We start from the raw sequence: 65,916 nt of genomic DNA on the forward strand, positions 1-65,916 counted from the left end.
GCAGCTCTGGAGTACAATACTGTGTATAGAAATGGACAAACCTTTTAAGATGCTAGAGACCAGGGGCTCTTAGAGTGGCTAAGCCCATGGGTGCAGACCCGGCCTTGTCAGTTATACAGTGGTAAGTACCAGCCCTCCACCCCTACCAGGCAGTAGTACAGTAATACATCAGGACTATCTGCACTTTACTACAGGGATATCCGAGAGTCCGGAAATCACAAACCTTCCCATCTTCCAGCCGGTTCCCATCCGGTCAGAGATACGAGCACGTACTCCTTGGCCGCAGAGATGCTGCTCTGTCTTGCACTACTCACCAAGACCAGGTTTATTGAAGACAGAGGCATCCTTTAAGATGTGCCTCATACCTCAGTGAGGTCCATTTCTGGTCCCCTTATTTCATAATCCTGTACATGGCAGTGGTGGAAATAGGCCATCAAGGACACCCGAGCCCAGCTTACGAGGCTGGATGTTCAGATGTACTACCCCTTTAGGTGGGCTTCTCGTAGCTGATGGGGAGCTCGCTGGCGTCTCCCACCCTCCACCCGTTACCTTTATAGCCCCTCATCTACTACAAACCACAGGATCAGATTGTGCAAACCAGGTGACAGGTTTATTAAAAGTGGCAGATTGGTCCCAGCCGGTCCCACAGATGTGGACTGGAGGTTGTAATACTTTTAGTGCAGACAAGTAACGGAACACAATGTGGCAGCGAGCGGGGGAGGGGGCGCTCAGTTCTCGTACACCCACGAGTAGGCACAGCTCTGGTAGTCGGTCAGCTCCTCCGGCTTGAACCACAAGGCAATCTCCTTCTTGGCACTCTCCACAGAGTCGCTGCCGTGGATGATATTCCTGCGGGGAGGAGAGAAGGGTCAGTAATGGAGCCCTGGGGGGGGGTAGCACCTAGTCAGCCACACCATGACGGAGCACCGACCGCAGCCTTCACATCACAGGGTGAGCAGAGTCCAGGACAACGTGTAACCCCCGCAGGATGAACGCCGGAGGCGCGCCAGGAATCTGCATTATGTAATCTTTAATCGAGGATCTGCTCAGCAGGATTGACATATGACAGAAGGTTAATCCACGCTGCGGTCCTGCAGATTACCAGGCTCTGCTGCCGCTACGCGACCTCTGACCTGGAGGATTATTCTGACCCCAGGAAAGCACTTACTGCAACATCAGGCGACCCCGAGCCAGGCTTAAAGGAAACTTCTCTATGGAACCGCACGGCAAGAGACCACAGCCCGAGGCGTCGGCAGAATACAGTCTGCTACCGCGGTGTGTTTAAAGGGGTGCTCTGCAGTTCGGGCTAAGTCCCAGAAGCACCTGGATCAGGTACACCAATCTTAATATGGAGAAATCCAGCGCCAATAAAAACCTATTTGTGCAAAAAGAAAATGCTATACACAGACGTCTACACGTTTCAGGTCAATGCATGACCCAAAACGCGTAGATGCCGTCTGTGCATAGCTTTATCTTTCTGCATAGACGGATTACTACGATAGCAGGATTCATCCATATTTGTGTCCTTCATAGGTGGTGAGGGCACCCAACACCCACCTCCTAGTGATAAGATTGCGGTCTATCACCACAATCATCCCTACCTGCACCCCCCATATTATCTGGTTCCAAGGTGGAACTAGCTCTAACCCCCCCCCCCCCCCAGAGCACGACCAACCCAGGGCTACTAAAAAAACAGTCCTGTACATGGTCCATCACTAGGAAAAAAAAATGGCTAAATAAGGCTCAATGGCCAATTCCAGAGGGCAACTGACCCCAACATCCCCTCTGACAGATCAAACCAGAACATATGACGAAGTACATCAACTGTGGAGGAGTGCGACAACCAGTACAGGGGTCACCCAATTTCTATGACTCCACCTATGCCCCATCACTGAAACTAAGGGTCCAGTCACACGTCCGTAGTGCATTGCGGATCCGCAATACACCCGGCCGGCACCCCCCATAGAACTCCCTATTCCTGTCAGCAATTGCAGACAATAGGACATGTTCCATTTTTTCCTGGAGCCACAGACCAGAAGATCAGCGGCACGCTCCGGAAATGCGGATAGCACACTGTGCTGTCTGCATCCCGACCCCATAGAGAATGAATGGGTCCGCACAATTGCAGAACGGATGCGGACATGTGAATGGAGCCCAATTCTGCTCAGTGCCGTTCATAGTCCCATTCAGTATAGGGAGAGGCTTCTGCATTATACAAGTTCAGAAGCTTCCTAATCTGTGGTTTAAAAGGCACTTTAAGGACTCTGCTAGCTGTCAGTGAACAGCAGCACTCAGCCGATTGGAGTTAAATGAAACAGTCTAGACAATCCTTAAACAGAAGACAAAAGATCAAGTCATTGACAAAGTAACAAAGTTTGAGACCACCTCATGACGATGGAGCAGAATTCACACGAGACCCTTAGAACGAGCAAAGAGTCACACTGGCTTCTCACCTGCCAACCTGGATACAGAAGTCCCCACGAATGGTGCCAGGTTTGGAGTCAGCAGGGTTGGTCTCGCCAAGCATCACACGGCCGGTCTTCACCACATTTAACCCTTCCCAGACCTGCAGGATGCAAACCAGGATTAAGATGTAGGTCCCATAGAGTTAGTTACGTTCTCTCTCAACGTGCCAATGTCAGGGAGAAGGGTGACCCCCCCTCCCCCCTAAATCACACTGCAATATGCAAGTAAGGCTAGTGTCACATTTCTGGCCCGGAATCAGCCGACAAAACCCCAGCGTGCAGTGCTTTCCGTCTGACCGATTCTCAGCATTTCTGCCAGAGGCAGATCACATCGTTAAATGGGACTGGCAGGCATTTCGGTTGCACCCGGCAGTGCCGGATGCGGGGAACTCTGGCAGGCCGTTCTGTCAAATATGCGGGAAATGTGAAACTAGCCTAAGGACAGTGACCACCCGCAGCCCCCGAGAACAGACCCGACACTGAGCACAGCTACAATACCCCCCCCCCCCCCCCCAATAGAACACGATGAGTGCGGAGCTCCAGGCAGAACGGAGGAGCTGCAGAGAAACAGGCGGTAATAGAAGCCTTTCCCACCCCTTCCCCATGAAGCCACCAGTAAAGGTCACTTAAGAGTCCTCAGCACTTAAATACCCCCCCACCCCAGTCCCAGGTACTGACCATGGCAACCACAGGCCCCGAGTTCATGTAGTCCACCAGTCCACTGTAGAAGGGACGATCTTTAAGGTCAATGTAATGCTGCTGCAGAAGCTCTTTGCAAGCCTGAATATAAGAAAAAGATTCAGATCAATCTTTATTATTCTGCCACAGAAGACAAGTCCACAGGACGGAAGGAGAGAAGGCGACAGAAGAACAGTGGAGGGCGGAGCACTGAGCCCCACAAGGGGTTAATGTAACTTAAGCACAGAAGTTCCTTCTGCAAACCAGGAAGCTGCCTGCACCCACCAAGGTCAGAGGGACCAGATTAGGACTGTCAGACACCAAGGAGGAAGGGTTACAGCCAAGATCAAGGGCCAAAGGGGCCACAACACAGGTGACAAGGCAGCCGCCACCACCCAACAGTTAAAGGGGAAACCTATGCAGACTGGTAGTCACCTGCTGCATCTTCAGGCCAACCAGACGGAATCCTTTCTGCTCAAAGCGCTTGATGATGTCCCCGACGAGTCCTCGCTGCACGCCGTCCGGCTTCACGGCAATGAAGGTCTGTTCCTTGTTGGCAGCCATCCTTAAAGACATAGGAAAGAGCAGGTGAGCAGGAGGACGACACCTCAGGAAGAGCACAAGCAACAAAAGCAGAGAGCAAAATGCAACAAAAGGGAACCGCCCTGGAGGAGATGTAGAACTACAAGTCCCAGCATGGAGACACCAGCCCCTCTAGTTCCACCATCCAGGTCTTTATAGCACAAAAGCAATAAAGGTCCCCCACACCCGGCACAGCCCCCACTCCCGGCACAGCCCCCACTCCGCCTCCCGCCCAGTTCCCAGCGCTCACGTACGTATTACTTTCACCAGAGGAGATTGAAGACCAAAGAAGAAAGAGAAGCCGGTCCGCTCGATTTTTATACTCCCCATGACGTCACACGCTGCCCGGCTTCTCATTGGACTACAAGTGGGCACTGTATGCGCTAGAGCCGGCCGGATGTTACAAGGAATCTGATTGGTCCGCTAGAAAGTGAAACTTTATTGGCTGCAATATTGAATCAGACGCAGCTGGCTGTGACGCGGTGCATTCTGGGTCCCCAGCCAGATACTATATAATGTGTGGTTGCAGCTGATTGGAACTCAGTGCTGCTGACCTGCGGGTGTCCGGCTGCGCTCTGCTGTGTGGGTGGGGAATAGAATATCATATACATGGCAAAGTCTGGGGTTTTTCTAGAGCTTTTCACTAACTGTATGGCCAAGGTCTTGTCTGTCGCTGTGGTGATATTCAGGTTCTGTAATGGCTAACCTCCAGCTGTGGTAAAAGTACGACTCCCAAAATGTACGTTTCAACTCCATACGAATGAATGGAAGATGCTGGGAGTGGTGGTTTCACCGCAGGTTAGCCATCACTGCCCCAAGGCCTCGTTCACACAGCCGTCGTGGAGACCTCCATAGTTTATAGCGGTATTCCCACCTATGTCTGAAGGAGCGCCCCCTGCTGCCCACTGCATTCACTTCTGTGGGGGTCACCCTTCTGCACCTGCTTCAGTAGATTCTAGATGCAGCCGCCCCTCCGTTTCTTCTCCACCTGGCCGTGAGGCGGGTCATGTCCTTGGGGGTCCCCCATTCTGCGAATAGGCGCATTATTATTAAATGCTATTATTTTAAACCCTCCTATAGCGCTGACGTATCCTGCCGCGTTGTACAGACATTCTCATCACTGTCCCCGATGGAACAGTCTAAAGTCTCCATCAGCGTGTCTCTTGGAGTAGGGGAGCATTTCCTGTGGAGTACCCCTTTATGCTGCCTTCACATCACCGCTACTATTTCTGTTATCAGAGCAGCGGAACGAAAATAACTGAAGTGGCGGGTTCAGCAAATAACGCAGCTATTTTTGACCAACTCAGTCATGGAAGCCTGTGGAATGCAAAAAGGGAGACGGTCGTGTGCATGAGGTAAAGGTTTAAAAGTAATATCAGGAAGTATTACTTTACTGAGAGAGTAGTGGATGCATGGAATAGCCTTCCTGCAGAAGTGGTAGCTGCAAATACAGTGAAGGAGTTTAAGCATGCATGGGATAGGCATAAGGCTATCCTTCATATAAGATAGGGCCAGGGGCTATCCATAGTATTCAGTATATGGGGCAGACTAGATGGGCCAAATGGTTCTGATCTGCCGACACATTCTAGGTTTCTATGTTTCTTCAGGACATAGGGCGTACAGGTACGCCCTGATGTCCCGGTACTTAAGGACACAGGGTGTACCTGTACGTCCTATGTATTTCCGATCACTGCTGCACAGCGGGCGGTGATCGGAACTGGGTGCCTTCTCAAATCATTGAGCAGGCACCCGGGGTCAATGCGCGTGGGGGTCCCCTAACCCCCCTGTGTCAGCGATCGCCGCAAACCGCAGGTCAATTCAGACTTACGAGCCTGTGAGATCCAGCCCCCTGGATCTCACAGGCCGGAAGCTGTATGAGTAATACACACAGTATTAATCATACAGCCAATGCATTCAAATACAGAAGTATTGGAATGCAATGTAAAGGATTAGACCCCCAAAAGTTGAAGTCCCAAAGTGGGACAAAAAATAAAGTTTTCCCCCCAAAAAATTTAAAGTTTCAAGTAAAAATAAACAAAAACGTCATTTTTCCCAAATAAAGTAAGTAGACATATTAGGTATCGCCGCGTCCGTATCGACCGGCTATATAAACATATCACATGACCTAACCCCTCAGATGAACACCGTAAAAAATAAAAACTGTGCTAAATAAATCATTTTTTTGTCACCTTACATCACAAAAAGTACAACAGCAAGCGATCAAAAAGGCGTATGCCCACCAAAATAGTACCTATCTAACCGTCACCTCATCCCGAAAAAAATGAGCCCCTACCTCAGACAATCGCCCAAAAAATAAAAAAACTATGGCTCAGAATATGGAGACACTAAAACATTATTTTTTTTTGTTTTAAAAAAGCTGTTATTGTGTAAAACTTACATAAATAAAAAAAAGTATACATATTAGGTATCCCCGCGTCCGTATCGACCGGCTCTATAAAAATATCCCATGACCTAACCCCTCAGGTGAATACCGTAAAAATATAAAAATAAAAACGTTGTAAAAAAATAAATTTTTTGTCACCTTACATCACAAAAAGTGTAATAGCAAGCAATCAAAAAGTCATACGCACCCCAAAATAGTGCCAATCAAACCGTCATCTCATCCCGAAAAAATCATACCCTACCCAAGATAATCGCCCCAAAAGTGAAAAAACTATGGCTCTCAGACTATGTAAACACTAAAACAGGATTTTTTTGGTTTAAAAATGAAATCATTGTGTAAAACTTACATAAATAAAAAAAGTATACATATTAGGTATCGCCACGTCCGTGACAACCTGCTCTATAAAAATACCACATGATCTAACCTGTCAGATGAATGTTGTAAATGCCAAAAAATAAAAACGGTGCCAAAACAGCTATTTCTTGTTACCTTGCCTCACAAAAAGTGTAATATAGAGCAACCAAAAATCATATGTACCCTAAACTAGTACCAACAAAACTGCCACCCTATCCCGAAGTTTCTAAAATGGGGTCACTTTTTTGGAGTTTCTACTCTAGGGGTGCATCAGGGGGGCTTCAAATGGGACATGGTGTCAAAAAACCAGTCCAGCAAAATCTGCCTTCCAAAAACCGTATGGCATTCCTTTCCTTCTGCGCCCTGCCGTGTGCCCGTACAGCGGTTTACGACCACATTTGGGGTGTTTCTGTAAACTACAGAATCGGGGCCATAAATATAGTGTTTTGTTTGGCTGTTAACCCTTGCTTTGTAACTGGAAAAAAATTATTAAAATGGAAAAGTGAAATTTTGAACTTGTATCTCTATTTTCAATTAATTCTTGTGGAACACCTAAAGGGTTAACAAAGTTTGTAAAATCAGTTTTGAATACCTTGAGGGGTGTAGTTTCTAGAATGGGGTCATTTTTATGGTAGTTTCTATTATGTAAGCCTCGCAAAGTGACTTCAGACCTAAACTGGTCCTTGAAAAGTGGGTTTTTAAAAAATTTCTGAAAAATGTCAAGATTTGCTTCTAAACTTCTAAGTCTTGTAACCAGTGATGGCCAGTTTGCATTGTTCGCCAGCGAACACATGCGTGCTGCCATCTTTTCTCACAAGTCCGGCGATGCACAGGTGAGTCCTTACCTGTGCCTGTGCGCGAGCCGGTCTGAAATCAAATGCGGTCAACGGGAGCAGGCAGTTCCGAGAACAGCCGCCGGGGGCCTTCAACGGGCTGTCCTCGGAACTGCCTTCTCCCGGTGACCGCATTTGATTTCAGACCGGCTCCCGGCACAGGTAAGGGTTTACCTGTGCATCGCCCGACGGGTGAGTCTACCTTACTAAAGATGGCAGCCCGCATGTGTTCGCTGGCGAACAATGCAAACTGGCCATCACTGCTTGTAAAATCCCCAAAAAATAAAATATAATTCCCAAAATGATCCAAACATGAAGTAGACATATGGGGAATGTAAAGTAATAACTATTTTTGTAGGTATTACTATGTATTATAGAAGTAGAGAAATTGAAACTTGGAAATTTGCTAATTTTTCCAAATGTTTGGCAAATTTGGTATTTTTTTATAAATAAAAATGAATTTTTTTGACTCCATTTTACCAGTGTCATGAAGTACAATATGTGACAAAAAAACAATCTCAGAACGGCCTGGATAAGTCAAAGCGTTTTAAAGGTATCACCACATAAAGTGACACCGGTCAGATTTGCAAAAAATGGCCTGGTCCTTAAGGTGAAATAGGGCTGAGTCCTTAAGGAGTTAACCCCTTCACGCATCATGACGTAATTGTACGGCATAATATGTGAAGGGTTGTATGGAGCGGGATGGCTCCATACATGGCGGGTGCCGGGTATATCGCGCCTCTCCCATCATTTAACTCCTAAGGTGCCGCTCCCTCTGCCTTCCAATCGGAGCCCCCGCAGTGAAATCACGGGGCTTTGATTGGTTGTCATGGCAGCCTGGACCGACAGGGCAATCTCCATACTGAGCTGTGCAGGAGGCAGAGCTCATAATGGAGAGAGTAACAATCCTATTCACCCTAATAGAGATTTACTAGGGTGAATAGGAAAGGAGATCAAAAGATCCCATGTACTAGCACCCTATGGGGGCTAATAGTTATAAAAAAATATATTAAAAGTTTAAATCACCCCCTTTCCCAATTTTACATATAAAAATATATATAAAATAAACATATTAGGTATCGCCATGTCTGAACACTTATGAAAAAAATTCTTGGGCGGCTTTTATTTTTAAAAAAGTAGTAAAAAGAAAAACCTATACAAGTTTCGTATCACTGCTTTCGTATTGAGTTGCAGAATAAGGGTGTCAGGTCATTTTTAGCGCATAGTCAACGCTGTGATGTCAAAACCCCCAAATCCTTGGCAGAATTCTGTTTCCTTTTTTTCAATTTTTGCCACACAAAGATTTCCTTTCCCGTTTTCCAATACAAGACATGGTAAATTAAATGGCATTCAAATAATGCATCGTGTCCCGCAAAAATAAGCCTTCATACAGCTATGTGAACGGAAAACTAAAAAAGTTATGGTTCTTGGAGCGTGGGGAGGAAAAAATCCAAAATGCAAAAATTGGCCTTGACCCCAAAAGGTTAAAGGGGTTTTCTGAGACTCTTAGGGCTCATGCACACAAACGTATTTTCTTTCGATTCCGTCCCGTTTTTTTTGCGGAGCCATTTATTTCAATGGGTCCGCAAAAAAACGAAGTTACTCCATGTGCAGTCTGTTCCGCAAAAGAATAGAACATGTCCATGTCCACATATTGTCCACGTTACGGACAAGGATAGGACTGTACTATTAGGGGCCGGCTATTCCGTTCCGCAAACTACGGAATGCACGCGGACGTCATCCGTATTTTTTGCTGATCCGTGTTTTACGGACTGCAAAATACATACGTTTGTGTGCATGAGCCCTGTGGGGATTGGCTCTGGTAGACAGGACAAGCGGGTGCAGTATAGAGGCAAAGACACGTTTGTAACACTACTCACACTAGTTGCAGGTTCACAGTATGACCGTCCATTTTCAGTATTGGTGTTAGTTCACACCCAAATCAGTTCATACAGAAAAAACATTCACCTTTTGATCCTGGGTGTTTAATCCACACCCGGCTGAATGCTCAGCCTCAGGCTTTAGGCGGCCTGCTCGCCCGACACACTGTCTTCAGCTTTCTGCCCACACACAGGCCTCAGATCTCAGCAGAGTTTCACACAGCTCCAGTGTCAGAGAGGAGTAATCCACCCGCCTGACACTGCTGGCTGGTTTTTATACGGCTGTCATAATCTGGCCTGGACCGTAGGAAGTAGTCACCCACCCAGCACTTTGACTACTCCCAGTAAGAGCCGTCCCGGATCAGCTATTTACAGCCATACTAGATAGCAAGGTGTCACACAGCAACTGCTGCTGACACATGAAAACTGCCTCTTACTCCACCTCGGTGACACGTACCTATCATCCACGATGATTCCAGGTACCTTCTTACATACCTCCCCCTTTGTTTAACCCTGAGGGGGTGAACACACGCCAGACAGTGCACTCGGGACAGGGCATCTTCGTTACCCTGCAAGCGGCCTGCCCTGTGTTCTACGGAGAACTTAAAGTTCTGTAAGGACAAGAACCACCTGGTGACCTGAGCATTCCTCTCCTTGGCCTGGCTCATCCACTTGAGAGGGGAGTGGTCGGTCACCAGACGGAACTTTCTCCCCAACAAATAGTAGCGCAGAGACTGTGCGCGGTCAGGACTTCACAGCGGGACCCGGAAGAACCCTGGTGAAGTGAGTAGAGCCATCACAGCGCTGCCCTCACCTCCAGTGTTCCCTCTAAGCTGCGCGGGTGGGCGGCTGCGCAGCAATTATTGTGGCCCCGCTCACAATTTTATAATGCCCGCTCACTCAGCCTAAGTTCGCTAACGCTGCTGGCAAAATACTAGGACTTGTCGTCAGACTCATCTGCGTGACGGCGCCGACGTCCTCCTCGTAGTCTTGTGCGGCTCAGCACAGCGGGGCGCCGCCTACCAGCTACCACGTATTGCCGCGCTACTTCTGCCTCCTCCTTCTATTTGCAGGAAGAGGAGGACTGAGCAGCAGCAGGCAGTAAGGTGCGGTAGTGGCGGCGGCGCCATCTTAGAGCCAGGCCTGAGGCCCACGCTAGAGTGAGACTGAGTTTCTCTTATGGGCTACCTACAATAAGTAAAATCCTAGAAACCGTCATTGATTGCTGAACTGGTCTCTCCTGGTATTTCTAGAGTGTTAACTGGTGACAAGAAGTGGAGGACAGCGGGGGACAATAGTGGCACTAGAAGTACCAGGAGAGACCAGTACAGCGATCAATGACGTAGTAGGGAGAACACTAAACAATAGCCTATAGGCTAGAGCGAGTGAAGTGAATGAGTCTCTCTGGCCGAGCCTGACAGTGATCGTCCTTCATGTGGCAGCAGGACTGTACGGGAGGTTTTATCACAGCAGACTCGCCAATGCAAAACAAGGGAATGCTGGTTGGCGCCGCCATCTTAGAGAGGCTAAAGTGAGTCTCTCTGGAACAGCATTGCATTCCCTTCAGGTTTTGCATTAGCAACGTAGCTTGTCTCAGCCAAGGAAAATGGGGGAAAAAGTAACATATATAACTATATACAACAGGAGATGCCCGGGTTATACCAGCATGTTCCATATCACTATATACAAGAAGATGTATAACTTATAACAGCTGTACATACATAATTATATACAGGAGATGCCCAGGTTATACCAGCTGTACATATATAATTATATACAGGAGATGCCCAGGTTATACCAGCTGTACATATATAATTATATACAGGAGATACCCAGGTTATACCAGCATGCTCCCTATCACTATAACTTATACCAGCTGTACATATATAATTATATACAGGAGATGCCCAGGTTATACCAGCATGCTCCATATCACTATATTCAAGAAGATGTATAACTTATACCAGCTGTACATATATAATTATATACAGGAGATGCCCAGGTTATACCAGCATGCTCCATATCACTATATACAAGAAGATGTATAACTTATACCAGCTGTACATATATAATTATATACAGGAGATACCCAGGTTATACCAGCATGGTCCATATCACTATATACAAGGAGATGTATAACTTATACCAGCTGTACATATATAATTATATACAGGCGATGCCCAGGTTATACCAGCATGGTCCATATCACTGTATACAAGAAGATGTATAACTTATACCAGCTGTACATATATAATTATATACAGGAGATTCCCAGGTTATAGCAGCATGGTCCATATCACTGTATACAAGAAGATGTATAACTTATACCAGCTGTACATATATAATTATATACAGGAGATACCCAGGTTATACCAGCATGGTCCATATCACTGTATACAAGAAGATGTATAACTTATACCAGCTGTACATATATAATTATATACAGGAGATTCCCAGGTTATAGCAGCATGGTCCATATCACTGTATACAAGAAGATGTATAACTTATACCAGCTGTACATATATAATTATATACAGGAGATACCCAGGTTATACCAGCATGGTCCATATCACTGTATACAAGAAGATGTATAACTTATACCAGCTGTACATATATAATTATATACAGGAGATGCCCAGGTTATACCAGCTGTAGATATATAATTATATACAGGAGATGCCCAGGTTATACCAGCTGTACATATATAATTATATACAGAAGATACCCAGGTTATACCAGCATGGTCCATATCACTATATACAAGAAGATGTATAACTTATACCAGCTGTACATGTATAATTATATACAGGAGATACCCAGGTTATACCAGCATGGTCCATATCACTATATACAAGAAGATGTATAACTTATACCAGCTGTACATATATAATTATATACAGGAGATGCCCAGGTTATACCAGCTGTACATATATAATTATATACAGGAGATACCCAGGTTATACCAGCATGGTCCATATCACTATATACAAGAAGATGTATAACTTATACCAGCTGTACATATATAATTATATACAGGAGATACCCAGGTTATACCAGCATGCTCCATATCACTATATACAAGAAGATGTATAACTTATACCAGCTGTACATATATAATTATATGCGTTAATTTCTTAACGTTAATTTGTTTTCCCTTAGTCCTAACAGCAGCACATGGGGGGTTTATCCGCCCCAGTGAAACTGGTAGGACAGACGGAATATTTAATGAAGTAAAGTAATCAAATAAATCCCCATTACCTCACTATAAGAGGCCAAACCCCCCATACATCAGTGTGTCATAACAAGAAACTCTCAAGAAACAAAAACAAAGGGAGGGATATTTGTGTGCTGCTGTTAGGACTAAGGGAAAACAAATTAACGTTAAGAAATTAACGCTTCCCTTACGTCCTAACCAGCAGCACATGTGGGGACTTAGCAAGAAGTTAGCCTAAAGGGTAGGGACTTCAATGCTGAATGGAACTCAAAACAGACCGCCCAAAGGCAGTGTCTTCTGAACCCCTGAGGTTGAGTCTATAATGGCTCACAAAAGGTAGAATGTGAGCTCCAGGAGGCCGCGGAACAAATCTGTTCCAGTGGAATAAGAGACCTTTCGGCCCAACTAGTAGAGACTGCTCGGGTGGAGTGAGCAGTGACAAAGGCAGGAGGAGGTCTATTCTGGGAAGCGAAAGATTCTCTGATGGCCTCTCTGATCCATCTACTTAGAGTAGGCTTAGAGGCCTTCTTCCCTTTATTCCTGCCAAAGAACAGGATAAGAAGATTCTCTGATCTTCTGAACTCCTGGGATCTCTCAATGTAGATTCTTAAACATCTGGCCACATCCAGAGTATAGAGGGAACTTTCTTCTGCAGAGGAAGAAGAGGAACATAACACAGGCAAAGACACAACTTGATTAATGTTGTGCACAGAGGGCACCTTAGGCAAAAAGGTGGGTAAAAAACGTAAGAGGACTTTGTCCGGTAAAAATAAAGTGTATGGCTCATACACCGAAAAAGCCTGAAGCTCTGAAATGCGTTTGGCTGAAGTTACGGCCAACAAAAAGGTTACCTTCCAGGATAAAAACTTAAAGTCCACTTCCTCCAAGGGTTCAAAGGGGGGACCACTCAACCCTTTAAGCACCACTGAGAGATCCCACTGCGGTATAGGTCTTGAAATGCTAGGCTTAAGACGTACGGCTCCTTTAAGGAACCTTTTAATCAGAGGGTCTTGATGTAAAGATCTGCCAAAGGCGGCTGACAGAGCAGAGATCTGTACCTTAAGTGTAGAAGGGCTGAGGCCCTTATCTAGTCCATCCTGCATGAACTGGAGAATAGCAGATACTGGAGGATCCTGAGATGGTACTTGATGAGATGCACACCATAGAAGAAAAATGCGCTTTACCCTGGCGTAGGCCTTGACAGTCGCAGGAGCTCTGGAATGAGACATCGTTCTTAAGACCGCTGCTGATAGCCCTTCAGGCTCTAGAAGGGACTCATCAATCTCCAGGCTGTCAGATTGAGTCTGGATGGATCCAGGCAGAGCTGAGTGCCCCGGGACACCAGGTTCTGCATTGGGGGAAGCTTCCAATATTGCCCTCGGCTCATCTGCATGAGCAGGGTAAACCAAGACCTCCTGGGCCAGAATGGAATCACGGCTATTACTGAGGCTTGGTCCTGCCGAATCTTCATCAATACCCTGGGTATCATGGCGATGGGAGGAAAGATGTAGGCCAGCCTGAACTCCCATGGAATTGACAGAGCATCTACTGCCAAGGGATTGTCCTCCCGATACAGGGAACAGAACGTTTCCACTTTGGCATTGAATCTTGTCGCCATGAGATCTATGTCTGGGCGACCCCACCGGAGAGTGATCTGATGAAAGATCTCCTGGTTCAGAGACATTTCTCCCAGAGCTGGGACTTCTCTGCTGAGCTGGTCCGCAACCACATTCAGGGACCCCCGAATGTGGACTGCTGAGAGGTGGGAAAGATTCTGCTCTGCCCAAGACAGAATTAGACCTACTTCTGAGAGTAGACTCTGAGACCTGGTGCCTCCCTGTTTGTTGATGTAGGATACCGCAGTAGAATTGTCCGAGCGAACCCTTACAGCCTTGTTTCTGATAAGGGGGAAAAAATGAAAGAGAGCCATCCGGATTGCTCTGAGTTCTCTCAGATTGGATGACATCAAACGCTCTTGAGGGCTCCAGGATCCTTGAACTTGAAGTTCCTCTAGATGGGCACCCCAGCCTAGAAGGGATGCATCTGTCGTCAACAGGATCCAACAAGGTTGGATCAAGGACCTCCCATCTTTGACCTGTTTCCACCACTTCAGTGAGCGGCGAGCTTGAGATGACAGGGAGCACTTTGTCTCTAGCCCTCTGGGAGTTCGATCCCATAGACTCAGAACTTCCGCTTGAAGAGGGCGAATATGCCACAAGGCCCAAGGAACCGCATCCACGGCTGCTGACATTAGGCCTAACATCCTCATCAATACTCTGATAGTTACCCGGCGGGGAACCATGAGTTGATCTGCAGTCTTGGAAATGCGTAACTTCCTTTCCGGAGAAAGGTAGAGCGTCATGTTGGCAGAATCTATTATGAACCCTAGAAACCTCCTGGTAGTGGAGGGAGAAATCTCTGACTTCTGCCAATTGATAATCCAGTCCAAGTGCTGGAGGAAGGACTGAGCCTGCAGCAGATGAAGATGAAGCGTCTCTACCGAGTGGGCTTTTAGAAGCCAATCGTCCAGATATGGAATGATCTCCAGGCCTCTCAATCTGAGGGGAGCTACTACAGCTATTACCACTTTGGTGAAGATGTAGGGCGCGGTTGTGATGCCGAAGGGCAGCGCGGCAAACTGAAAATGTTTCACCGTCCCCCTGAGACTCACTGCCACTCGTAGATACTTCCTGTGGGCCTGGCACACAGGGATGTGGAGATAGACATCCCTTAGATCCAGTGTAACCATCAGGTCCCCTGGGTTCAGGATGCTGATTACCGATTTGATGGTTTCCATCCGGAACCGCCTTTTCTTTATGAATCGGTTGAGGTAGCGGAGATCTATGATCATGCGCCAACCTCCTGTGGCTTTGGGAACAAGGAAAACTGGCGAATAAACGCCGGATCCAATCTCTTCTGGAGGAACCTCCTCCAAGGCCCCTTTCCGCCTGTATTCCAGTATAAACTCCTCCAACACCGCTTGCTTCTCGCGCGGAAGTAATCTTGTCAAAACAAATTTTTCTGGGGGAACAGATAAAAATTCTATCCTGTACCCTGTCCTTATTATATTCAGGACCCAGGGATCTGGAACAAACTCTGTCCAGGTATTTAGAAAAAAAGTTAGACGGCCTCCGACTGGGAGGTCTGAAAGAATAGAAGTCAAATTTATTACTGGATCTGACGGAAGGGGAGGGCCGTCACTGGTTGGCTTTATTGTTTTTGTTCCCACCGGAACGATATGATCCTCCCCTCCTGGACCCACGGCCTCGCTGAGGCCTGGATTGGCCCTGAAAGGGTCTGGACCCTCTACCCTGCCTACCCCTACCCCTAGGGGTTTGAGGGAGGCATTTACCTTTTTTATCTGCAAGACCCTCCATAATGCGGTCCAGTTCAGCCCCAAAAAGCCTTCCTGGCTCGTAAAGGAGGCTGCATAAATTATACTTGGAGGCATTATCTGCCACCCAAGGTTTTAGCCATAGTGGCCTCCTACCCGCTGAAGAGAGGGCCATAGCCTTAGAGGCTAATTTTAACTGCTGTGGGCCGGAGTCACACAGAAATTCCACGGCCAGTAGAATGGACTTAAACTGCGCCAGGATGTCATCACGGGATATGCCAGAGTCGATATCCGACTGCACCTGTCTGAGGCGTCTTTGGAGGAAGACGGCTACCTCCGTAGAGGATATAGCCACAGATGCAGCAGCAGCAGCGGTGGAGTAAGACCTTCTCAAGGGGCATTCTACCCGCCTGTCCATCGGGTCCTGTAAGTTGGAGCCGTCATCAGCCGGGACCAGAGTCCTCTTAGACAATTTTGCAATTGCCAAATCAACTTTGGGCACAGTGCCCCACTGGTCTAATTGGGATGTCACAATCGGGTACATGGATTTGAAGCGCTTTGAGATGACCGGCGCTTTCTCAGGATGCTTCCATTCTAGCTTCATTAACCGAGACAGAGTCTCGTCCACTTTGAAGGCCCTTGGCCCCCTAGAGGTGGACTCTGAAGCTTCCCCGGGATCAACATCCTGGTCCCCCGACCGGATGGATCTAAGTAACCTCTGGGTCTTCTCTACAGGAAAGAAGTACCTTACAGCCTCTTCTTCCTCCCCGCTAGACTCAGAGGAATGGACTTCGTCCACGGTATGGTAGGCTTCCTCCTGCATAGGAGTGGGTCTCAGAGGAGATCGGACACTGGGTCTTCTGGATGACACGGAATCCCTTAGGGTGTTCATTGAGGACTCCACAAAGTCCTTTACCCAGACTACTACGTCCCGTATGGTAGGCTCCGTATCAGGAGGCAGAGGAGGAGGACGGCAAGAGGGACACCTATTAAACTCATAGGAGTCTGCTAGAGGGGTGTCACAATCCCTACACGCCAAATGCTTGCGCTTGGATGACGTCTTGCGCCCAGACCGATCCCCATCACCGGCAGAGGACATTATCTGCAGAGAGAAAGTTATAATGAATGAACAAGGTCTATTCATTAGATAAACAAAGAAGCAGCAAACCTACCAGGAACAGGAAAGCTGGTAACTAAAGTAGTTTGCCTCAGTAACCAACCCAAGGCTGCAAACAGCACAGCCTGGAAGGACTGGAGGCTTTATATATTCAAATTTGGCGCCCAAAGTGACATCAGACGCCAGGTTTGAACAAACTTTAATCATTGCTGTTCACCGACAGACCACCAGAGGGCGCTGGCACACAAGCTACCGCAGGTGAGGAGAGGAAGCCAAACAGGAAGCTGAATACAGGAGCTCCGTGCCTAGGACAGGAGCTTGCCTGCCTCCACCACGCCGCACGGCAGAACCAGCTATCATCAGATAAGCTGCAACCCTGAAAGAGAAACACAAGGTTAGCATGTAATCTAAGAGTACGGCAGCCAAATGGCTGCCCCACGTCTGTCCTGCAGTCCCAAGGACAGAAAAAAACACACTGATGTATGGGGGGTTTGGCCTCTTATAGTGAGGTAATGGGGGCGTGGATTTATTTGATTACTTTACTTCATTAAATATTCCGTCTGTCCTACCAGTTTCACTGGGGCGGATAAACCCCACATGTGCTGCTGGTTAGGACGTAAGGGAAACAGGAGATGCCCAGGTTATACCAGCTGTACATATATAATTATATACAGGAGATACCCAGGTTATACCAGCTGTACATATATAATTATATACAGGAGATGCCCAGGTTATACCAGCATGGTCCATATCACTATATACAAGAAGATGTATAACTTATACCAGCTGTACATGTATAATTATATACAGGAGATGCCCAGGTTATACCAGCTGTACATATATAATCATATACAGGAGATGCCCAGGTTATACCAGCATGGTCCATATCACTATATACAAGAACATGTATAACTGATACCAGCTGTACATGTATAATTATATACAGGAGATACCCAGGTTATACCAGCATGGTCCATATCACTGTATACAAGAAGATGTATAACTTATACCGGCTGTACATATATAATTATATACAGGAGATTCCCAGGTTATACCAGCATGGTCCATATCACTATATACAAGAAGATGTATAACTTATACCAGCTGTACATATATAATTATATACAGGAGATGCCCGGGTTATACCAGCATGCTCCATATCACTATATACAAGAAGATGTATAAGTTATACCAGCTGTACATATATAATTATATACAGGAGATACCCAGGTTATAGCAGCATGGTCCGTATCACTATATACAGAAGATGTATAACTTATACCAGCTGTACATGTATAATTATATACAGGAGATGCCCAGGTTATACCAGCATGGTCCATATCACTGTATACAAGAAGATGTATAACTTATACCAGCTGTACATATATAATTATATACAGGAGATACCCAGGTTATAGCGGCATGGTCCATATCACTATATACAAGAAGATGTATAACTTATACCAGCTGTACATATATAATTATATACAGGAGATGCCCAGGTTATACCAGCATGGTCCATATCACTATATGCAAGAAGATGTATAACTTATACCAGCTGTACATGTATAATTATATACAGGAGATGCCCAGGTTATACCAGCATGGTCCATATCGCTATATACAAGAAGATGTATAACTTATACCATCTGTACATGTATAATTATATACAGGAGATGCCCAGGTTATACCAGCATGGTCCATATCGCTATATACAAGAAGATGTATAACTTATACCAGCTGTACATGTATAATTATATACAGGAGATGCCCAGGTTATACCAGCATGGTCCATATCACTATATACAAGAAGATGTATAACTTATACCAGCTGTACATATATAATTATATACAGGAGATGCCCAGGTTATACCAGCATGGTCCATATCACTATATACAAGAAGATGTATAACTTATACCAGCTGTACATGTATAATTATATACAGGAGATGCCCAGGTTATACCAGCTGTAGATATATAATTATATACAGGAGATGCCCAGGTTATACCAGCTGTACATATATAATTATATACAGGAGATACCCAGGTTATACCAGCATGGTCCATATCACTATATACAAGAAGATGTATAACTTATACCAGCTGTACATATATAATTATATACAGGAGATGCCCAGGTTATACCAGCTGTACATATATAATTATATACAGGAGATACCCAGGTTATACCAGCATGGTCCATACCACTATATACAAGAAGATGTATAACTTATACCAGCTGTACATATATAATTATATACAGGAGATACCCAGGTTATACCAGCATGGTCCATATCACTATATACAAGAAGATGTATAACTTATACCAGCTGTACATATATAATTATATACGGGAGATACCCAGGTTATACCAGCATGGTCCATATCACTATATACAAGAAGATGTATAACTTATACCAGCTGTACATATATAATTATATACAGGAGATGCCCAGGTTATACCAGCATGGTCCATATCACTATATACAAGAACATGTATAACTTATACCAGCTGTACATGTATAATTATATACAGGAGATGCCCAGGTTATACCAGCATGGTCCATATCACTATATACAAGAAGACGTATAACTTATACCAGCTGTACATGTATAATTATATACAGGAGATGCCCAGGTTATACCAGCATGGACCATATCACTGTAGAAACATAGAAACATAGAAACATATATGTATATGTATACAAGAAGATGTATAACTTATACCAGCTGTACATATATAATTATATACAGGAGATACCCAGGTTATACCAGCATGCTCCCTATCACTATAACTTATACCAGCTGTACATATATAATTATATACAGGCGATGCCCAGGTTATACCAGCATGGTCCATATCACTATATACAAGAAGATGTATAACTTATACCAGCTGTACATATATAATTATATACAGGAGATACCCAGGTTATACCAGCATGGTCCATATCACTGTATACAAGAAGATGTATAACTTATACCAGCTGTACATATATAATTATATACAGGAGATGCCCAGGTTATACCAGCATGCTCCATATCCCTATCACTATAACTTATACCAGCTGTACATATATAATTATATACAGGCGATGCCCAGGTTATACCAGCATGGTCCATATCACTGTATACAAGAAGATGTATAACTTATACCAGCTGTACATATATAATTATATACAGGAGATACCCAGGTTATACCAGCATGGTCCATATCACTGTATACAAGAAGATGTATAACTTATACCAGCTGTACATATATAATTATATACAGGCGATGCCCAGGTTATACCAGCATGGTCCATACCACTATATACAAGAAGATGTATAACTTATACCAGCTGTACATATATAATTATATACAGGAGATACCCAGGTTATACCAGCATGCTCCCTATCACTATAACTTATACCAGCTGTACATATATAATTATATACAGGCGATGCCCAGGTTATACCAGCATGGTCCATATCACTATATACAAGAAGATGTATAACTTATACCAGCTGTACATATATAATTATATACAGGAGATACCCAGGTTATACCAGCATGGTCCATATCACTGTATACAAGAAGATGTATAACTTATACCAGCTGTACATATATAATTATATACAGGCGATACCCAGGTTATACCAGCATGGTCTATATCACTGTATACAAGAAGATGTATAACTTATACCAGCTGTACATATATAATTATATACAGGAGATGCCCAGGTTATACCAGCATGGTCCATATCACTATATACAAGAAGATGTATAACTTATACCAGCTGTACATATATAATTATATACAGGCGATACCCAGGTTATACCAGCATGGTCTATATCACTGTATACAAGAAGATGTATAACTTATACCAGCTGTACATATATAATTATATACAGGAGATGCCCAGGTTATACCAGCATGGTCCATATCACTATATACAAGAAGATGTATAACTTATACCAGCTGTACATGTATAATTATATACAGGAGATACCCAGGTTATACCAGCATGGTCCATATCACTATATACAAGAAGATGTATAACTTATACCAGCTGTACATATATAATTATATACAGGAGATACCCAGGTTATACCAGCATGGTCCATATCACTGTATACAAGAAGATGTATAACTTATACCAGCTGTACATATATAATTATATACAGGCGATACCCAGGTTATACCAGCATGGTCTATATCACTGTATACAAGAAGATGTATAACTTATACCAGCTGTACATATATAATTATATACAGGAGATGCCCAGGTTATACCAGCATGGTCCATATCACTATATACAAGAAGATGTATAACTTATACCAGCTGTACATGTATAATTATATACAGGAGATGCCCAGGTTATACCAGCTGTACATATATAATTATATACAGGAGATGCCCAGGTTATACCAGCACGGTCCATATCACTATATACAAGAAGATATATAGGTTAGACATCCTAGCCAGTGTCAGGTTAGCACTTAGCAAGGTCTTTCTTCCCTCCGCAGGAGACGTTTGTCCGTCCACTCCAGTAACTGTTTTATCTTGTCTTACTTAGTAGGCTCGATTTATTGTTTTGCCAATATGTCGGCGATGATCTCTTGTTTGATTGTCCTGTCGCCCACCTTTGACTAAGCATTGCCCACCTCTAAGTCGACCCGGCTCAGCAACTGCCAAAGCTTAGAGGGAACACTGCTCACCTGCCCTGCTTCCTGCATGCTGATGACAGCTCCCATAATGGAAGCGATCATTAGCATTTGGACGATAAGACGCACTGCCATTTTTTCCCTCCATTTTTGGAAAAAGTCCGAAAAATACGGTACATCATATACCTTTCTAACAAGTCAGAGAATAAACATTTTTGTGGGAGTTCTTCTTTAATGAGAAGTCCGGCTATAGGGATTCCTGGAATATTGAAGGTGCATACTGCAGGAGGGGACGGCCGCTGGGTGCTGTTTGTGCAGTGCCCCACTCATGTGCTATATGTGGGCACTTTAAATTGCTGCTAAATGTCATATTTTTTTTATTTTTTTTAAGATATTTTTTTATTATTATAATACAAAATTTATATCCATATTACATATAAAGTCCATAAGTCTGTCAATTCTAATCTATGAACATAATTAACAATAATTGCATACAAGTGTCCGTAATTATGTGAACATTTAAAAATCAGGTGGAGGTCTACTACTGAGGAGGATGGCAGGGTTCACCCGACATCCAAAACTTAGTAAAACAGATGTACAAAGCATCTCATTTAGCCCACGTTCTCTATAAGCGGCAGGAATAGGAGGCCTGAAGTCCAGACAGCCGCCAAGCAGCGAGCGCGCCTCACGCACACCCCCCCCCCCCAGACACGGGCAAGCACTATCGGCAGGGTTGACACTCATGTGGCCAATCGCTTGATACTCACATGCTGTGAGAAAGGCGAGCTTACAGCGATCTTTAATCGCAAGCATTTCATAAAATGGAAAACGGAAAGGGGGGGTCCAGCAGTCTTTTATCACAGTGGTAGAAAACCCACTCACTTATTTTACTGCCTCATCCCCATGCGGTTAAATTGGATATCAGTGCCGTGATTCGCCGTACCTCGCTTATATTCGCATTAATATCTCATATGGCAGGAACTCGAGTCGAGTATCACTCGGCAGTCACCGGCAGTTGAAAAAGATATAGATAAGAAGCAGAGCCAAAGACCCGCTCTGACCCATTGAAAGAGCACGTAGTAGCGCGCCCACCACGTGTGTCATATCACCGCCTGCCCGATACCCGGACGCCCCCAGGTCCCAAGCCCCGATCCCCCGCCCATATACCGCTCGATATTATGAGTAAGTAAGAGTTCCGTCCATTATTTAATGCCGGAAGGTCCCCCCATCCTCCTACAGTCCTGGAGACCCTCCTGTGCTCAAGTATACCTTCACATTCTTCGCCGATACATATAGAAGAGACCGGACAAATAGAATTTTCCCCAGCTCACCCCCCCCCCCCCCACCTTGCAGGAAAAAAATAAAAATAAAAAATTAATAAATAAATAAATAACAAAGAAAAGAAGGGTCCTAATTAATTAACCGTTTCCCAATCTTTCCATAGATTGTTCCACTTTAAGTCGGATCCCCCTTTGTTTGTACAGGATCTTCTCATAACCTTTCATTTTCTCAACCAAGCCCAGCCAGTTATTACAGTCTGGGGCGGAAGAACAAAACCAAGATCTAGAAATAAGAAGCCTGGCTAAGAACATCACCTTAATCAACAGATGGCATTTTATAGGCTGATAATTAACCTCAGATAAATCTGCAGCTGCCTCGAAGACGCAGGCTGGTGTGTGTACGCGGGCGCGATCTAACGGCACGGCGGGGCGCAGGCGCAGAAGATTGGGCATGAACGGAGGATTGAATTGCGCAGGCGCAGGATCGGGACTGGGGAGAGTTCTAGCCGCCGCCCAGCGAAGTGAATATTGATGAGCTGGGCGGGGCTTCAAACGGCAGTTGGGAAGGCTGGCTGGGCGCATTTTCACATGAAATGCCGCCCCTTGGGCAGATTGGTGACCGAAGAAGCAGGTTATAAAACTTTATATTTCGCTCTTTATAAGGTGGACAGGGGGGATACTTATATGCTTTTAAAAGACTGTATAAGACCTGTAATGTGATATATCTAACTATATATGCTGTTTTGGCCTGTCAGTGTCCCTTTAATGTATTTAATGTATAGTATTTTCCTAATATCAGGCTGGCATTGTCAGTATATTATATATATATATATTATATTCAGGACCTGAGTGCTAGAAAGTGGACTTAGTGCAAAACTACTTAAAGGGAACCTGTCACCTCAAAAACGCATATAAAACGGCCAGCATTACCTCATAGTAGCCCCCAGTCTGTTAATAATTATATGTTTGATCCTTTAGTCTGATGCTCAATAGGTTCAACAAACAATGTTTTAAGCGCCATCAGCGCTATCTTGCCGTTCAGCTTGAAGTCAAGGTAAGCACGCTCCCTAACCGTCCCCTCTCTTGTTAGATTGACAGCCTGCAGTGCGGCCGGGATCGCATAAGTCTCGCGCATGCGCAGTGCGCTCCTTGGTAAGGTGCTTTCCTGTCGTCACGAACATAGGGGTCCAGCCACCAAAGCACCTTAAACACCTATACCATGAAGGGCACCTTAACTTCCATCTGGCTGGTGTTCCCTGCAATAGAGAGTGCCCGGAGGATTTAGTGCTGTCCTTCCCTCCACTGCACGCCGGCCCAGGGAGGCTCTGCTAACCGTGAGTAAATAAACTACTACCCCCATCGGCCCACCATAACTCATGTGTTGCCCTTGCTTATCCGGTCCGCTGCATTTAATTTTGGCGTCACGAACAGGATAAACTCCTCTGCGCCTTATGAGAATAAGCCCCACTTGTTTACTTGAGAGACTTTATATGTGCTGTGGAAACTGTAAACATCTTTATTGAGCTGAAGAAGTGTTTTTGTGGATTACAAACTGCATGGTAATAACATACAAGATCCCCTCTGCAGAATCCCATTGTTAAAAGTGGAAAAATCGGGTATTTTTGTGTCACTAAGACTGTTTGCTGTCAGTGAATGGATTCTCATTTTGTACTTAAAATGGCCGCTGGAGAGCTTCTTGGAATTTTTGCTGCGCCATCAATTGTAGAGATACGCCCTATAGCGCGGGAACATTGTGTTATACCGCCTTAAATGCGGGAAAAGTTAAGCCAAGCCTATTATGCAAAAGACCTAATCTACATTGCTTTGCTAATGCTGTTACTGGTATTGAGAGGCCGACGCCGCCCCCCTCCTGTATGCAAACTGATCTAGGGGATGGGACAGTGAGGTCAGAAATGACGTGTGTGCGCACGCTGAGTACACAGAAGAGAATGACGAAGAGAATTCAAACATGGCGCACCCTGAGCGGTCCCAATGGAGAATAGGATTGCCGGAGCCACCGCCAGCCTCCAAAAGAGAGTCACCAGTAAGTCCCACACTGGATGGTGCGGTGGAAGCGGCCAGAACCGATACTTTGCCGCCCAGGAGGAGGAACGGGATCGTCTTCCAATCAGTGGGCCCACAGCCGACGATATGCCCGCACCTGATAAGAGAAGTGCGGCCCATCCGGATCAGCGCAACCGCGCAGCTTGTCCCGTGGGGTTCAACTACCCGATTGACTCAGTTGAAAGCCCCGGTACCTGAAGCCGTGGCTGAAGAGCCAACGGTGCACCAGAGCGAGGGGGAGGGCCCGGTTCGCAGCGCCCAAGTGCGACCGGGAAGTTTGGCCCTGGCTCCTCGGATGTACGGGGAGGATGATAGACACATTTTGGAGGCCCACCAGGAGTACGTGGCGTGCCATGATTCTTATTGGCCCCAGACTTCACCCCCGATCCCGGAGGAGATTCTTGCCGACGGGATCGCGTCGAGGAAGATCAAGTGGTGCCCAACCCAGCAGGAGCATCTGGAGAAGGGTCAATGGATCGGGACCCATCTCTGCAGCAAACTGGTCGCGGTCAAGCCCCGAATCACTTATGAGGGAGAGAAAGATTCCGGACCATCAGGAGGAAGAAGCCCCACCAGAAATTAGACCCTTACACCTAAATAGGCCGGTTGGCCAAATTCTTTATATGGAGCAGGAGCCACAGTTTAGAGAGGACTTCTCTTATTGTTTTTGTTTTAATACCCTCTCTTTGTTAAAAACAGGACTCCACCATGGACTCCAGGGAATACAATTCAGAAAAATTCCCAGTTGCGCCCTTGTTTTTGCTCCATTTTAATCCCTTTTTACCCCCTTCTCAGGTTTTCTGGGACTTTAAATCAAAAGTTTATTCAATATTCAAAAAATGTACCCGGAAAGACTTTTCTGTGCCTTAAAAACTTTTGCACCTTAACCTATTGGATTACAAATTATTTATACCCCAAATCAGGGGTGGACTTTGTCTCAGGACTATGCCATGGACTGTATTGCCCCTATGTGAGATCACCGCCCATTTTTGTCACCGTCACGCACCGAAGATTACAACGCCCAATTACACTTTTTCGCCATGAGAGCAGAATCCAAGAAAAATGTATATGTGATGATGCCTAAGGTGTATTGTTATGCATAACCCTTTATTCACAGGAGGTTACCGAAGTGTCATAATAGTACTCTGCATAAAAAATATGCATATTAGTGTTTGTGGCGAATGTTTTATATATTTCAGGTGACGGCGTAGAGATCCACAGCGTCCCGCAAGTCAAACGTTGAGGACGACTAATCTTTAAGCAGTGGGTATGCAGTGTCCCACTCATGTGCTATATGTGGGCACATTAAATTGCTGCTAAATGTCATAGTTAATGTATTTAATATATTGTATTTTACTAATATCAGGCTGGCATTGTCATTACATCTATTTGCTCCTAGGTGGTGCTGGCGCCACATAATATATATAGTTTGGGGTGTGCTAGAACAGGAAGTGACGTAGTTAGTTGGAGAGAGAGGAGATGGAAGTTGATGGAGGAGGAGAACAGGCACGTTCCACAATGTAGTGAAGATTAGAGCTAAGTCTAGCCAAGGGACTTCACAAGCACAAGTGACCAGGAGGAACTTAAAGGTACCCGGACACAACTGGATAATTAGTGCACAGAATTGTCCTATTTCCCTAAATGCCTTCTGGGAAGATAGTGAACCTGAATATTTCAGGAGAGCATCCTGCATCAAATAATGTAACAGAGAGTTTGCCTGTCACAAGAGAGAACGCCCTTATTGGATTGCTCAAAATAAATAGGAAAACATTATATTCAGTACCTGAGTGCTAGAGATTGGACTTAGTGCAAAACTATTTAAGCAAGAATTCTGTCATTCTGCCTGTGAAAGCCAAAGTATTAAGAGAACTCCTCAACTAACAATTGCCAGACCTGTATTAAGGAATTTAACCACCTCAGCTCCACTAGCTTAAACCCCCTTAATGACCAGACCACTTTTTACACTTCTGACCTACACTACTTTCACGGTTTATTGCTCGGTCATACAACTCAAACCCAAATTAATTTTACCTCCTTTTCTTCTCACTAATAGAGCTTTCATTTGGTGATATTTCTTTGCTGCTGACATTTTTACTTTTTTTGATATTAATCAAAATTGACCAAAATTTTTGCAAAAAAATGAAAATTTTCACTTTCTGTTGTAAAATTTTTCAAATAAAACTACATTTCTATATAAATTTTTCTCTAAATTTATTGTTCTACATGTCTTTGATAAAAAAAATGCAATAAGTGTATATTTATTGGTTTGGGTAAAAGTTATAGCGTTTACAAACTATGGTGCAAAAAATGTGAATTTACGCACTTTGACTTTCTGAGCACCTGTCATGTTTCCTGAGGTTCTACAATGCCCAGACAGTAGAAACACCCCACAAATGACCCCATTTCGGAAAGTAGACACCCTAAGGTATTCGCTGATGGGCATAGTGAGTTCATGGAAGTTTTTATTTTTTGTCACAAGTTAGCGGAAAATGATTATTATTATTTTTTTTTTCTTACAAAGTCTCATATTCCACTAACTTGTGACAAAAAATAAAATTTTACATGAACTCACCATACCCCTCACGGAATACCTTGGGGTGTCTTCTTTCTAAAATGGGGTCACTTGTGGGTTAGTTATACTGCCCTGGCATTCTAGGGGCCCTAAAGTGTGAGAAGTAGTTTGGAATCCAAATGCGTAAAAAATGCCCTGTGAAATCCTAAAAGTACTCATTGGAATTTGGGCCCCTTTGCGCACCTAGGCTGCAAAAAAGTGTCACACATGTGGTATCGCCGTACTCAGAAGAAGTAGGGCAATGTGTTTTGGGGTGTATTTTTACATATACCCATGCTGGGTGAGAGAAATATCTCTGTAAAAGACAACTTTTCCCATTTTCTTATACAAAGTTGTCATTTTACAGAGATATTTCTCTCACCCAGCATGGGTATATGTAAAAATACACCCCAAAACACATTGCCCTACTTCTCCTGAGTACAGCGATACCACATGTGTGACACTTTTTTGCAGCCTAGGAGCACAAAGGGGCCCAAATTCCAATGAGTATCTTTAGAATTTCACAGGGCATTTTTTACACATTTGGATTCCAAACTACTTCTCACGCTTTAGGTCCCCTAAAATGCCAGGGCAGTATAAATACCCCACAAGTGACCCCATTTTGGAAAGAAGACACCCCAAGGTATTTCATGAGGGGCATGGCGAGTTCATAGATTATTTTTTTTTGGCACAAGTTAGCGGAAAATGATAATTTTCTTTTTTTCTTTTTTTCTTACAAAGTCTCATATTCCACTAACTTGTGACAAAAAATAAAATTTTACATGAACTCGCCATACCCCTCACGAAATACCTCGGGGTGTCTTCTTTCCAAAGTGTGGTCACTTGTGGGGTATTTATACTGCCCTGGCATTTTAGGGGACCTAAAGCGTGAGAAGTTGTTTGGAATCCAAATGCGTAAAAAATGCCCTGTGAAATCGTAAAGATTCTCATTGGAATTTGAGCCCCTTTGCACACCTAGGCTGCAAAAAAGTGTCACACATGTGGTATCGCCGTACTCAGGTGAAGTAGGGCAATGTGTTTTGGGGTGTATTTTTACATATACCCATACTGTGTGAGATAAATATCTCTGTAACAGACAACTTTTCCCATTTTTTTATACAAAGTTGTCATTTTACAGAGATATTTCTCTCACCCAGCATGGGTATATGTAAAAATAGACCCCAAAACACATTGCCCTACTTCTCCCGAGTACGGCGATACCACATGTGTGACACTTTTTTGCAGCCTAGGTGCGCAAAGGGGCCCAAATTCCAATGAGTACCTTTTAGGAGGGCATTTTTAGGCATTTGGATTCCAGACTTCTTCTCGCGCTTTAGGGCCCCTAAAATGCCAGGGCAGTATAAATACCCCACATGTGACCCCATTTTGGAAAGAAGACACCCCAAGGTATTCCGTGAGGGGGATGGCGAGTTCATAGAAGTTTTTTTTTCTGGTACAAGTTAGCGGAAATTGATTTTTTTTTTGTTTTTTCTCACAAAGTCTCCCTTTCCGCTAACTTGTGACAAAAAGTTCAATCTTTCATGGACTCAATATGCCCCTCAGCGAATACCTTGGGGTGTCTACTTTCCGAAATGGGGTCATTTGTGGGGTGTGTTTACTGTTCTGGCATTTTGGGCGGGGCTAAATTGTGAGCAACCCTGTAAAGCCTAAAGGTACTCGTTGGACTTTCGGCCCCTTTACGCACCTAGGCTGCAAAAAAGTGTCACACATGTGGTATCGCCGTACTCAGGAGAAGTAGGGCAATGTGTTTTGGGGTGTATTTTTACATTTACCCATGCTGGGTGAGAGAAATATCTCTGTAAATTGACAACTTTGTATAAAAAATTTTAAAAAGTTGTCATTTACAGAGATATTTCTCACACACAGTATGGGTATTTGCAAAAAGACACACCAAAACACATTGCCCTACTTCTCCTGAGTACGGCGATACCACATGTGTGACATTTTTTTGCAGCCTAGGTGCACAAAGGGGCCCAAATTCCATTGAGTACTTTTAGGATTTCACAGGGCATTTTTACGCATTTGGATTCCAAACTACTTCTCACGCTTTAGGGCCCCTAAAATACCAGGGCAGTATAAATGCCCCACAAGTGACCCCATTTTGGAAAGAAGACACCCCAAGGTATTCCGTGAGGGGTATGGCGAGTTCCTAGAATATTTTTTTTTTGGCACAAGTTAGCGGAAAAAAGTTTTTTTTTTTTTTTTCTCTTACAAAGTCACATATTCCACTAACTTGTGACAAAAAATAAAATTTGACATGAACTCACCATGCCCCTCACGAAATACCTCGGGGTGTCTTCTTTCCAAAGTGGGGTCACTTGTGGGGTATTTATAGTGCCCTGGCATTTTAGGGGCCCTAAAGCATGAGAAGAAGTCTGGAATATAAATGTCTAAAAAATTTTACGCATTTGGATTCCGTGAGGGGTATGGTGAGTTCATGTGAGATTTTATTTTTTGTCACAAGTTAGTGGAATATGAGACTTTGTAAGAAAAAAAAATAATAATAAAATAAATCAATTTCCGCTAACTTGTGCCAAAAAAAAAAAATCTTCTATGAACTCGCCATGCCCCTCAAAAGTGATCTTTATAGCGCCGCAGCAATTTTACGGTGTTTTTGCAGTGATCAGAAAAATATATATTTCTGTCACTGCGGTCGGGCGGACTGAACGCAAGTGTGCGCACAAGATCGGGCGAACACTGCGTTTTTTGTAGAGCCTATAGAACATGTCCTATTCTTGTCCGCAATTGCGGACAAGAGAAGGCATTTTCTATATAGTTCTGGCAATGTGTGGATCCGCAAAATGCGGAAAGCACATTGCCGGTGTCCGTGTTTTGCGGATCCGCGGTGTCCGTGGATCCGCAAAACACAAACGGACGTCTGAATGGAGCCTTACAGGGGGGTGATCAATGACGGGGGGTGATCAGAGAGTCTATATGGGGTGATCAGGGGTTAATAAGGGGTTAATAAGTGACGGGGGGGTGTAGTGTAGTGGTGATTGGTGCTACTCACAGAGCTGCCTGTGTCCTCTGGTTGTCAATCCAAGCAAAAAGGACCACCAGAGGAGCAGGTATATCAGACGCTGTTAACAAAACAGCATCTAATATACCTTTTTGGGGTTAAAAAAAATCGCATCTACAGCCTGCCAGCGAATGATCGCTGCTGGCAGGCTGCAGATCATCTTCTTAGCTGCGCGTCGCTGTGAACGCGCGCGCATGCGTTCACGCGAAATATCGCCTCTCGCGAGATGACGCGTAGATGCTTCAACGAGGAATAACCCGGCCGCCCGCAGGACGCATCCCTGCGTTAGGCGGTCGGGAGCTGGTTAAGCTAAAGTAACATCTGGATTATAACCTTTGCTATATTGATGAGCGGTAACAACTGTCCTGAGACCATTGATTTTACAACAACTGACTCCTCATCCTTTCTACTACTACTCTCAACATTTGCACCTTACGGTGCTGGCGTCACGAACACAGGGGCCCAGCCGCCAAAGCACCTTAAACACCTATACCATCAAGGGCACCTCAACTTCCATCTGGCTGGTGTTCCCTGCAATAGAGAGTGCCCGGGGGATTTAGTGCTGTCTTCCCAATCACTGCACGCCGGCCCAGGGAGGCTCTGCTAACCGTGAGTAAAGGAAATACTTTCCCCATCGGCCCACCGTAGCCTCATGTGTTGCCCCTGCGGTCCGGTCCGCTGCATTTGTATGGATGAAAACCAGCTCCGTTCATGTAAATGAGGTTGTTCTGACGGAAAGCACATGGTTGTCTAATGCCCTATCCACAGGATAGAACTATTAGATTGGTGGGGGTCCTACCGCTGGGACCCCCATTGATCACGAGAACAGCGACTCCATACCCCCCAAAGTGAGCAGACATTCCGGGCCTGCGCACATGTCCTCGGCTATCTCCGGAACTCACATATAAACCAATATAACGGCTGCGCACATAGCCGACCCGCCAATCGGCTCATTTCAGGGGGCTCCCGGGGGGGTATGGAGTCCCAGTAGTAAGACCTCCACCAATCTAATAGTATCCTATGGATAGGGCATTATTTCACACAACCTGAATGTCGTGCTGCCAGCAAAGGTTGATTTTCAAAGCCATAGAAAGGATGTGATCGCCCAATAAATGAGTGATTCACGGCCATCTGCCATCATGGACATCACGGCACCCGCGAGCGACTCTGCGCCGTCACCCTGCGCATGAGGGGACTGCGCCCCCGAGCTGAAGGAGGTTTCTTATTTATCTCCAGTAATAAATCAGCAGCAGTGAGCGTCTTGAGGAAGGTGGCAAGAAAACAAAACCGACCGGCACCAAATGGGCCATCAACGCGAGCGCCAACCAGCGGGATTTAAAGGGTTAAATGAATGTGGGCCACTCTATGCCAGCATAGAGAGGGTCCCGCATCAGATGCCTCGAGTTCAGCCTGGACCAAACAGGTTCTGGGCGTCCAAGTGAAAACAGTCGCTGCACGTAAAGCGCAGCATTCACACTGCGCCCTCAGTGGAAGAGAAAAACGTAAAGTACAAATGTCAGCCTGACCGACGCCATTCAGGTGCGCGGTGCTGGGGCTAGGACCTGTTCGGGCTGATCTCGATGGGTATGAGGCGGGGCGCCACCCTCTGTCAGCTGGCAGCGCGGGGTCAGTACCCCAGATTTATTTAACCCTTTACATCCCACTCTGATTTCCCCTCAGGACGCTCACTGCTGCCGATTTTATTACAAATTCATTACAAAAAAAAACACGAAAAATACAAATAATGTGGATAAGAAATGGAAGAATAAGAAGCTGCCTTCAGCCTCGTCATTTTTATGTAATTCGCACCCTGCGGCTTCAATAGACACCCAGTCTGCTGCTCATGCGCCCAGGGTGTGTGTAATGCGCCCCCTTTTAGACAGAGGGCAGTACTGAGGCATTTATCGGACACGTGTCCTTCTTCCGCCACGTTTTTTTATATATTACGTCAGACGTTTTTCCACCAACAAGATGGCGGAAACTCCTGGCGGCGACGCACGTAGGGCACGTAACACGTCCTAAGCCTCCCACACGACGTAACCCCGCCCCGGCAAGCTCCTCCCCCCGGGCCGGAGCGGGCGACCTCTGTCTCTTCCTGCTGCCGCCTGTGTGGGTGAGGTTGTCCGCGTCCGGGGCTGCGCTCTTCCGTCTCCTCCTCATCCGTTATCGCCGCTTCCTCCAAACACCGGAGTCCGAATCCTCCGCCGCCCGAGCCCCGCACCGTGATTATTATGCACAAGGAGCACCTGGCCCAGGATGAGAACAGCAACCCGCGGGAGGGCCCAGTGAGCCGGAGGAAGGAGAGGCTGAGCCCCAGCGAGCACGACATGAACCAGCTGAACCGCAGCCGCCCCAAGACAGGTGAGGAGGGGGACGAGGACTAATGCACCCGCCGGAGGGGGAGGGGGGTGAATATATATATACACTGCCGTATACAGAGGGGGGGGGGTGAATATATATACACTGCCGTATACAGAGGGGGGGGGGGGGGGTGAATATATATACACTGCCGTATACAGAGGGGGGGGGGGGTGAATATATATACACTGCCGTATACAGAGGGGGGGGGGGGGTGAATATATATACACTGCCGTATACAGGGGGGGGGGTGAATATATATACACTGCCGTATACAGAGGGGGGGGGGGGGTGAATATATATACACTGCCGTATACAGAGGGGGGGGGGGGTGAATATATATACACTGCCGTATACAGAGGGGGGGGGGGTGAATATATATACACTGCCGTATACAGAGGGGGGGGGGGTGAATATATATACACTGCCGTATACAGAGGGGGGGGGTGAATATATATACACTGCCGTATACAGAGGGGGGGGGGTGAATATATATACACTGCCGTATACAGAGGGGGGGGGGTGAATATATATACACTGCCGTATACAGAGGGGGGGGGGGTGAATATATATACACTGCCGTATACAGAGGGGGGGGGGTGAATATATATATACACTGCCGTATACAGAGGGGGGGGGTGAATATATATATACACTGCCGTATACAGAGGGGGGGGGGGGTGAATATATATACACTGCCGTATACAGAGGGGGGGGGGGGTGAATATATATACACTGCCGTATACAGAGGGGGGGGGTGAATATATATACACTGCCGTATACAGAGGGGGGGGTGAATATATATACACTGCCGTATACAGAGGGGGGGGGTGAATATATATACACTGCCGTATACAGGGGGTGGTGAATATATGTACACTGCCGTATACAGGGGGTGGTGAATATATGTACACTGCCGTATACAGGGGGGGGTGAATATATGTACACTGCCGTATACAGGGGGGGGTGAATATATGTACACTGCCGTATACAGGGGGGGGTGAATATATGTACACTGCCGTATACAGGGGGGGGTGAATATATGTACACTGCCGTATACAGGGGGGGGTGAATATATGTACACTGCCGTATACAGGGGGGGGTGAATATATGTACACTGCCGTATACAGGGGGGGGGTGAATATATGTACACTGCCGTATACAGGGGGGGGGTGAATATATGTACACTGCCGTATACAGGGGGGGGTGAATATATGTACACTGCCGTATACAGGGGGGGGTGAATATATGTACACTGCCGTATACAGGGGGGGGGGGGGTGAATGGATATAGTCTCCTGTACGCGGCAGTGTATACCGTATATATATTCACCCCCTCCTCGGTCCCCTGTACGCGGCAGTGTATGAAGAGGGTCACCATGTACAGGGGGGTGAATACTTTAGTATTGAGGGGTCCTCTGCTTCCTCCGGTGTTGTCCGGTCTGTTACTTGGCTCCGCCCGGCGGCCTCACCGTGTGGCGGCACAGCGCCCGCTGCGGGTATCGGGGGTGTAAGCTTTATGGCCGCGTACATTTAGGAGTTACCTCTGTGTCCTGCTGATGAAATATTTTGGGGATAAACACCGGGACAATCACTCCCATCAGTGCTGTCGCCCAAGTATGAAACCTGTTGATAGACTTTATGTTCACGACCTCTGCTTGCTGTCAGTTAACCCTAGTAAAAACCCGCACAGCCGATGATTTTATCCCTGTATCCAGCCAGGGGTTAACCCCGCAGCAGCTGCACACATCAGTCTGTTACAATGTATCAGTAGAGACTTGTCTAGCCTGGATACATTGTAACAGGAAGTGTTACCTGTAGGCGGGGTTTCAGCATGCAGAATTGATCCATTCACTGACAGCAAGGAAAGGTACTGCAAATGGTGAGGAACTGAAATACTAAAGGTGTCGGTACAGAGAGTTGTCAGGATACCGGATTTTTTATTTGATTTTTGGCACCACGAAAAAGGATTGTGATACTCGATACCACGCAAAACATACACAAAAAATACCCCCACGAGGATGAGGTCCTGGATGGGGGTCACCTACTAATAACGCGAGGCACATGGAGGTCTAAACTGCTGAAACTACGCGCCTCACATTAATAGTCACTCCATCATGTGCCTCCTCACATAATGGACAACTTGGGGGATGATGAGAGGTAGATGATGGGAGTACTTACTGTTGGGGCTCATTCACACATCCGTCCCGCAGTTTTGTGTAACTGGTGCGGACACGTTCATTTTAATGGGGCCACAAAAGGTACAGACAGCGCACCGTGTCCTGTCCGTGGTTCTGTTCTGCGGCCCCGCAAAAAATATAGAGCGTGTCCTGCGGACAAGAGGAGCTTCTGTCTTGGGTCTGAATGCACACGACCGACACCAGTGTTTTGCAGACCCGCAAGTGAATGTAGCCTTACTGTGAGGCACCTGGTTTTAGGAATTTGGACCTCTGTGCCTCACATTAATAACAAGTAACCCCATCAAGTGCCTCACATTAACCCCATGTTGTCCACTATGTTGGGATTACCATAATTTTTGCCCAATAAGTTTTTGAAGGAGGAAAATAAGAAATTGTTTTTTCATTAGACCTCAAATCGGAGCCCCAGTGTGAATGACCCCCAATCGGAGCCCCAGTGTGAATGACCCCCGATCGGAGCTCAAATCGGAGCCCCAGTGTGAATGACCCCCGATCGGAGCTCAAATCGGAGCCCCAGTGTGAATGACCCCCAATCGGAGCTCAAATCGGAGCCCCAGTGTGAATGACCCCCAATCGGAGCTCAAATCGGAGCCCCAGTGTGAATGACCCCCGATCGGAGCTCAAATCGGAGCCCTAGTGTGAATGACCCCCGATCGGAGCCCCAGTGTGAATGACCCCCGATCGGAGCTCAAATCGGAGCCCCAGTGTGAATGACCCCCGATCGGAGCTCAAATCGGAGCCCCAGTGTGAATGACCCCCGATCGGAGCTCAAATCGGAGCCCCAGTGTGAATGACCCCCGATCGGAGCTCAAATCGGAGCCCCAGTGTGAATGACCCCCGATCGGAGCTCAAATCGGAGCCCCAGTGTGAATGACCCCCGATCGGAGCTCAAATCGGAGCCCCAGTGTGAATGACCCCCGATCGGAGCTCAAATCGGAGCCCCAGTGTGAATGACCCCCGATCGCAGCCCAAATCGGAGCCCCAGTGTGAATGACCCCCATTCAGAGCAGACAAAAAATAAATCGCCTCCCCTGTCCTGCTCCGTTCGCCGCTCCTGAGATCCAGCACTATTCCTAGTTTTCGTGCCGCGCTGTGCTGTGACCCGACCTCGCAGAGCGCTGATGTCCTCGCACTGTGCGCAGGTCACAGCGAGCGGAGCCCTTCTGGAGAAGACCGGGAAACGGCGAGTACAGAGTCTGCACAGCAAGCGCTGCATTCACCGCTCCCCGGTCCTCCTATACTAGTGAGCGCTTCCGTATTGGAAACACTCATTAGTATCGCCCCATAAGACGCGTTGACAAAGTGCGTCTTATAGGTTGGAAAATACAGTGTTAGGCTACGGCTACAGTCGCTTGTGTCGCTGAAAAGTTGCACAACATTTCTTGCTGCAAAAACTTCATCCAAGTCAGATTTTTTTATTTATTTTTTGGCTTTGTTTGGACCTCTGTGCCTCACATTGAGGGTCCATTCACACATCCGTAAGTGTTTTGCGGATCCGCAAAACACGGACACCTGCAATGTGCGATCCGCAATTTGCGGACTGCACATCACAGACACTATAATAGAAAATGCCTTTTCTGGTCCGCAATTGCAGACAAGAATAGGACATGTTCTATTTTTTTTCAGGAACGGAATTGCGGATCCTGAAAAAACGGATCCGAAAATGTGGATGCGGATCTCGGAAATGTGGATTCGCATCCGTTTCAGCCCAATTGAAAGTGAATGGGTCCGCAAATTGCAGAACGAATGCGGAGCCAAATTAGGGACGTGTGAATGGACCCTAAGGCCTCCTGCACACAAACTTTTATTTTTTCTGTTTAGGTTCCATTTTTTTGTGTTCCGTATACGGAACCGTTTATTTCAATGGATCCGCCAAAAAATGAAGGCACTCCGTCTGCCTTCTGTTTCCGTATTTCCGTTCCTTTCAAAGATAGAACATGTCCTATTATTGTCCGCATAACGGACAAGGACAGTGCTGTTCCATCAAGGGCCAGCTCTTCTGTTCCGCAAAAAATGGAATGCACGCAGACGTCATCCGTATTTTTTGCGGATCTGTTTTTTTGCTGACCGCAAAATACTGAAAGAGCCATACGGTCGTGTGCAAGAGGCCTACATTAACCCCATGTTGCCCATTATGTGAGGTGGTACATGATGGGGTTAGTATTAGGCTTCTTGCCCACGAATGTAAGGGCTCCGTGCCCGTGCTGCGGACCGACCGTGGGGCAGCCGCTTGCGGATGGCGGACCCATTTACTTGAATGGGGTCCGCGATCCGTCCGTTCCGCAAAAAGATAGAACATGGCTGGTGACTCGTGTAATGCGGAACCGCCGTATGCGGTCTGCAGCGCGAAGCCCTTACGTTCGTGGGCAAGAGGCCTTAATGTGAGGCATGTGTTATTAACTTGGAACCTCCCTGTGCCTCATGTTGCCCATTATGTAAGGAGGTACATGATGGGGTCACAGTAATGAGGCGCTGTGCCTCACATTAGTCTCTCTGGCAGCTGTTGAAGGATAAAGGACCTGTGATGAGGTCATCGCCATGTGACCAGTAACATGTGACCAGTGCTGTTGGTCACATGGTGATGACCTCATCTAAGGTCCTATAATCTGAGGACTGCAGTGAGTTGCCCTGCTATTCTCCCCCATCGGGCTGCTCGCTTATTGAATTGGTGGCAGTGGGGGGCCGTGTCGCAGTGCGGGGGGCACGCTCCCTCCTCCACTGTGCTGCCGCTTGTTTTCTGATGGGTAATTATGCGATGTGCTGCAGAACCGAACCGGGTCACAAAATATAGAGAATTTGATGCCCGTTGAAACCCTAAGCAGAAGTGTATTGGGGCCCCTTCTCGGGGGTCCCCACTCTAGGGAACACGTCCTGCTGTGGGGCCTTCCCCTCTGTGGGTCGGGGATCTCTTTATTAATTTTTTCTTCTTTTCCACTTCAGGCTCCTGGGACTCAAACGGATTTGGTCCAGAAATCGAGGCGCTGGCTGGCCGCACCGAGGAGAGCGTCCCCCTTAGCCCTTCAAACTCTCTGAACCTGCGCCACCTGCGAGGCTGCGAGAAGGACTCCTCTGGGCGAGGGCTGCAGAGACCACCCCCTGCCCAGTACCACCCGAACTACTACCCCACACACCACCATCACCACCACCGCACCTCCTATTCCGGACACCGCAAAGGCTATTGGGACTATGAGAGCCAGTACCGGGATGGCAAACGTAAAGCCTGGGTGCCCCGGCCCGGAGGGGGGCCCCACACACAGCGCCCCAGGAACCGCGAAGCCTTAAACTCCACAGAGAGCCCGTGTGCGGATATGAGGCCTGAGCAGACGGCAGGGGACAAAAGCAAAGCCGTCTCCCGCCAGCCCTCTCCCCCCGCAGAGAAGGAGCCGGCCGCCGACAGCTGGCTGCTCTTCAAGCCTCTGCCCGTCTTTCCTGTCGACAGCAGCAGCGCCAGGACGCTGCCAAAGATCAGCTATGCCAGCAAGGTGAAAGAGAACCTGGACGGCAAAGGACTGGTGCCCAGCTCTGCCCTCCGCACCTCCACTACCCTCCCCAACTGCCTGCTGAATGCTGCACAGACGGGAGCGCAGGGCGACGCTGCTGCGCACACCGGCTCTCTCTCCTCCTCATCTTGCTCCTCCCTCTCCTCCTCCTCCCCACCCTCCCCCGTCAGCCAGGAGAACCTGGGTGCCATTTTTCAGAACGAGTGGGGGTTATCATTCATCAATGAGCCCGGAGCTGGCCAGGCGGTGCCTGCAGAGGCCAGGGAGCCCCAAGAGGAGACCCCTGGAGGGGTGGAAGGTGGTGGCAGTGAGGAAGCCCCCCCTGTGATGGTGCGCCTGTCCCATGGGTTCTTCATTGAAGGTGCTGATCCCGAGGTGACTGCCATGGAGAATCCTAAAGACTGGGAGGCCATGGTCGCCTACAGCCTGCAAGGTGAGTCCTGCACCTGTGTGACCTATAACCACCTAATGTGGACTTCAACCCCCAATATCCACTCCAGACTGGCACACCGATGAGACTCGTACATGGTGCCAGATGGGTCCAGCAGTCAGAAAGCTGGGTGACAACCATTAGTGCCCTCATAGCAGTTGTCAGACAGCATTCCCTGACCCCCGAATGGAAACCCTGGCTATACGTCATGGCTGCTACTGACTTCTATAGGGAAACGTGTGTTCAGCAGATCAATAGCCTTTCATAGCTGCTTGCTGTCAGTGAATAGATTGGTCAACAGGAATTGTCCTACTGCTGAGGGTTTGTTATATTGTACCAGTCTGGGCAAACATCTGTGGCCTGCTCCTGACAGTGTTACAGTGTGTCAGTCTGAGGATTCTCCATACTCGTTGCTGCTGAAGTTCTGTTACTTTGTGCGGTGTTTTTACTTTCCGTTTTTAGTTTTTTCACGGTTTTCTTTGTTTTATTTTTCAGAGTGGAATCATGTCTGGAACTTACACAAGAAAGGTAAGAGGATGAGTGTAGTAGTGCTGGCGCTGTGACATGAGCTTGGCACGGACGCAGTGGACTGTCTCTGCTGCCTCTGCTCAGGGCGCTCACATGTTGGCGGTGGAGTCGGCCGTGTTCCAGTGGGTTCCTCCACGCTATATTTTCGAGATTTCTGCTTGATATCTGAGGGGCTGAAAACATGTGCAGACCTGACAGCTGAGGGTTTGCTGCAGTTGTAACCAGTCTGAACAGTCTTCTCCGGTTGCTGCAAAATCAGGCTGATACATTGTAACAAACCCTCTGCAGGTTTTCAGCCTCTGAACCTAAACTAGAAGGTTTACTGACAACAAGCGGAGGTCCTGGAAATGGTGTGGAGGACACAGTCTGTTAGTCCTGCGGACCCCTGGCACTGACCTGTCGCCTCTTCTCTTTTAGATCCCTCCCGTGTAGTCGTATATGCAGAAACCATGGACGGAAAAGGTTAACAACCCCCCACGGAGCAGCAGACACCCCCCCAGCCTCCTGAGTGAGGCCTGTCCCTTCCACCCCAACCCTGCCTCCCCTCGCAACACACGGTCCGCAGAGCGGCATTCAAGACGCCCCACGAGAGACTGCTTTATACCCTCCTTCTCTGTGACCTCCGTGCAGGAAGGGGTTAAGGTGGCATTTCCTGGAGAACCTTCTTTAGTTTGATTTTACTTTGTGTCTTTCCCGTCCCCCCCCCCCCCCCCCCCCCAGCGTCTTATCAGATGGAGAGTGCTGTATTTTCTCACAGGGGGGCCCGGTTGCCTCCTGCGTTCTCTGGCATCCCGTCTTGTGTGGATTACCGGCCTCAGCCACGTGGTGGCGCTCGGACTCGCCCAGAGTTGCGCTTCCTCGGCTCTTCCTTTTGCTTTTTACCCCCCTCCAGTGAAGTGAGAGGCGCCTCCCCTGCGGCACAGCCGCTAGCAGACGAACCACTGTGCAGCGCGGCTTCTCTGCGGCTCAAGGGGGAAAGGGTTCTCTACCGGAAAAGCATTTACCCCCACCCCATTTATTTTAAGAACTCGCTAAGCACCTTTCTTTTTATTTTTTGCATCTTATTTTAATCCTTTTCACGCTAAGTTGTGGCTGAGGCACCAAAACCCAAACTGGCGATTGGTTGAAGTCCAGGCCTGGGAGATATTGTCATTAAAATCTGTTTTATTACCCTCCTGCCTGCTGGACTCTGCATTATTTCTCTGCACAGGGTAAAGAGTCTGACTATCCGCATTAGGTTGTTTTAGGTCCAAAATGACGGTATCTTTATAGCAGAAATCTGTTTTTCTGATAGACTGCTTTGAAAGTAACATAATCTGCCTGCTGCCACCACTAGAGGGAGCTCACTACATACAGATTATACAGCTACCACTAGAGGGAGCTCACTACATACAGATTATACAGCCACCACTAGAGGGAGCTCACTACATACAGGTTATACAACCACCACTAGAGGGAGCTCACTACATACAGATTATACAGCCACCACTAGAGGGAGCTCACTACATACAGGTTATACAGCCACCACTAGAGGGAGCTCACTACATACAGATTATACAGCCACCACTAGAGGGAACTCACTACATACAGATTATACAGTCACCACTAGAGGGAGCTCACTACATACAGATTATACAGCCACCACTAGAGGGAGCTCACTACATACAGATTATACAGCCACCACTAGAGGGAGCTCACTACATACAGATTATACAGCCACCACTAGGGGGAGCTCACTACACACAGATTATACAGCCACCACTAGAGGGAGCTCACTACATACAGATTATACAGCCACCACTAGAGGGAGCTCACTACATACAGATTATACAGCCACCACTAGAGGGAGCTCACTACATACAGATTATACAGCCACCACTAGGGGGAGCTCACTACACACAGATTATACAGCCACTACTAGGGGGAGCTCACTCCATACAGATTATACAGCCACCACTAGAGGGAGCTCACTACATACAGATTATACAGCCACCACTAGAGGGAGCTCACTACATACAGATTATACAGCCACCACTAGAGGGAGCTCACTGCATACAGATTATGCAGCCACCACTAGGGGGGAGCTCACTACATACAGATTATGCAGCCACCACTAGAGGGAGCTCACTGCATACAGATTGTACAGGTCCTAATGACCTCTCCCTATGCATTATGATGTCAAGTGGTAGAGGGCGCTAAATCCGAAGGTTTATTGGAAATGAAAGGGGTTGTCTGGGTTCAGAGCTGGACCCGGACATCCCTCCATTTTCACCCCAGCAGCCCCCCTGACATGAGCATCGCTCTTCTTTGCCCTGCGCTAAATTGCACAGGGCAAAGGCATTTTTTTGGAGATCTGGTGACGTACCGGGGCTCTCCATGTGGCTGACAGGAACCCCGGTGACGTCACTGGCACTGATGGGCGGGATTTAGCTCTGCCCTAGCCAGTAAAACGGCTAGGGCAGACGTAAAGCCCGCCCCTCAGAGCCGGTGACGTCCCCGAACACACTGCCGGGCGGAAGTTACCGCCTGGCAGTGTGTTATTGAAAACAAAAGAGCCCATGCCCTGCGCGATTTAGCGCAGGGCACGGGAGCGCATCGGGTGAAAACGGGGGCTGCCTGGGTGAAAATAAGGGTATGTCTGGGTTCAGTTCTGAACCCGGACAACCCCTTTAACTGCTGTATATGTATATTGTGTACTATGATCTCACTATGATATATATATATATATGACAAAAAAGTAGGACTGCACTCCAAATATGTGGTAAAAACAGCAGTGATTTATTCACCCATGATATGGCAAGTCTTGCGACGTTTCGGCTCACAAGAGCCTTCCTTGTGAGCCGAAACGTCGCAAGACTTGCCATATCATGGGTGAATAAATCACTGCTGTTTTTACCACATATTTGGAGTGCAGTCCTACTTTTTTGTCTTTATACTTTTGGGGTTTGCCGCTGCCCTGTGTTGGACCGTGCACCCGCATTCCGGTTGGTGCTCCCACTGGACTTTTCCCATATATATATATATATATATATATATATATATATATATGCGCGAAAAAGTGGGACTGCACTCCTGAGTTGTAGTGAAATAAAATACTTTTATTCACCCATTGTATGGCAAACTTGCAAGTTTGCCATACAATGGGTGAATAAAAGTCTTTTATTTCACTACAACTCAGGAGTGCAGTCCCACTTTTTCGTTTATTTATACCGGGTATTGCTGTTACCCTTGTTGGACATTGCACCCGTCCTCTGGTGGTGCTCCCGCTGGACTTTTTCAGTAGTACACTGCGTGCAGAATTATTAGGCAAATGAGTATTTTGACCACATTATCCTCTTTATGCATGTTGTCTTACTCCAAGCTGTATAGGCTCGAAAGCCTACTACCAATTAAGCATATTAGGTGATGTGCATCTCTGTAATGAGAAGGGGTGTGGTCTAATGACATCAACACCCTATATTAGGTGTGCATAATTATTAGGCAACTTCCTTTCCTTTGGCAAAATGGGTCAAAAGAAGGACTTGACAGGCTCAGAAAAGTCAAAAACAGTGAGATATCTTGCAGAGGGATGCAGCACTCTTAAAATTGCAAAGCTTCTGAAGCGTGATCATCGAACAATCAAGAGTTTCATTCAAAATAGTCAACAGGGTCGCAAGAAGCGTGTGGAAAAACCAAGGCGCAAAATAACTGCCCATGAACTGAGAAAAGTCAAGCGTGCAGCTGCCAAGATGCCACTTGCCACCAGTTTGGCCATATTTCAGAGCTGCAACATCACTGGAGTGCCCAAAAGCACAAGGTGTGCAATACTCAGAGACATGGCCAAGGTAAGAAAGGCTGAAAGACGACCACCACTGAACAAGACACACAAGCTGAAACGTCAAGACTGGGCCAAGAAATATCTCAAGACTGATTTTTGTAAGGTTTTATGGACTGATGAAATGAGAGTGAGTCTTGATGGGCCAGATGGATGGGCCCGGGGCTGGATTGGTAAAGGGCAGAGAGCTCCAGTCCGACTCAGACGCCAGCAAGGTGGAGGTGGAGTACTGGTTTGGGCTGGTATCATCAAAGATGAGCTTGTGGGGCCTTTTCGGGTTGAGGATGGAGTCAAGCTCAACTCCCAGTCCTACTGCCAGTTTCTGGAAGACACCTTCTTCAAGCAGTGGTACAGGAAGAAGTCTGCATCCTTCAAGAAAAACATGATTTTCATGCAGGACAATGCTCCATCACACGCGTCCAAGTACTCCACAGCGTGGCTGGCAAGAAAGGGTATAAAAGAAGAAAATCTAATGACATGGCCTCCTTGTTCACCTGATCTGAACCCCATTGAGAACCTGTGGTCCATCATCAAATGTGAGATTTACAAGGAGGGAAAACAGTACACCTCTCTGAACAGTGTCTGGGAGGCTGTGGTTGCTGCTGCACGCAATGTTGATGGTGAACAGATCAAAACACTGACAGAATCCATGGATGGCAGGCTTTTGAGTGTCCTTGCAAAGAAAGGTGGCTATATTGGTCACTGATTTGTTTTTGAATGTCAGAAATGTATATTTGTGAATGTTGAGATGTTATATTGGTTTCACTGGTAAAAATAAATAATTGAAATGGGTATATATTTGTTTTTTGTTAAGTTGCCTAATAATTATGCACAGTAATAGTCACCTGCACACACAGATATCCCCCTAAAATAGCTAAAACTAAAAACTACTTCCAAAAATATTCAGCTTTGATATTAATGAGTTTTTTGGGTTCATTGAGAACATGGTTGTTGTTCAATAATAAAATTAATCCTCAAAAATACAACTTGCCTAATAATTCTGCACTCCCTGTATAGACAAACTGCTCACTCCCCTTACAATTCTGGATTGGGTGCTCTAGTCTCAAATTGATTCACTCAAATCAACAAAGGCGTAATAGAAAGTATATATTATGTAGTATGAGACTAGCACTCCCTCGCATGGAAATAGAGCAATGGTAATAGTGTTACACTATTTAATTGGCAAAATATATTAAAATACAACACACATCACTTGTTGGGGATGTCACCACTGAGGAAGGGGAAGGAGATCCCCGAAACGCGTTTGGTGCTTTTCAAAGACATCCCCAACAAGTGACCCCCACTGGAAGTTCGTCTACTAATATCCGGAGATACACAAAGAAATCAGAGCGCTCCAAAGACAAAGACCCAGAATTTCAGCCATTCAAACTGGTCAGTACAAGTATGAGTTCACCTCCCTGATCGTATAACCGGATCTGAGATTTGTGGATAACGATCGAGAGAGACCAGAGACGAACGAACCAGGTGGGACGCTAAACCCTGAGAACCACGTGAATAAATACCGTGAGTAAAAATCAAAAAGATTGACTATTGGGACTGCAGGATAATCGACTTTCAACTGTGAGTAAAAACTAGTTTTTATTGAAGTTTTAGGTATTTTTAGGGACTGATTTTGTCTCCGCTGCAGCGATTGTTATTTTAATATTGTATTGTGATGTTGTATTTTAATATATTTTGCCAATTAAATATTGTGTAACCACACTATTACCATTGCTCTATTTCCATGCGAGGGAGTGCCAGTCTCATACTACATAATATATAGACACACAGTATATATTCTGTAGTAACTTTTAGTTTTTTTGCTCGGGCTGTATGTTAATGAATGATGGTCGGGGTCGGCCGGTTCAGAGTCCTGTAAGGTCTTTGCAGGAAATAGAGCCCGGTGGAACGTGACTGGTCCGTGTGAGGCCCGCTGATCACACGGTTCGGCAGTGGTCATGTGATTGAATGCAGCTAGCTGATTTGCTTAGACCTTGTGACCAAAGGTTTTGCTGCTGCCCCGGGATCTCGTCCATTTCGGGGAGAATTCACACGTGGCAGATTTAGTTGAAGAATTTTCTGTGACTATTAACTTGTCTGATTGGCGTTTGCTGAAATCCCTGTGACGGAGCTCTACGGAGCTGGTTGTCGCAGAAATCTCTCCAAAACCCTTGTGTGTGAATGGACCCTTATAGAGGTTTTCCATCCTGTAAAGTGAGATCGGCATATTGTGAGAGCCGTCGCTGTGGGACCCCCATTAAGGGTCCATTCACACGTCCGTTGTTTCTTTCCTGATCTGTTCCGTTTTTTGCGGAACCCATTCATTTTCAATGGGTCCTGAAAAAAATCGGACAGCTCAATGTTTGATTTTTTTTTTCAGGACCCATTGAAAATGAATGGGTCCAGATCTGTTCTGTTCCGGACGTGTGAATGGACCCTAATCCTGAGAATGGAGGGGATGCTACACCCCCCCAAATAATGTACTTTTACTAGAGAGGGGGTCCCCCAATATTCCCGGTCATAAGGAGCTGTCGCCACCTCTAGTGACCCCACATACACTGGGTATTCACATGGCACAATGTGCAGCAGAGCGGGCAAAGGAGTCCACTCAGTCTGCGGTCACAGTTTTTATTTTTTTGTATTTTTAATTTTAAAAAGCGCAGCCAAAAGCTGCAGTGCAAAACCCCGGCTGATTTTTCTAGTGTTTTTTGCATTTATCTTACTGATGCAGCGCTGTCCACAGCCATCAAATCCATGGGGGGCAGTAAATTCTAGATTTACCCCTCAGGGTGAGCGGGGAGACAATGGCCGGATTCAAACCCAGAGCCGCAAGGGACCCGTACAAACCGCTGCACAGCGCAATATAAAACTGCTAAATAACCGCGCTGTGTCTGAATGAGGCCTTACAGTACAGGCAGCTACTCGAACACTGCCCCCTTGTGGAGAAGACTGTACTGTATGACCCCTGTAATGCTGCCCCCTTGTGGAGAAGACTGTATGACCCCTGTAATGCTGCCCCCTTGTGGACGAGGATGTTCTTGTCTGTAGGGGACATCTGACACCCAGCGGTGCTGTGATGTGCAGTTGTCGCTGTCAGTCTGCAGGATACGAGCGGCAGGAAGCGCGGCTTTCATTGCTTCCTGGTTACGGCTTCCTGCATTCCTTTTAGAGGGGGAATGAACGGCTGGAATCCCAGGGAACGTGAATAGTCAGCGGAGAGAACAACTCGTGCCAATCAGCGAAAACGGCAGCAGCTGTGATCCCGGCTCTGTTTCTATGGGAACTGCAGCCACTTTGTCTAAGAATGAGTGGGTTGGGAGGTAGAGGGTTAATTAAGAGCTGTCCCCGCACAACCTGCTGCGCGCAGCGCCACCTGAGGCCACCCAGATATCAGGGCAGCACCGCCAGCTTCCTGGAGCCCACCACATGTGCACTGACAGTATCACACAGGATTAGATACACAGGACAGGATTAGATACACAGCTCAGCAGACAGTATCACACAGGATAGGATTAGATACACAGCTCAGCAGGCAGTATCACACAGGATAGGATTAGATACACAGCTCAGCAGACTGTATCACACAGGATAGGATTAGATACACAGCTCAGCAGACAGTATCACACAGGAGAGGATTAGATACACAGCTCAGCAGACAGTATCACACAGGATAGGATTAGATACACAGCTCAGCAGACAGTATCATACAGGATAGGATTAGATACACAGCTCAGCAGACAGTATCACACAGGATAGGATTAGATACACAGCTCAGCAGACAGTATCACACAGGACAGGATTAGATACACAGCTCAGCAGACAGTATCACACAGGAGAGGATTAGATACACAGCTCAGCAGACAGTATCACACAGGATAGGATTAGATACACCGCTCAGCAGACTGTATCACACAGGATAGGATTAGATACACAGCTCAGCAGACAGTATCACACAGGACAGGATTAGATACACAGCTCAGCAGACAGTATCACACAGGAGAGGATTAGATACACAGCTCAGCAGACAGTATCACACAGGATAGGATTAGATACACAGCTCAGCAGACTGTATCACACAGGACAGGATTAGATACAGCAGACAGTATCACACAGGATAGGATTAGATACACAGCTCAGCAGACTGTATCACACAGGACAGGATTAGATACAGCAGACAGTATCACACAGGATAGGATTAGATACACAGCTCAGCAGACAGTATCACATAGGATAGGATTAGATACACAGCTCAGCAGACAGTATCACACAGGATAGGATTAGATACACAGCTCAGCAGACTGTATCACACAGGATAGGACTAGATACACAGCTCAGCAGACAGTATCACACAGGATAGGATTAGATACACAGCTCAGCAGACAGTATCACACAGGAGAGGATTAGATACACAGCTCAGCAGACAGTATCACACAGGATAGGATTAGATACACAGCACAGCAGGCGGTATCACATAGGATTAGATACGCAGCTCAGCAGACTGTATCACACAGGAGAGGATTAGATACACAACTCAGCAGACAGTATCACACAGGATAGGATTACATACACAGCTCAGCAGACTGTATCACACAGGAGAGGATTAGATACACAGCTCAGCAGACAGTATCACACAGGATAGGATTAGATACACAGCACAGCAGGCGGTATCACATAGGATTAGATACGCAGCTCAGCAGACTGTATCACACAGGAGAGGATTAGATACACAGCTCAGCAGACAGTATCACACAGGATAGGATTAGATACACAGCTCAGCAGACTATCACACAGGAGAGGATTAGATACACAGCTCAGCAGACAGTATCACACAGGAGAGGATTAGATACACAGCTCAGCAGACAGTATCACACAGGATAGGATTAGATACACAGCTCAGCAGACTGTATCACACAGGATAGGATTAGATACAGCAGACAGTATCACACAGGATAGGATTAGATACACCGCTCAGCAGACAGTATCACACAGGATAGGATTAGATACCTAGCTCAGCAGACAGTATCACACAGGATAGGATTAGATACACAGCTCAGCAGACAGTATCACACAGGATAGGATTAGATACCTAGCTCAGCAGACAGTATCACACAGGATAGGATTAGATACACAGCTCAGCAGACAGTATCACACAGGATAGGATTAGATACACAGCTCAGCAGCCTGTATCACACAGGATAGGATTAGATACAGCAGACAGTATCACACAGGATAGGATTAGATACACCGCTCAGCAGACAGTATCACACAGGATAGGATTAGATACCTAGCTCAGCAGACAGTATCACACAGGATAGGATTAGATACACAGCTCAGCAGACAGTATCACACAGGATAGGATTAGATACCTAGCTCAGCAGACAGTATCACACAGGATAGGATTAGATACACAGCTCAGCAGACAGTATCACACAGGAGAGGATTAGATACACAGCTCAGCAGACAGTATCACACAGGATAGGATTAGATACACAGCACAGCAGGCGGTATCACATAGGATTAGATACGCAGCTCAGCAGACTGTATCACACAGGATAGGATTAGATACACAGCTCAGCAGACAGTATCACACAGGATAGGATTAGATACACAGCTCAGCAGACAGTATCACACAGGATAGGATTAGATACACAGCTCAGCAGACTGTATCACACAGGATAGGATTAGATACACAGCTCAGCAGACAGTATCACACAGGATAGGATTAGATACACAGCTCAGCAGACAGTATCACACAGGAGAGGATTAGATTCTCAGCAGACAGTATCACACAGGATAGGATTAGATACACAGCTCAGCAGACAGTATCACACAGGATAGGATTAGATACACAGCACAGCAGGTGGTATCACATAGGATTAGATACGCAGCTCAGCAGACTGTATCACACAGGATAGGATTAGATACACAGCTCAGCAGACTGTATCACACAGGATTAGATACATGCCCCAGCACACACACTATCACAGGTGACTGGGTTAGCTGAGCAAGGTATCACCGATGATCAGCTTAGATACACCGCCTGCAGTGTGATTCCCGCTCCCCCCCCCCCCCCCCCCCCCCCGGAGCAGTACCGGGCTATAAGCAGTGATCTGATTGGCTGCTCTGTCTGTGGGGCTCACACCACGGCGGGAGCTTCTGCTTATTTGTCTCCCATTTCAGGATAATAAACCGTGGGACTGGTCAGAGGAACCATAGCAATGGCCGCCCTTACAGTTGAAGGCGACACTTAGACTGGAACGCAGGTTGGCAGTTTCTATGGTAACCCTAGAACACGTGGACATCCGTTTAACCGTCGCCGCCGGTCGGGCGCCATTTTGTTGTAGCTCACAGCATTTGCTCGGAGGAAGAGAGCGCCGAATCCGGGAGCCTGCTGACGGCTGCATATGGGGTACCTGAGGGGGGCGCCATGGTGACAGGGGGGAAGTCCTTCGGCATCATGGGGGCCCATCGACTTGATCACAGTCCCAGAATGCTTTGCATTGTTTATTAGGCATCAGTGGCTTCTAGTTAATGAGTTCTCCACAGAGGAACCACAGGTCCCAGCCAGCACCTCAGTGCAATGAATAAAGTAGTGAGTAAATGGATGTGTGCCTCTCGGAAAGCCAGGTGACAACCTAGATGGCGGCTGAATAGTGACAGGTTTATACCTTTATGGCCTGTACTAGTCTAGTCCAGCCCCCCCCCCCCCCCCAGGCCACGCTGTAATCTGCGTATAACGGGGTAGGATTGGCGCCCTGGGCGGAGCGCAGTTGTCACATGGCGCCCTCCGTGCTCTTCTTGTTGGTTGTGATCCAAAAAAACATTGCTGTGAAATGTGCTTCATTGGGGGTGGAGCCTGACACAACGTCGTCATGACGACAGTAGCCATTAACCTGCACCTCTCTCACGCTGCAGGTGATCCGGTGGAGGCCGCGGCTCCGGGGAGGTCTCCATGGGTTGTCTGTTTTGCACAGGGTTACGCCTCTCCGTGCGCCATCACCCGCCATTAGTGACGTTCTTCCTGTGCCTTCTGACGCTCGCCGCCACCTTCCTGTGTTATGGAGTCTTCATCCGCACGTATCCGGTGAGAGACGCCGACTTCACGCAGGTAACGGAGACGCCGCGATGCCGCTTTCAGTTCCTCAACATTTCCAAGGTCCCGGTTTGCTGTCTGTGAATGAGAACATTCTTGTTTGCTCCTGACCTAATGCTTCGCACATCTGAGGGTTTGTTACAGTTGTATCCAGACAGATACGTTACCTGCACTGATACACTGTAACAAACTTTCAGAACGGGGAGAGGTCTGTGCTTACCTCGCAGAGGATGGTCTGCGCTGATCCATGGTGACAAACCTTCAGCTGTGAGCAGTCATACATCGTCCTCTTCTCCGGTTTTCTCCAGGATTTTGACACGGTCCTGCAGACGCTGACGGCCAGTAAGATATGTCCCCAGAAGAACGGGACTGCCCCGACGGTGCAAGCTTCGTCTGCGGATCGTAGCGATCTCGCCAGTGTGTCGGTCCTCGCCAGCGTTACACTGTCTCCATGGCAACCATCAGTCAATCACAGCGGCCTGCACATATATGCCACAGCAAGCCAGCTTGGGATGACAGGTCAGTGGAGGGGGATCATGTAAAGGGGTATTCCACATGTAAACATCCCCTGAAGTGGAAAGCTCTGAACACTTCCCAGTGCGGCTTCGCAATTTGTGTCCCTCGAATTTCAAGCGGAGCCCCCCCTGTGTTCTTGGGGAGGGAGTCCCAGTTTACTTTCTACCTTCACTGCCACCACCACGACCCTTCCTGCCACCCTCACCATCTCTGCTACTTTCATAGCATTTCACCACTATTACCGCCACCTTCTCCACAGCCGCCAACTACACCATTACTACCACCGCCACCTTCTCCATAACTACCACTGCCATCTTCTCCATTGCCACCACTGCCAACTTCTCCACCACCAACTACACCATTACTACCACCACCGCCGCCACCTTCTCCACTGCACCACCGCCATCTTCTCCATAACTACCACCACCACCTTCTCCATAACTACCACTGCCAACTTCTCCACCACCAACTACACCATTACTACCACCACCACCGCCGCCACCTTCTCCATAACTACCACCGCCACCTTTTCCACCGCCAACTACACCATTACTACCACCGCCACCTTCTCCACTGCCACCACCGCCAACTTTACCATTACTACCATCACCACCTTCTCTACTGCCACCACCGCCAACTACACCATTACTACCACCACCACCTTCTCCACTGCCATCATCACCATCTTCTCCATAACTACCACCGCCATCTTATCCATTGCCACCACTGCCAACTTCTCCACCACCAACTACACCATTACTACCACCACCGCCGCCACCTTCTCCACTGCCACCACCGCCAACTTCACCATTACTACTACGCCACCTTCTCCACTGCCGCCACCGCCAACTTCTCCATTACTACCACCGCCACCTCTCCACTGCCGCCACTGCCAACTTCTCCATTACTACTACCGCCAACTTCTCCATTACTACCACCGCCACCTTCTCCATTACTACCACCGCCAACTTCTCCATTACTACCACCGCTACCTTCTCCACTGCCGCCACTGCCAACTTCTCCATTACTACCACCGCCAACTTCTCCATTACTACCACCGCCACCTTCTCCATTACTACCACCGCCAACTTCTCCATTACTACTACGCCACCTTCTCCACTGCCACCACCGCCAACTTCACCATTACTACTACGCCACCTTCTCCACTGCCGCCACCGCCAACTTCTCCATTACTACCACCGCCAACCTCACCATTACTACCACCGCCACCTTCTCCACTGCCGCCACTGCCAACTTCTCCATTACTACCACCGCCAACTTCTCCATTACTACCACCGCCACCTTCTCCATAACTACCACCGCCACCTTCTCCATAACTACCACTGCCAACTTCTCCACCACCAACTACACCATTACTACCACCACCGCCACCTTCTCCACTGCACCACCGCCATCTTCTCCATAACTACCACCGCCAACTACACCATTACTACCACCACCACCGCCGCCACCTTCTCCATAACTACCACCGCCACCTTCTCCACTGCCACCACCGCCAACTTTACCATTACTACCATCACCACCTTCTCCACTGCCATCATCACCATCTTCTCCATAACTACCACCGCCATCTTATCCATTGCCACCACTACCAACTTCTCCACCACCAACTACACCATTACTACCACCACCGCCGCAACCTTCTCCACTGCCACCACCGCCAACTTCACCATTACTACTATGCCACCTTCTCCACTGCCACCACCGCCAACTTCTCCATTACTACCACCGCCAACCTCACCATTACTACCACCACCACATTCTCCACTGCCGCCACCGCCAACTTCTCCATCACTGCCACCACCGCCAACTTCTCCATTACTACCACGCCACCTTCTCCACTGCCACCACCGCCAACTTCTCCATTACTACCACCGCCAACTTCACCATTACTACCACCGCCACCTTCTCCACTGCCACCACCGCCAACTTCTCCATTACTACCACCGCCAACCTCACCATTACTACCACCGCCAACCTCACCATTACTACCACTGCCAACTTCTCCATTACTACCACCGCCAACTTCACCATTACTACCACCGCCACCTTCTCCACTGCCGCCACCGCCAACTTCTCCATTACTACCACCGCCAACTTCTCCATTACTACCACCGCCAACTTCTCCATTACTACCACCGCCAACTTCTCCATTACTACCACCGCCAACCTCACCATTACTACCACCGCCACCTTCTCCACTGCCGCCACCACCATCTTCTCCATTACTACCACCGCCACCTTCTCCATTACTACCACTGCCATCTTCTCCATTACTACCACACCACCTTCTCCACTGCCACCTCAGGTCAGTTCACACTGCCACCATTGCCAGCACTAATGTCTTCACCATCACCACTGCCACCATTGTGAACTTCACCCCTACTACCTTCATCAACAACTCCACCACCATTACCCTCTCCTCCTCTATTCACTTTATGGCAAAGATGTCACTATTCCCACCTTCTCCACCACTGCTACATTCTCTACCACCACCTTTTCCCTCAGTGTCACCACCGCCAACTTCACTATTACCGCCGACACAGGTAAGTTCTCCACATTGCCGGCACTACTGTCTTCTCCGTCACCACTACCTTTGTCGTTGTGTCGTTTTCCCGGTCTCCCTGTCATTTCCTCCTCCGCAGGTCCAGGCGCGGACTCCCCTCTGCTCATCACGGTGAGGTCCAGCTGGTGGTCAGCGCAGTGCAATGACAGTGATGCCGAGTGCTCGGGAAGGTTCTGTGTCACAGTCAGCGGTCTACAGGCCGTTCTGCCCCAGAGCTGGTGAGTTTCCCAGCAGCTTCATCATATACACAGATTGCCAGCACCCAGCCTTCTGGTCACAGGTATGAGGCCTTTACCAGGCCCTGCAAACCTCACAAATCATCAGATGGACCCTGGAGATAAGTAGAGCCAGAGATGCTGCTCATCTCCCCCTGCTCTACTGATATGCACAGCCTTAGGGCTCATCCAGACGACCGTAGTGTTTTGCGGACCGCACACGGCCGGCACTATGATAAAAAAATGCCTATTCTTGTCCGCAATTGCAGACAAGAATAGGACATGCTCTATATTTTTTGCGTGGGCCGCAAAACGGAACAGCAGATGTGGGCTCATTCATACAGTCGTTAAGCAGAACGTGTAAAAATAATGACATTGTCCCCGAATTGTTAGCACAGTCCTCATCAGGATATCTGTCACCATAATGATACGTGCCAGGCTGCAGGCCATTGCCATTCATCACTGACCTTCTCCTTGCAGGTCGTCCCTCCAGTGTAATACAGAAAATGGCAGCGGACAGCAGCCACGTCCGGAACTGTATGTGGTGGAGATAGAGACTGACGACCCCCAAAAGTGTTATAGTCTGCAGTATAGAGGAGACCCAGATCTGAAGGCTGTGATATCTCAGGTCAGCCCATATCATGTGGACAATTGGGGTACAGGATGATGACGCTGACACTTGGGGTACAGGATAATGACACTGACACTTGGGGTACAGGACGAAGACACTGACACTTGGGGTACAGAACGATGACACTGACACTTGGGGTACAGGATAATGACACTTGGGGTACAGGATAATGACACTGACACTTGGGGTACAGGATAATGACACTGACACTTGGGGTACAGGATAATGACACTGGGGGTACAGGATAATGACACTGGGGGTACAGGATAATGACACTGACACTTGGGGTACAGGATAATGACACTGACACTTGGGGTACAGGATAATGACACTGACACTTGGGGTACAGGATAATGACACTGACACTTGGGGTACAGGATAATGACACTGACACTTGGGGTACAGGATAATGACACTGACACTTGGGGTACAGGATAATGACACTGACACTTGGGGTACAGGATAATGACACTGACACTTGGGGTACAGGATAATGACGCTGACACTTGGGGTACAGGATAATGACGCTGACACTTGGGGTACAGGATAATGACGCTGACACTTGGGGTACAGAACAATGAATCTGACACTTGGGGTACAGGATAATGACGCTGACACTTGGGGTACAGGATGATAGGCTGACACTTGGGGTACAGGATGATAGGCTGACACTTGGGGTACAGGATGATAGGCTGACACTTGGGGTACAGGATGATAGGCTGACACTTGGGGTACAGGATGATAGGCTGACACTTGGGGTACAGGATAATGACACTGACACTTGGGGTACAGGATAATGACACTGACACTTGGGGTACAGGATAATGACACTGACACTTGGGGTACAGGACAATGACACTGACACTTGGGGTACAGGACGATGACACTTGGGGTACAGGACAATGACACTGACACTTGGGGTACAGGATAATGACACTTGGGGTACAGGACGATGACACTGACACTTGGGGTACAGGATAATGACACTTGGGGTACAGGATAATGACACTGACACTTGGGGTACAGAACGATGACACTGACACTTGGGGTACAGAACGATGACACTTGGGGTACAGGATAATGACACTGACACTTGGGGTACAGGACGATGACATGCTGACACTTGGGGTACAGGATAATGACACTTGGGGTACAGGACAATGACACTGACACTTGGGGTACAGGATAATGACACTTGGGGTACAGGACAATGACACTGACACTTGGGGTACAGGATAATGACACTTGGGGTACAGGATAATGACACTGACACTTGGGGTACAGGATAATGACACTTGGGGTACAGGATAATGACAGGCTGACACTTGGGGTACAGGACGATGACACTGACACTTGGGGTACAGGACGATGACACTGACACTCGGGGTACAGAACGATGACACTGACACTTGGGGTACAGAACGATGACACTGACACTTGGGGTACAGAACGATGACACTTGGGGTACAGGATAATGACACTTGGGGTACAGGATAATGACACTGATACTTGGGGTACAGGATAATGACACTTGGGTACAGGATAATGACACTTGGGGTACAGGACGATGACATGCTGACACTTGGGGTACAGGACAATGACACTGACACTTGGGGTACAGGATAATGACACTGACACTTGGGGTACAGGATAATGACACTGACACTTGGGGTACAGGATAATGACGCTGACACTTGGGGTACAGGACGATGACGCTGACACTTGGGGTACAGGACGATGACGCTGACACTTGGGGTACAGGATGATGACGCTGACACTTGGGGTACAGGATAATGACGCTGACACTTGGGGTACAGGACGATGACAGGCTGACACTTGGGGTACAGGATGATGACATGCTGACGCTCAGCGCCATCTTGTGTTCTTCATCAGGAGGACCGCGCCGTCTCCTCAGGACGCCTGCTGACTGCGGCGGTGTTCTGCCTCCTCGTTGCTCTTCTGCTCCTTGTGGTCAGTGGCTGCTGGACTCTTCCCATCAAGGACAAGCGGACTCCTGGAGCGCTGTGACTGCGGACATTGCAATAAAATGTTCCTCACCCTGGAGCGGCAGTGACTGATTTGTCCAAAAGAGGCTTAAAGCTGCGTTCTCATCTTGGGATAAGACACAGGTCTGATGGAGCCGGGCCCCAGCTCTGGGTCCTGCATCTGTCTACAAGGGGGAGCCACCTCACCCCCCTGTGTCCTGTTGGGGGCCGGGGCTGCACCTACGTCCCTCTCCATTCACTTCTATTGGCGTTCCAAAAACAACAGAGCAAGTATGGATATGTCATGAGATAAGAATACCCCTTTAAATAGTGTAACAATCAGTCATCTCATCAGAGGCCCCCGCGGGGGGTCCCTCATTCAGTATCTCCTTCTATACCCCACTCCTTTACTATTGGGGACACCTTTGAACAACTAGAGGTGGTCCGGAAACATGACATACATGGGGCGCGTCTGCAGAACCCGGGATTACGGGGCTTGTCCTGGAAAGATGATGGTTGATACGTGTCTGTTTGCTGGTGGTCTGACCTCCGCTATTTGAATGAGGAGACGCTCATGCACTGCTGCTCTGTTCCCATGGGACCCCCATTCCAGCAGCAGGACCCCCAGTCATTTAAGTTGGACGATCCCTTTAAACCATAAGCCAGAAAGCAGGTTCAGTGGAGCAGGAGACAGTGTCTCCCTTTGATATCATCTGGTGGAGTCTGAAGACCACCTCCTATCTCCTCATAAGTTTATGCTGCTGCTCTGTCCCTCCGCCATGCTTTACACTGCAGTTTTACTTCTGAATGGCTGATGTGTATTAGAACAAGCTTGTCATTACATGGGGATGATGAGGGTAATGTTGAGATCTCATGGACCATCACAAAAGTGCAGGTCTACACCAATCATTCCTGGAAAGGAGAACTACAACAACCTTGCTAGTTTGCAAATGTGTCTGTGGAAGCAGGACGCCTTAGGATGGGTCACACCGCCCACGGGGGGAGGATGGGGTCAAACTGCGCTGAGCCCCTCCGGCCATTTTAATCTGGCAAAGAAGCCAAGAGCGTTATGTGAAAGTGTCTTCCAGGGAAATAAAAAATTAGTCGCAGTTATCCTCCCCGATCCCCCGCCGCAGGTTCGGCCCCCGCCGCTCTCCATCTCCTGGCCCCGGTTCATGGCGGAAAGGCTCGCTCTGCTAATTGCTGTGGGACCTGACCAGTATGTTGGGCTGGACCAGTGGATAGGGAGCAGTAAGGGTGATTGTGGATTTTTTTTAAAACCATTGGTGGCCCTTTTCATTTTTTTAAATGTTATTTCCCCAAAAAGGGATCTACCGAACCCGACTGAAATTCTAGTAATGTGTTGGAATATTCCCTGTGTGATGAAAGATAGGCACCTACCTATGGTGCTCCAATGCCGAGGGTCCCATCCATGAGCTTATACAACCAATTATATTGAGTCCCATTATACTGACCACTTCCCATGTGCTGTGCTGGCTTGGTGGGTATATACGGTGTTATAGGCTGTCTGCACACATATCCCTCGGTGGGTATATAAGGTGTGATAGGCTGTCTGCACACATATCCCTCGGTGGGTATATAAGGTGTGATAGGCTGTCTGCACACATATCCCTCACTGGGTATATAAGGTGTGATAGGCTGTCTGCACACATATCCCTCGGTGGGTATATAAGGTGTGATAGGCTGTCTGCACACATATCCCTCACTGGGTATATAAGGTGTGATAGGCTGTCTGCACACATATCCCTCGCTGGGTATATAAGGTGTGTGATAGGCTGTCTGCACACATATCCCTCACTGGGTATATAAGGTGTGATAGGCTATCTGTACACATATCCCTCGCTGGGTATATAAGGTGTGTGATAGGCTGTCTGCACACATATCCCTCACTGGGTATATAAGGTGTGATAGGCTGTCTGTACACATATCCCTCGGTGGGTATATAAGGTGTGATAGGCTGTCTGTACACATATCCCTCGGTGGGTATATAAGGTGTGATAGGCTGTCTGCACACATATCCCTCGGTGGGTATATAAGGTGTGTGATAGGCTGTCTGCACACATATCCCTCGGTGGGTATATAAGGTGTGTGATAGGCTGTCTGTACACATATACCTCGGTGGGTATATAATGTGTGTGATAGGCTGTCTGTACACATATCCCTTGGTGGGTATATACTGTGTGATAGGCTGTCTGTACACATATCCCTCGCTGGGTATATAAGGTGTGTAATAGGCTGTCTGCACACATTTCCCTTGGCGGGTATATAAGGTGTGTAATAGGCTGTCTGTACACATATCCCTCGGTGGGTATATAAGGTGTTATAGGCTGTTTGCACACATATCCCTCGGTGGGTATATAAGATGTGATAGGCTGTCTGCACACATATCCCTCGGTGGGTATATAAGATGTGATAGGCTGTCTGCACACATTTCCCTCGGTGGGTATATAAGATGTGATAGGCTGTCTGTACACATATCCCTCGGTGGGTATATAAGGTGTGATAGGCTGTCTGTACACATATCCCTCGGTGGGTATATAAGGTGTGATAGGCTGTCTGCACACATATCCCTCGGTGGGTATATAAGGTGTGTGATAGGCTGTCTGCACACATATCCCTCGGTGGGTATATAAGGTGTGTGATAGGCTGTCTGTACACATATACCTCGGTGGGTATATAATGTGTGTGATAGGCTGTCTGTACACATATCCCTTGGTGGGTATATACTGTGTGATAGGCTGTCTGTACACATATCCCTCGCTGGGTATATAAGGTGTGTAATAGGCTGTCTGCACACATTTCCCTTGGCGGGTATATAAGGTGTGTAATAGGCTGTCTGTACACATATCCCTCGGTGGGTATATAAGGTGTTATAGGCTGTTTGCACACATATCCCTCGGTGGGTATATAAGATGTGATAGGCTGTCTGCACACATATCCCTCGGTGGGTATATAAGATGTGATAGGCTGTCTGCACACATTTCCCTCGGTGGGTATATAAGATGTGATAGGCTGTCTGTACACATATCCCTCGATGGGTACATAAGGGGTGTGATAGGCTGTCTGTACACATATCCCTCGGTGGGTATATACTGTGTGATAGGCTGTCTGCACACATATCCCTCGGTGGGTATATAAGGTGTGTGATAGGCTGTCTGCACACATATCCCTCGGTGGGTATATAAGGGGTGTGATAGGCTGTCTGCACACATATCCTTCGGTGGGTATATAAGATGTGTGATAGGCTGTCTGCACACATATCCCTCGGTGGGTATATAAGGTGTGTGATAGGCTGTCTGCACACATATCCCTCGGTGGGTATATAAGGGGTGTGATAGGCTGTCTGCACACATATCCCTCGGTGGGTATATAAGGGGTGTGAGAGGCTGTCTGCACCTCTGAGGATCGGACCTCCGCTGATTGGTAAGGGGTTGTCTTCTCCGATGAGTCCCGTTTTCTGCTTCATGGAACGGATGGACGTTGGCGAGAAACATCAGAGAGGGAACGCCCTGCAACCATTGCTGGAAGTACACGAGCTGGCGGGGGCAGCATTATGGTCGGGGGAAGGTTTTCCTGGCCTTCTCTGGGTCATCCATGTAGAAGACACTCTCAGCTGATTTGGATATAAATCCATCCTTGCAGATCACGTTCACCCCTACATGCTGATTGTCTCCCCTGGAGCAGATGGGATCTTCCAGCAACACAAGGCGACATGTCACACGGCTAGAAATGTCGGACATTGGCTGGAGGACCAGGACTAGTACTAGCCTGCCCCCTAATTCCCCAGACAGGAACCCAATTCAGCATCTGTGGGACCACCTCGATGGTGGTGTTTGCTCTATGGATCCCCCCGCTCCCCCTCCAGCGGCTGTGGGATGCACTGTAGTCAGCATGGCTCTAGATAACTGTGACAACCTACCTGGATCTTATGGAGTCACTCCGGGCCCGTCTAGCTGCTGTCCGTGCTGCACACGGCGGTGACTCTGGAGATCAGCTGCTGCTCAGAATAATGGGACTTGATGCAATATATAAGTTTATAGGGGTGTCTGACCCCCACTGTAATTTGCTCTGCCTAAAGAAAGGCACCCAGTCACCAGGGTTCTGCTCCAGTGCCAAGGGTCCGGTCCCCTGTGCACCAGAAGTGTGTCATCCTGTCCGCCATCATGTGCACATCTGCAGCTGGCCTGAGGGGATGTGTCACCTAGCGCATGATGTGACCTCTGAAGCCAGTGAACAGCTGCAGATGTGCACATGATGGCCGACAGGGTGACACACTTCTGGTGCACAGGGGCCCGGACCCTTGGCACTGGAATAGAACAGATCAGGGGTGGACTGGCCATCTGTATGTCCGTTCCACACTCCTGCAAAAAAGATAGCACATCTCCTATTCTTGTCTGTTTTGCGGACAAGAATAGGCATTGTTATAATGGGTCCGCCAAAAAAAATGAATGCAACATGGACGTCATCCATATTTTTTTCAGATCCGCATTTTGCAGACTGCAAAAATACATACGGTGAATGTACCCTAACCAGAATACCCCTTTAATTAACACTGTCGTGTGTCAAGACTCTATTTACCTGCCCTGCTGCCTCCTGAATTCAACTACACTGACGAGCAAAAGGGTAACAATGCTTAGGCCCCTTTCACACGGGCGAGTATTCCGCGCGGATGCGATGCGTGAGGTGAACGCATTGCACCCGCACTGAATACCGACCCATTCATTTCTATGGGGCTGTTCACATGAGCGGTGATTTTCACGCATCACTTGTGCGTTGCGTGAAAATCGCAGCATGCTCTATATTCTGCGTTTTTCATGCAACGCAGGCCCCATAGAAGTGAATGGGGTTGCGTGAAAATCGCAAGCATCCGCAAGCAAGTGCGGATGCGGTGCGATTTTCACGCACGGTTGCTAGGAGACGATCGGGATGGAGACCCGATCATTATTATTTTCCCTTATAACATGGTTATAAGGGGATATAATAGCATTCTGAATACAGAATGCATAGTACAATAGCGCTGGAGGGGTTAAAAAAATAATAATTTAACTCGCCTTAGTCCACTTGATCGCGATGCCCGGCATCTCCTTCTGTCTCCTTTACTGAACAGGACCTGTGGTGAGCATTCATTACAGGTCAAGGACCTGTGGTGACGTCACTCCGGTCATCACATGATCCATCACATGATCTTTTACCATGGTGATGGATCATGTGATGACCGGAATGACGTCACCACAGGTCCTTGACCTGTAATGAATGCTCACCACAGGTCCTGTTCAGTAAAGGAGACAGAAGGAGATGCCGGGCCGCGATCAAGTGGACTAAGGTGAGTTAAAAAAAAATTATTTTTTTTTTTTAACCCCTCCAGCGCTATTGTACTATGCATTCTGTATTCAGAATGCTATTATTTTCCCTTATAACCATGTTATAAGGGGAAATAATACAATTTACAGAACACCGATCCCAAGCCCGAACTTCTGTGAAGAAGTTCGGGTTTGGGTACCAAACATGCGCGATTTTTCTCACGCAAGTGCAAAACGCATTACAATGTTTTGCACTCGCGCGGAAAAATCGCGGGTGTTCCCGCAACGCACCCGCACATTTTTCCGCAACGCCCGTGTGAACCCAGCCTTAGAGCTTTTTACGCTCAGGCTCCATCTCTCACCATCCACTACAACTTCGGACGTGAGACTCCCATCATCCTATAGACAATCCTCTCGGCTATCTCGTAATAAATCGGACTTGCAGCTACTTAGCGTATGATTAGTTCTGCAGATTCTTCTCATGTAACTGCAGTGTTACTGTTTTGCTCCTAAAATTCTAAATTTAAACTTTTATATTTTTGTTAGTATTTTGTAATCCACCTTTAGCTTTCAGCTCCGCTCTCGATGCCCTCGGAGTCTCGATCAGATTCCAGCATGTCTCTGTTCCCAGGTTTCTTCTACACGTTCCCAATGTTGGTCACACTGGTCGACTCACCTGGGGACAAATACAGCTTTTTCTTCAACTCTGCCCACAAGTGTTGGATTGGGTTGAGGTCTGGGGACTCTGTGTGCCGATCCGGCTCCTCTACTTCATTGTCACTGAACCGTTTCTTCACCAATCCTGACGTATGCTTCTGGTCGTTGTCCTGCTGGAACACTATGTCCTCCTTTTCATACTCGTAGTGTACGAAGTAACTCGTCTTGTAGGATACTCACTTATGGCTCAGCATTGAGGCCACCGTCGATCCTGGTCAAGTATCCGACGCCTTTGACTGTGAAACAACCCCATCTCATCGGGCTTCCTCCACTGAACTTGACAGATCCTTTAATTTCGCAATCCGTTCGCCTCCTTCTCTCTTCCGGACCATTTGCCTCCATCAGAGCCCAGTCTATTGCCTTTAGTCTCATGGTTCCAAATCACCCGTTTCCAATCTTTTACTGTCCACAGTTGGTAGTTTTTTTTGTAAACTCGAGCCGACGCTTCTTATGACGATATTGAAGTCGAGGCTTCTTCACCTTTTACCATTCCAGACTTGTGTAATTCGTGTTGCACGGTGCTCGCATGGACATCTGTGATCTCACTATTACGAAGCTTACGAGCCGCCTCCACTGCTGTGTCTGTCACGCAGGAACTGATAGACCTTGTGAGGAGCCGACTTGTTGACTCCGATATTTTGCCTGGACGTCCACCTCTTGGCTTTGGACTGGACGGACGGACTTCATTCCGTATTCTTCCAGCTGTCGTGGCCTCACATGATGCAGTTTGGCGTTTTCTTGGCCGAGAGACCGCTATCGATGAGCTGGATGACACACGGTTTCTCTTTTCTTGGGAAATCTTCTTTATGGCGGCTCCTGGATTCGGACCGGTGACCTTTCACTTGGGAATCAGCCTGATAATGCACTGAGCTATACGGGGATGTGAGGACAGGTGGAATTTGTAGTCGGTTCAGACCTGCCTACAAGACGGGGCCACTTTTAGTTTTTTTCAGGGCCACTTAAAGTTCCCAGTCCGTCCCTTGAGCAGATTGTGGTGGGAGTCAAACAACACTGGTCGAGGTGTATTCAGACTGGTTAAAACGGCGTCATTCTGCATGGGGAGAAAATGCATGGGGTTTTTGACGCACTTACAGTTTTTATAGGTGAAACCTGAATAAAAACCACAGCTTTATAAAAAACCTGAGAAAAACACGTGATTTTTCTCATGTAGTTTTAATGATAATAATCTTTATTTTCATTACACTAAGGGCTCATGCACACGACAGTATTTTGCGTTCCATATACGGTCCGCAAAAGATGCGGCCAGCACTCTGCGTGCTGTCCGCATCCGTTGCGTGACCCCGCAAAAATTATGAGACATGTCCTATTCTTGTCCGTTTTGCGGACAAGAATAGGCATCTCTATAATGGGCCTCCTGTTCCGTTCCGCAAATTGCAGGAGGCACATGGGCGGCATCCGTTTTTGCGGACCGCAAAAAACGGCACGGCCGTGTGCATGAGCCCTAAGAGGAATGAAGGCCCTGCTCACAAGAGCTTACAATCTATGAGGAGATGGGGAGACACAAGAGCTTACAATCTATGGGGAGACACAAGAGCTTACAATCTATGAGGAGATGGGGAGACACAAGAGCTTACAATCTATGAGGAGATGGAGGAGACACAAGAGCTTACAATCTATGAGGAGATGGGGAGACACAAGAGCTTACAATCTATGAGGAGATAAGGGAGACACAAGAGCTTACAATCTATGGGGAGACACAAGAGCTTACAATCTATGAGGAGATGGGGAGACACAAGAGCTTACAATATATGCGGAGATGGAGGAGACACAAGAGCTTACAATCTATGAGGAGATGGAGGAGACACAAGAGCTTACAATCTATGAGGAGATAGAGGAGACACAAGAGCTTACAATCTATGAGGAGATAAGGGAGACACAAGAGCTTACAATCATGAGGAGATGGGGAGACACAAGAGCTTACAATATATGAGGAGATAGGGAGAGACACAAGAGCTTACAATCTATGAGGAGATAGGGGAGACACAAGAGCTTACAATCTATGGGGAGACACAAGAGCTTACAATCTATGAGGAGACACAAGAGCTTACAATATATGCGGAGATAGGGAGAGACACAAGAGCTTACAATCTATGAGGAGATAGGGGAGACACAAGAGCTTACAATCTATGAGGAGATGGAGGAGACACAAGAGCTTACAATCTATGAGAAGATGGAGGAGACACAAGAGCTTACAATCTATGAGGAGGTAGGGGAGACACAAGAGTTTACAATCTATGAGGAGACACAAGAGCTTACAATCTATGAGGAGATGGGGAGATACAAGAGCTTACAATCTATGAGGAGATGGAGGAGACACAAGAGCTTACAATCTATGAGGAGATAGGGGGAGACACAAGAGCTTACAATCTATGAGGAGATGGAGGAAACACAAGAGCTTACAATCTATGAGGAGATGGGTAGACACAAGAGCTTACAATCTATGAGGAGATGGAGGAAACACAAGAGCTTACAATCTATGAGGAGATAGAGGAGACACAAGAGCTTACAATCTATGAGGAGATGGGGAGATACAAGAGCTTACAATCTATGAGGAGATGGAGGAGACACAAGAGCTTACAATCTATGAGGAGATAGGGGGAGACACAAGAGCTTACAATCTATGAGGAGATGGAGGAAACACAAGAGCTTACAATCTATGAGGAGATGGGTAGACACAAGAGCTTACAATCTATGAGGAGATGGAGGAAACACAAGAGCTTACAATCTATGAGGAGATAGAGGAGACACAAGAGGTAAAAGTGCTCGTTTAATACAATGGCCATCTTAACACAAAAAGGTAGCACATATAAAGCTGCATGAGCCGTCACTGGCTGGTATCTGTAGTGCTTCTGAGTGCGTGGGGTGCGGTGGATACTGGTGGATCAGGTTCACATGAGGGGGTGTTATTGGAGGACAGTTAGATGAGGGGGTTTGATAGGATGTAATAAGATGTGTTTTTAGGGAGCGCCTAAAACTGTGGATGTTGTGAAGTAACCTAATTGCTTGGGACGGGGCGTTCCAGAGAAATGGTGCAGCTCTGGAGAAGCCGGAGTGAGAGGTTCAGATTATGGTGGATGTCAGTCATAAATCACGGGTAGGGGGGTAGACAGAGATGAGGAGGAGATGTAGGGGGTGCAGCACTGTGGAGAGCAGGGGTAGGGGTAGACAGAGAAGAGGAGGAGATGTAGGGGTGCAGCACTGTGGAGAGCAGGGGTAGGGGGTAGACAGAGATGAGGAGGAGATGTAGGAGGTGCAGCACTGTGGAGAGCAGGGGTAGGGGGTAGACAGAGATGAGGAGGAGATGTAGGGGTTCAGCACTGTGGAGAGCAGGGGTAGGGGGTAGACAGAGAAGAGGAGGAGATGTAGGGGTTCAGCACTGTGGAGAGCAGGGGTAGGGGGTAGACAGAGAAGAGGAGGAGATGTAGGAGGTGCAGCACTGTGGAGAGCAGGGGTAGGGGGTAGACAGAGAAGAGGAGGAGATGAAGGGGGTACAGCACTGTGGAGAGCAGGAGTAGGGGGTAGACAGAGATGAGGAGGAGATGTAAGGGTGCAGCACTG

General features: G+C 47.4%; 3 protein-coding genes and 1 long non-coding RNA gene across 8 annotated transcripts; 2 read left to right on the forward strand and 2 right to left on the reverse strand.

The window, feature by feature from the left end:
• Window positions 1–586: 586 nt before the first annotated feature.
• On the reverse strand, window positions 587–4,086 carry LOC121007468 (nucleoside diphosphate kinase A1). 2 transcript variants are annotated; one of them, XM_040439406.1, is made up of 5 exons: window positions 3,980–4,086; window positions 3,579–3,708; window positions 3,144–3,245; window positions 2,454–2,566; window positions 587–849 (listed from the first exon to the last, which is right to left on the reverse strand). In XM_040439406.1, the coding sequence occupies exons 2-5, from the start codon at window positions 3,705–3,707 to the stop codon at window positions 729–731; spliced, it is 465 nt and encodes a 154-aa protein (XP_040295340.1). In that variant the 5' UTR covers window position 3,708; window positions 3,980–4,086; the 3' UTR covers window positions 587–728. The 2 variants fall into 2 exon arrangements, with proteins under 2 accessions (XP_040295340.1, XP_040295339.1); XM_040439405.1 differs by having other exon boundaries at window positions 3,976–4,070.
• A 28,402-nt stretch (window positions 4,087–32,488) lies between these two features.
• On the forward strand, window positions 32,489–40,630 carry LOC121007518 (nuclear fragile X mental retardation-interacting protein 2-like). The gene is made up of 4 exons (XM_040439492.1): window positions 32,489–32,806; window positions 37,941–38,933; window positions 39,426–39,458; window positions 39,876–40,630. Exons 1-4 carry the CDS (start codon window positions 32,677–32,679, stop codon window positions 39,923–39,925), a joined length of 1,206 nt encoding a protein of 401 aa, XP_040295426.1. The 5' UTR covers window positions 32,489–32,676; the 3' UTR covers window positions 39,926–40,630.
• Window positions 40,631–49,535: 8,905 nt separating this feature from the next.
• On the forward strand, window positions 49,536–56,378 carry LOC121008232. Of its 3 annotated transcripts, none has more exons than XM_040440657.1 (6): window positions 49,536–49,681; window positions 50,188–50,380; window positions 50,674–50,884; window positions 53,548–53,686; window positions 54,164–54,311; window positions 56,208–56,378. In XM_040440657.1, the coding sequence occupies exons 2-6, from the start codon at window positions 50,225–50,227 to the stop codon at window positions 56,340–56,342; spliced, it is 789 nt and encodes a 262-aa protein (XP_040296591.1). In that variant the 5' UTR covers window positions 49,536–49,681; window positions 50,188–50,224; the 3' UTR covers window positions 56,343–56,378. The 3 variants fall into 3 exon arrangements, with proteins under 3 accessions (XP_040296591.1, XP_040296592.1, XP_040296593.1); XM_040440658.1 differs by lacking the exon at window positions 49,536–49,681 and adding an exon at window positions 49,734–49,864; XM_040440659.1 differs by lacking the exon at window positions 49,536–49,681 and adding an exon at window positions 49,770–49,789.
• LOC121008234 lies at window positions 51,333–53,164 on the reverse strand. 2 transcript variants are annotated; one of them, XR_005780534.1, is made up of 5 exons: window positions 53,144–53,164; window positions 52,905–53,095; window positions 52,605–52,856; window positions 51,755–52,224; window positions 51,333–51,470 (listed from the first exon to the last, which is right to left on the reverse strand). It is a non-coding gene; the product is annotated as an uncharacterized LOC121008234 (long non-coding RNA). The 2 variants fall into 2 exon arrangements; XR_005780535.1 differs by lacking the exon at window positions 53,144–53,164 and having other exon boundaries at window positions 51,333–51,607; window positions 51,817–52,224; window positions 52,905–53,104.
• Window positions 56,379–65,916: the final 9,538 nt, after the last annotated feature.

Source organism: Bufo bufo, chromosome 7 (assembly GCF_905171765.1).
Source record: "Bufo bufo chromosome 7, aBufBuf1.1, whole genome shotgun sequence".
Lineage (NCBI taxonomy): Eukaryota > Metazoa > Chordata > Amphibia > Anura > Bufonidae > Bufo > Bufo bufo.

What these genes read in the sequence shown, in the direction of transcription:
- LOC121007468 (XM_040439405.1), bottom strand. Translation starts at nt 4,055, where the DNA reads ATGGGGAGTATAAAAATCGAGCGGACCGGCTTCTCTTTCTTCTTTGGT. An exon ending in CGGGGCCTGTGGTTGCCATG is followed by an intron (nt 2,567 to 3,143) that starts GTCAGTACCTGG and finishes TGCATCCTGCAG; the next exon opens with GTCTGGGAAGGGTTAAATGT. An exon ending in TTCTGTATCCAGGTTGGCAG is followed by an intron (nt 850 to 2,453) that starts GTGAGAAGCCAG and finishes TCCTCCCCGCAG; the next exon opens with GAATATCATCCACGGCAGCG.
- LOC121007518 (XM_040439492.1), top strand. Translation starts at nt 32,677, where the DNA reads ATGCACAAGGAGCACCTGGCCCAGGATGAGAACAGCAACCCGCGGGAG. An exon ending in CCGCAGCCGCCCCAAGACAG is followed by an intron (nt 32,807 to 37,940) that starts GTGAGGAGGGGG and finishes TTTCCACTTCAG; the next exon opens with GCTCCTGGGACTCAAACGGA. An exon ending in GGTCGCCTACAGCCTGCAAG is followed by an intron (nt 38,934 to 39,425) that starts GTGAGTCCTGCA and finishes TTTATTTTTCAG; the next exon opens with AGTGGAATCATGTCTGGAAC.
- LOC121008232 (XM_040440657.1), top strand. Translation starts at nt 50,225, where the DNA reads ATGGGTTGTCTGTTTTGCACAGGGTTACGCCTCTCCGTGCGCCATCAC. An exon ending in GAGACGCCGACTTCACGCAG is followed by an intron (nt 50,381 to 50,673) that starts GTAACGGAGACG and finishes GGTTTTCTCCAG; the next exon opens with GATTTTGACACGGTCCTGCA. An exon ending in GCCGTTCTGCCCCAGAGCTG is followed by an intron (nt 53,687 to 54,163) that starts GTGAGTTTCCCA and finishes TTCTCCTTGCAG; the next exon opens with GTCGTCCCTCCAGTGTAATA.